This window comes from Hyaloscypha bicolor (genome assembly GCF_002865645.1).
Source record: "Hyaloscypha bicolor E unplaced genomic scaffold K444scaffold_10, whole genome shotgun sequence".
NCBI lineage: Eukaryota > Fungi > Ascomycota > Leotiomycetes > Helotiales > Hyaloscyphaceae > Hyaloscypha > Hyaloscypha bicolor.
Window position 1 is genome coordinate 2,536,921 of NW_020194512.1, and position 72,089 is coordinate 2,609,009.

General features: G+C 33.4%; 9 protein-coding genes across 9 annotated transcripts; 4 read left to right on the forward strand and 5 right to left on the reverse strand.

Moving 5' to 3' along the window:
* Positions 1-670: 670 nt before the first annotated feature.
* Positions 671-2,187, reverse strand: K444DRAFT_658470 (uncharacterized protein). Its single transcript, XM_024886261.1, has 4 exons — positions 2,040-2,187; positions 1,890-1,989; positions 1,693-1,839; positions 671-1,646 (listed from the first exon to the last, which is right to left on the reverse strand). Exons 1-4 carry the CDS (start codon positions 2,056-2,058, stop codon positions 821-823), a joined length of 1,092 nt encoding a protein of 363 aa, XP_024744316.1. The 5' UTR covers positions 2,059-2,187; the 3' UTR covers positions 671-820.
* Positions 2,188-4,140: 1,953 nt separating this feature from the next.
* K444DRAFT_550799 (major facilitator superfamily transporter sugar) lies at positions 4,141-6,516 on the reverse strand. Its single transcript, XM_024876519.1, has 7 exons — positions 6,375-6,516; positions 6,210-6,318; positions 6,075-6,155; positions 5,872-6,022; positions 5,782-5,822; positions 4,807-5,684; positions 4,141-4,747 (listed from the first exon to the last, which is right to left on the reverse strand). Exons 1-7 carry the CDS (start codon positions 6,401-6,403, stop codon positions 4,489-4,491), a joined length of 1,548 nt encoding a protein of 515 aa, XP_024744317.1. The 5' UTR covers positions 6,404-6,516; the 3' UTR covers positions 4,141-4,488.
* A 1,671-nt stretch (positions 6,517-8,187) lies between these two features.
* On the reverse strand, positions 8,188-9,761 carry K444DRAFT_690063 (glycoside hydrolase family 28 protein; the record flags this gene model as incomplete). Its single annotated transcript, XM_024887758.1, has 6 exons — positions 8,188-8,301; positions 8,351-8,449; positions 8,502-8,563; positions 8,617-8,781; positions 8,836-9,021; positions 9,077-9,761. The coding sequence occupies 6 exons, from the start codon at positions 9,759-9,761 to the stop codon at positions 8,188-8,190; spliced, it is 1,311 nt and encodes a 436-aa protein (XP_024744318.1).
* A 962-nt stretch (positions 9,762-10,723) lies between these two features.
* On the forward strand, positions 10,724-12,028 carry K444DRAFT_515068 (carbohydrate esterase family 8 protein; the record flags this gene model as incomplete). The annotated part of the gene is made up of 3 exons (XM_024873566.1): positions 10,724-11,356; positions 11,408-11,480; positions 11,535-12,028. The coding sequence occupies 3 exons, from the start codon at positions 10,724-10,726 to the stop codon at positions 12,026-12,028; spliced, it is 1,200 nt and encodes a 399-aa protein (XP_024744319.1).
* A 1,704-nt stretch (positions 12,029-13,732) lies between these two features.
* Positions 13,733-14,980, reverse strand: K444DRAFT_606362 (uncharacterized protein). The gene has a single exon (XM_024878973.1). It carries the CDS (start codon positions 14,856-14,858, stop codon positions 13,887-13,889), a length of 972 nt encoding a protein of 323 aa, XP_024744320.1. The 5' UTR covers positions 14,859-14,980; the 3' UTR covers positions 13,733-13,886.
* Positions 14,981-16,627: 1,647 nt separating this feature from the next.
* Positions 16,628-17,384, forward strand: K444DRAFT_658473 (uncharacterized protein; the record flags this gene model as incomplete). Its single annotated transcript, XM_024886262.1, has 2 exons — positions 16,628-16,969; positions 17,026-17,384. The coding sequence occupies 2 exons, from the start codon at positions 16,628-16,630 to the stop codon at positions 17,209-17,211; spliced, it is 528 nt and encodes a 175-aa protein (XP_024744321.1). The 3' UTR covers positions 17,212-17,384.
* A 23,433-nt stretch (positions 17,385-40,817) lies between these two features.
* K444DRAFT_579012 (uncharacterized protein) lies at positions 40,818-44,311 on the forward strand (the record flags this gene model as incomplete). The annotated part of the gene is made up of 3 exons (XM_024877639.1): positions 40,818-41,708; positions 41,756-41,933; positions 41,988-44,311. The coding sequence occupies exons 1-3, from the start codon at positions 40,899-40,901 to the stop codon at positions 44,309-44,311; spliced, it is 3,312 nt and encodes a 1,103-aa protein (XP_024744322.1). The 5' UTR covers positions 40,818-40,898.
* Positions 44,312-45,601: 1,290 nt separating this feature from the next.
* Positions 45,602-46,202, reverse strand: K444DRAFT_658475 (uncharacterized protein; the record flags this gene model as incomplete). Its single annotated transcript, XM_024886263.1, has 2 exons — positions 46,061-46,202; positions 45,602-45,996 (listed from the first exon to the last, which is right to left on the reverse strand). The coding sequence occupies exons 1-2, from the start codon at positions 46,158-46,160 to the stop codon at positions 45,602-45,604; spliced, it is 495 nt and encodes a 164-aa protein (XP_024744323.1). The 5' UTR covers positions 46,161-46,202.
* Positions 46,203-54,702: 8,500 nt separating this feature from the next.
* Positions 54,703-55,008, forward strand: K444DRAFT_515671 (uncharacterized protein; the record flags this gene model as incomplete). The annotated part of the gene is made up of 1 exon (XM_024873619.1): positions 54,703-55,008. A coding segment is annotated over one exon (306 nt), but the record flags the coding sequence as incomplete, so codon positions are not given.
* Positions 55,009-72,089: the final 17,081 nt, after the last annotated feature.

The following is a 72,089-nucleotide window of genomic DNA, read 5'->3' on the forward strand; positions in this document are numbered from 1 at the left end:
CAAAGATGCGCTAAACATACTGGGTATACAGCTGGAAGCCACCTGAAGCCTTTGGTACTTCGACTTTGAAGTGTCCTCAAGCGGCAGAACTCGAGGCGGAAGCAACGACACGCGAATCATTCGAGATCTCAGATCCGAGACTTGTATTCACTCGACCTCACCCTACCCCTTCCCACATGGAATCTGCGAAATAATCAGAGAATACAAGGGCCGTGTGTAGAAACTTGGAGGTTATCATTTGCGTCAGCGTATTTAAAATAGGATGTCTTCGCGCATGGGAGGTCGTTATCGGCCGAACGGAGCATGGGAAGGAGACCTCATCGAAGGCAGACCTTCCAAGTTTACTCGATGCGGCATACCCAACCAAGCTTCTTACACTTCTGCCCGACTTCGAAGTCGTTCCTGAGATACACCTCGCTAGGCGATGTTGTGGCTGTCTGCAAGGTTTCGGGACACCGAAGTTGAACTTCGATAGCCGACGTGAAAAGGGGTGAACAAGTGCAAATACCAACACACCTTGGCCCTTTCAAAGAATTTCGAGATCGAGTGCTCTTTTAATATATTCGGATCGTTTTACTCTGCTACTCTTGCTTTGGTAAACCCACCATGCGGCATCGAAGTGAGCAAGGGATGATCCATCTCCGCGAGGAAGAAAAGTAAAACTCAAGTCCATAGAATTGTTCTAGCTATCATTAATAGAAGGTAGTCAAAGAATCCCACGTGTGCCAAAATCCCACAATGCAAAGAAGATACCCACAGCCATCCAATACATAAGACTCCACACCAGTCGCACAACCCATCAACAATTCACCACATATCACTACTTATTCCGAATCAACGCAATCAGCCCCCACCGCCGCCCCGATCGCCCCTTCTCTGCCTCCCCCGCCTGATCCCGCGAGCTATCAACAACCGGCTCCCCAGCCACCACCCTCCCCTCCGCATGCGTCTCCCAAAACTTCTGCCCCAACGATTTCCCCCTCAACGTCCCCCACAAATCAAACGGATCCAAAAACGTCACCAAAAAACTCCTCTTATCCTCATACCCGGCCCCCAAAATCTCCGTCTGTCCATCCTCCGCCAAATAGATCTTGTTGTTCCTCGGCAGATACCGCATTGGGTGTCTCGCGTTCAGCAAACACGAATTGATCACCATGAGACTCGCTTCGAAGACCCAGAAAAACCACTCGTACCGCATCATTGGGGTGATGGAGGAGAGTACCAGGTCTGGGTCGGAGAAGTTGAGCGAGGAGGTGCTGAAGTACTCGGCTGTGCGGTAGATGGTCCGGACTCCGATGAGAGCGGAGGAGATGTATAGTGTCGTGAGTGCGGCACGCAGATTTGAGGGGAGGATGTTGGCTTTCTTGCATTTTCGGTGGAAGAATGCGGCGAGGAGGACGAAGCAGCCCAGAACGCCGAGTTGTAGGCAGAGAGCGACTTTCAGAAGTGTTTTGCCGGTGTTTTGCTTGGATTTTGAGAGGGAGCTGTTCGCGACGTAGGCGGCGCCGTTGGCGTTAAGTGCTTCGATGATGGTGGAGAGGGCTCCGAAGGTACTGAGGACTCGGCCCGGGTGGATTGGTGATTGGTATGGGACATAATAGAGGATTCGAGAGAGAACGAAGTAGTTTGATAGTTCGTAGAGGGGTCTGACTATCTTAGCTGCGAACTTAGGAGTAGGAGCGAGTTTCTTACGGCGCTGCATAAGTGAAAACGAGACTGACGATGAAAACGTCAATATAATCGAAATGGTAGGCTCCATATTCACGGAATGAATATCCGACAACGAAGAGTAACGCAGACCATGGTAAGATGCCTGTAACCTTCCAGCATTTGAAATGTCTAGCCAGCGATTAGCCAACCGCTGAGGTTTTTGAAAACTGTTGACTTACATGCATTGCCATGCATGGGTGATTCCTGAAATGAGAAAGAGCAAAGCCCACACGACAGGTGCTCCTTTGGTGGGAGCATAGAACCATAAACTCCCGTCCACTGTGATTGATTAGAGGAGAGACATACTGGGAGAATTGAACAAGACGTACCGTATTGTCCGTTCTCCATCTTTGGTGTTGATGATCAACTGTCGAAGTTTGCAACAAATTACCCCTGGATTGAAGCGATATTGACCTTATTGTTGAGTTTCGAAATTGAAAACCAAAGTTATTACCGTTGCGTGGAGGTGGAGATTGGACTGCCTCAGAGTACAGCGAGAGCAGACGGAAGTTGATTTATATATCAACAAAGTGCTGAAAGAACAACAAAAGTAATTGGGGCTGATATTTCGCTGCAATGTCAATCACGTCGGACTATATACGAAATAGCGTGCCACAATTACAACAACGTGGTCCACAGCCAGCATCGGTATCGGTATGGTATACGAAGTTCCCTGCATCTTCTTGCCCCCCCATTGGTTGCCATATCATGCAGCCCTCGCTTCGTCCCGAGCAACATCAACACACGTGACCTCCATGTAAATTCTTACCATTTCTAGCTCTGACACAGCCACAGAGGCCGTCGAAAAGCAATCGCCATCTGCCTAGCAGTGCTGGCTAGAGTTTGAAGATTTTTGGGGTTGCTTGGCGGAGATTTTAAGGCTTCCCTCCGTCTTTTTCCGCATTTCGGATTGAGCTTGATTCAGCTGGATTGCAGCCGCAACAGTGTGTCAAATGATTAGGTTTGATTTGATTAGACACCCCTACTCAAATCAAATCAAGTCAAAATCAAGCTAATCAAATCATACTTAATTATAATCAAAGATAATCAAAGATAATTAATTAGAATTATCACGTGATTACGCACATGACTCTGGCGCTTCGGAAGCCGAGATAAGGGTAAAATAAGGTCTGGGCTAGCTGTATTCGGTATTACTAAAGGCGCTCTTTACTAAACCAGGCCTAGCGCTAATTAGTAAGCGAAGCCAAAGACGCTAGAACCTCCTTGATTTTCAGTGATTCCTTACTACTAATAAAAGAGCTATAAATAAACCCTTATAGTAATTAAAGAAGAAGAAATAAGAAAATAAGAAAATAAGAAAATAAGAAAATAAGAAAATAAGAAAATAAGAAAATAAGAAAATAAGAAAATAAGAAAATAAGAAGGAAAAAGAGAAAGAGATTTCTAAAGAAGAAAATTATCAAGATAACGTAACGTTATAGTAGTAGTAAAGAGCTTGAATTAAGCTATTTGCCAGGCTAAGGAAGTACTGGTCACATGCTAAGTCACGTGCAATAGCACCACGTGACTGGTACCACGTAACAAAAACTAGTTTATTATTTTAGATTTAGACTAATTTTATACTCTTATATATACTTTATAGATTTTATTTATATCTTATTAATATAGCTACTAGTTATATAATAATCTTTAAAAATGCCTAAGAAAGTATACTTTTGTATTCTCACGTGATGATTATAGTTAATTATAATTAATTATAATAAAAATCAAGCTAATCAAATCATACTTAATTATAATCAATTCTAATCAATTCTAATTAATTAGCCTTGATTATTTTTTGACACACTGAGCCGCAAGACACAGCCTCACCAAATCAGTCACACTCAATTACAACTCTTCATATGCACGACTATACGGCTAGAGACAAGAATACGTCACAAACTTACCTATGAGCCACGTTGTAGTTCGAGGAGAGTTTGAAGATCACTTTGTAAGACGGTAAGACTTTGCAGCCGATCAGCCCTTAGTACTCGTTGATTACCGTTGTGTTTCTGGGGCAGTGCTTGTAATATCCCTGCAAGACGTTCCTCCGCTGAAGCTTGGGATATTCAATGCTTGTGCAGCAAGCTTCTCTTCGGTATCGTACGGCCGGGTCAATTAGGGCCAAACGGCACGTGACATGAAAGCCACATCAGCTTGGTAAAGGATGCCAACTCTGAAAGAATATTGAGCTTTTCTCGACCTTACTAGAGCAATAGCAGCCTTTTGGTGGAAAATTTCCACTTAATCGGAATCAAAAATCCACCAAGCTCTCTTTGCGCAATAGGTCCTCAAGTCGGGTCAGCTGGGCTGGCAGAAAGTTTTGCAGGCGTTGCAGTTAGTTTGGAGCCCGAAGCTGATTCAAAATCGTAAGAGACTTGCCAGAAGTTCAGGAGTGCTATGAAACTTTGCTTTTGCGATATTTTAAGGCCGAGGGGAAAAGTGGGCTAGCGAGGGAGTCAAAAGGGGACAGAGAGTCCCTCATGTTGATGTGACAACCTTAGCGAGCATGCTTAAGGGGAGGCAACACGAAGCTAAAATGCCCAGTGAAACTATGAGCGACGACATCTCTGAGGTGCTCATGCCCCTCTCATATTATACAGAATTCTTCGTCCATTCCTGATGCTCTCTCCTAGAAAATAAATTTAATTAACACAATGATGCACGTCGCAACGGATCGTAGTGAAGACCATCGAATTGACTTGAAGAGAAACCAGCCCCGGTTCCACCAACCACAACATACAGTCTTTCTGAATTTTACAACAAAACCCGCATGGTTTAATGCTCACGGATCTCTTGAGTTGGTTGCTCCACGTGAGTGATTTCAGTCCCGGATTTCAGTCCATCGTCATCGAGCGATATTGCAGCATGGCGAGGATCGTCGACATTAAGCAAATCACCGCCCTTCTCAATGTGATTTTGACCACCAAAGAGTACATCAATCTCCTCCAAGGAAACCTTCTTGGTCTCGGGGACGAAGAACCAGACAAAGATAACCAGGACGACATTCGCACTCATGAAGAAGAAGAACGATTTCCTAGATGTGCTGTCAGTCCAGGCGCTCAATCACAGAAGGGGTTTAAAGAGGTGACTTACAGCCCGCAATTTTGGTAGAATGTCGGGAAGAATTGATTGAAGATAACCTGCGCCACGTTTTGCATCTGAGAGCACATGCCGACGGCCTGGGATCGCACGTTCATAGAGAAGACTTCGGCAGTCCAAATCCAAGTCGTAGCTCCCCATGAAGGCTTGTAGAAAAAGATGAACAAGAAAAGCCCGAAGACGATGGCGATGCCAACCGGCTCGGATTTTCCACCTCCTTTAAGATTTGGTGTCTCCAAGCCAACGAGGGCAACCATCAGCATACAACATGCCATACCGATTCCACCCACCATGAACAGAAATCTTCTTCCGAACCTGTCGACAGTCCAAACGGCGTTAAGGGTAAATAAAATACCGAATGTAGCATTCAATGCGTTGATGAGGTTGATTGTGTTGGTGCTGGTCCAAACTTTTTTATAGATGGTTGACGAATAGGAGTTCAAAGTACCCTGCCCAGTAAGCTGCTGGCCCATATTGAGCACGAAAGCGATTAGCAATCGTTTTCGAACAGTTGGATCTTTCCACAATGCCCAATAATTGCCTGAGATGACCTCCTTCTCGAATACGATGGCTTCGCGGATTGCCAGAAGCTCGTCCTGTACCTCCTGCTCGCTATCGCGAACCCGTCGAAGGGAAGCGGTGGCGGCCTCGACCTTGTTTCCGCGTTGGATGTACCAACGTGGCGTTTCGGGGAGGAAGGGTAGCTGGACTATGATGATGATGGGAACTAAGATCTGGAATACAATGACCATCTTCCAGGACCAGTTTCCAAGGGTCGCCGTGTGCTTGCCACAAGCGTAGTTGACCCAATACGCAATAAAGGAGCCGACGGAGTAGAACAGCTGCCAAAATGCCATGACAGTACCGCGAATCTAGGAACATCGAAGTTAGTTTGAATTGTCAAGGGCTTCTACCATAGCCCCTTCATCAGAAAACAGATTTGAGAAGGAGCATAGGGAATCTTCATACCTCAGAAGGTGTAATTTCTCCGATGTAGACAGGACCAGCCGCTAAACAGAGTAAGCATGAGGTGATCACCAATAGTTGTTTGAAACTCACTCAGGGCAATTCCTTGGCCTATGCCGATCAAAACACGACCGAAGATAAAGACACCAATGCCATGGTATGGAGAAAATGCCTGAACGAATGAAGCAATAATGGTGATAAAACACCCAATTCCCATAGCCCACCTTCGACCAAGATAATCCGCCTTTCAAAATTATTAGATCTCATTGCAGATTGACGGGTGCAACACTACTTACAGTTGGGCCAGCTATGAACCATCCAGAAATGATAGCACCAATGGAATACGTCGTGTTAACCAGGCCAAAGAGTTCTCCAGACTATCGTGGCTGGTCAATTCTGAAGTTCTTCCCATAGAATTTGAACAGACGTACTGGGTTGTTGAACCAAGCGAGCCATTGCTTGTTGATTTGGACATTATTGAAGATCGCAGCATCGAAACCGTATAGAACCATACACCCTGCCGCTACCATAGCGGCATACCTTGAAAATGGTGTGTCAGCGGAGAGCGTGTGTGAAGACGTTTGGAATCGACGTACCAATTATAGACCAGCTTTTCCTTCTGCATCTTGGCGATGACTCGCACGTAATGCACTGGAATGATTTGGATGAAAAAGAATGGCTCAAATAGAGTAGGAATCCAGATCAGAAGCCTACTATGAAGGATGAATGATATTCAAGCTACGGACAGCTCGCCATATTAAACAGAATTCGGCGTAATCCCACGAAAGATTTAGCCTGCCAACCCCAGATCCATGGTTTGTCAAAATGGTCCAATCAGCGAGGTCGCGCCGCTTCCCCGCATGTGCTGTGTTGGTGGCGCGGAGAAACCCTCATTCCACGTATGGAAAGGAGGCACGAAACCGAGCCGCCTCGAAAGCGAACCTGAGGGAGCCAATCATTTACATCAGAAAGCCCAGAACGTCCTTAAAGGCCTCTCAAGTTTCCCGATTAACGAGCCCAATGGGCACGTCGGCCCATTCTGTTTAGGAGTCTTAAGCATATGATATGATCCTGTGTGGGGAGGAAAAATCAGTTGAGAATCTGGAGGTGAGTGCGGTAGAGCTGGTTGGTGGGTTTCATCTCTCCCTTCGTCTCCTTGATCCCGGCTGACTTCTCTGCGACCGTGCACCAGCTAACACATTCAGAGTTCAGTACTATGTAATTGATTGCGTGCAGTGCATCTGAAGAAAGTTCGTTCAAATAGATGAAATGAGATTAATAGTATCATTGCAGATCCCTCATTCATGCAGCTTGATTACGGTAGTCTGACGCTGCTTGGTTGGAGTCTACGGCGCGGCTGGTTATTTGTATGGACCCACCGGGTGAGATTACAGGGGTTTAAAGTAACCATTTCGAAGTAACCAGATAGAATTCACGTTATGTATTAACTTCCCATCTTTTCAGCAAAGCGAACAGGACATAGTAAAGCTGTGTCCTATTCGTTGTATGTTAGCTATATCTTTATAGCAAGAAACCCAAATACTGTCTTCTAAGTATGTTTAAACCAATTCTAAAGTATTTCTAAGTAGGAGGTTCCCACCGCCCCGCGGACCCCCGATGAACCCTAACTAATCCGAACCTTAACCCTAAGCACGCTCGCACACTCGGAACTAACCTTAACCCCCTAACCAACGCATTTTTTAAACTATGTTTAAACTATGATAAAAGCGTTATAGAGCTAGTTCTGTCATGAGATTAAAAAGTTGATTTTCTTTTGAGTCAATATCAGGCAGAAATAACTGGTGGGTCCTCGTTTGAACTCTGAAACTCACCCAGTGGAGCACACAGGTAACCCGCTGCACTGTTTACGAGCTACTGGCTCGGTCCGACGAATGTTGGCTGTTGGCGAGAACTCCCTTCTACTGTGGCCGAATTGGGAATTATCTATTAGGCTGAATAACAATTCTTTTCCTCTGGGAAGCAACCTACGACTTGCATGTGCTCCTTCGACTTCTCCAAGTTCCTCTCCCCTGAACGAGCCCTCGGATTCTCATTACGATGTTGGGAAACGGGCTTGTGCGGTGTTGTGGAGACCGCCACCATCACTCACCCCCACATTTTCAGTCTGGCAGCTCTGAATCCAGCTTTTCATAAGTCGTGCAAGCCCTGAAGGATGAATTGAACCGCCCAAGCACTTCATCTTTGTGCAAAATCGAGAAGATGTTTTTCTGCGCCTTTTACAGAACAGAAATTGACAACTTCCCCCACGCTATTGCTCAGGGTTCTTTCCGTTTGAATACGGAAGCGGTGGTGATTTTGCTGAATACTTATAGATGATGTATTGTTTTCAAAAGATTCACAATGTTACTGTATTCCATCTAACGACCTGTTTCCAAGCCTGCCTTCCTTTCAGACACAATTTATAGCAAGAGTACTCTTGTCCACATTCTTGCAAGTCCATTGAGCTACCTTCCCACTTGGATTCGTGATATTGATGTTCGTGGCCACAATATTCTGACATGCCTGCTAAATCACGGTTAGATTCCACCTCAGAAAAAGGGGGCCTCCTCACTGTTTGATTACTGCACACCAAAGTCCCAACGGTTGGGTCGTATTTCTTCGAGGTTCCGGTGAAATCATTGAAAACGATGTCTTCGATCAGCATTTTTGACTGCAAATTTTATCATCAATATTGGGCTTGATAGGGAGCGGAGGCGACTCACAGGATACATATTGCAGAGTGTGACATTACTTTGGCCATAACATTGAGTCAATTCAATGGCGTCTAAATCTTGGGTCAGTAACACGGTGATAGAAATGAGAAGGATCGGAGCTTACAATCAACGCCAGTGTCGTGCATTCCATTATAGGTTACATTTCGCACGATTCCGACCCCACCACCAGAGCTGGTAGAGTTGCTCCCCGGTACAGCTCCGGGGTAGACTTTGATACGTGCACCATCTCCAGCATTACTCATTGATGTGTTGTAGATGTAAAGATTTTCTTTCGTATTATGAGTTGCTTGTCTCTTCACAAGCGGTAAAGAGGTCAACTCACCTGCAATATCTGTCTCTCCGAGGTATTGTCCAAGAGAGCCAACAGAGATTCCATGAGAGCCAGTGCAGCGGAGATTTTGCACAACAACATTGGTGCTATTTGGTTTGAAAGAGACACAATCATCGGTATTTGAGATGTAGCTGTTTTGGATGACAATAGCATCAGATCTATAAAGGTCCCAACCATCTTCAAGCCCCGTCAGCCAAATTTCATTTCCTTGCGGGAATGCTTGTTGACCCACCTGAATTCTTTGAAGGATTGCTGTTGTTTGACAACACAGTCATGGTCATATTATCGAAAATGAGATCCGAGCTGTTGGCAACGAAGTGGAACCAATTCGGAGGATTAGAAAGGCTCAGATCGTTGAACGTTCCACCTTGTAGGCCTACGACTCCAACCAAAATTGGCCGCTGAAGAGTGATGTTGGTCACCATGCGGTCCCACCATACTTGTCCATTACCATTGATCATCCCACCACCATAAATATTGACATCTTTGCCCCCAAACTGCCAAAACAAGCATGCTCCTTGATAAGTATATTTGAAGCTGGCTTGCAGCCAGTAGTTGATGTCTTCGGTGAAGCTGATTTCTCCCTTGATGATGAAATCCACGGACTGGAGAAATGTCAGATCTAGAGCTTGACCTATGATGTACTTGGGATCGAGAAGGGCAACAGTTCCGCCGTTGTTGCAAGCTTTCGCGGCCGAGAAGATAATTTGGCTGTCGTCTTGTCCGTTCCCAAAGGCATGGACATAGCAAGTCTTGGTTCTGCGCGGTGAGACTGCGTGAGGCTTTCCATGATTGTATGGGAAAGGGGCTACCGTTGGACGAGGAGGGAGACTTGGAGCACAACTTGATGCCGCTGCGCAAAGCTTGGTGAAGGTACTCAGGCCCAAGATGGCTCCATAAATGATTGAGGCACGCATTTCGGTGTTGTTACAAAAGACTAAGTTTGAGCAAACACGAAATCGAGGATGAGAGACTCTCAGAAGAGGATCCAATTTGACTTGAGATGAAATGTCAATGGCACCATCAATGTCCTTGATCAAATAAGCTCGCTGGATATTGTGCATGAGGATACATTCAGGTGATGAAGAAATCGTGGCGGTTGAGGCGGCACACACGGAAGGAGTTTTCCCATCAAATTGTTAAAGTCAAGAATAATGTTCTCCGCATTTAGAGCCAGAAGAGCTCGAAATAAAAGTGGATATCTTGCTTCGCTGAGGGTATCTCTAGCCGAGGACATGATGGCTGCCTGAACATGAGGATTTCCTGCGCGCGAATGCCGCTGCATCGATTGACAAGGTGTGAATGGAGATCTTCGGACTATTAATTCTCCTGGAAAGTTCTCAAGGACGAGGGGTTGTTAGTATCATCTCAGAATGATCCCGACTTTTCGACAGCCACTATTTTAGCCTAAACATATATAACCTGGTACCTGCGCCGGTTAAACTGGTTGAATGCGAAAGATTCCTCTTTGCAGCTTCTAAACGCTAATTCCCCGCAAATTCCCCGCAAATTCCCCACATGTTCAGAGCTTAAACTTCTAGCTGGGGGCGAACCTGAATCCTGCACGAAATAACAACGTCGTCAATATCTTCCAGCTGTCTGGTAGTTGGAAATATTTGATTTTCCACCAATCGGTCCAAAGATGAAAATGGAACAGAGAACGAATTGTTTTGTCACCGCCATACGAGTGAAAGAGCGCTTTAGTGAAATGGTGCTTAATACTGCTGCTTGGTTTATCATCCCACAACCTTGGATATATTGATGAAGGGTTCCCAGAAAACTTCAATGAAACGTTGAGCTCATATGGTGTTTGAGAACCTTCAATCCCCCACCTACCAATTTGCTAATTGAAGATATCTATCGCTTGGCCACATCAATCATGCTAGTCTTCCAGAACAATCAGAGATGGGCAATCATCTCTGCCATTCTCCTTGCCACCTCCAGACCAACGATCGCAGACACATCAATTTACAGCAAATGCCAAACTCCCACACCCAATCCACTCACAGGGTGTCCTCCAAATACTCTCTGGGTGTCCCAAACCGACTGCGCAGCTGATTTTACCACAATCCAAGGAGCCATATCCTCTCTTCCAGACAACAACACCAACTATACGATTCTCGTCATGCCTGGGATGTATATCGAGCAACTAAATGTTACCCGATCAGCTCCATTGACCATCCTTGGACAAACGCCAACTCCAAACGAACAGGGCGATAACACCGTGACCGTGTATTGGGCGTCTGCCAACTCGAACGGCAGATTTACAGACAATGCATTCACATCAGTTCTGACCGTAGCACCAAATCTTGCTGCAAGTTTGACAGGCTCTGGAAATACCGGGTACCCTGTGCCAGCAGATACGCCCTTTGGCTGCATTGACTTCCGTGTTTACAACATTGACTTCAGAAATGTGGCTACGGAAATAAGTGCTGGCCCTTCTCTGGCAGTGAGCATCAGCAGAGCAAATGCAGGCTTTTACTTTTCGGGTTTCTATAGTTACCAAGATACCGTAAGTGGGCCTTTTTGGAATTAAAAATGTAATCGCTAATGGGAAATCAAGGTCTATGTCGGCAAGCTGGGAAATGCTTACTTCTACCGTAATACCATTGCTGGCCAAACAGATTTCTTCTATGGTAAGTCCACATTGAACTTTCTTAGGACAAATCACGAACTGATAATTTACGCAGGTTTTGGAACTGCCTGGATCCAACACTCATGGATTCAAATGAGATCCTGCGGTGGCGGGGTCACCGCTTGGAAAGGAACGAACACGACTTTCGCAAACAAGTACGGCGTGTATATTTCCGACTCTTTCTTAAACGCAGCAAACAGCAGCATAGCGCCCGCAATGGTAGGAAAGTGCTATCTCGGCCGGCCTTGGAACGCACAGCACCGAAGTGTTTACATCAACACGTACATGGATGCGAGTATCCGGGGTCAAGGGTACGAGAAATGGAGCTCCAACCCTCTGACGGACAACTACAACAACTATACCATCATGGCTGAATACAAATCCTCGGGGCTTGGTTTCAATTTGACTGCTAGGATTGCGGGGAACGTGACCCAAGAGTTTACAGCGGATCAGGCGAGAGCGTACCGAACTCCAAAGGATGTTTTCATGAAGCCGGATGGCTCGCAGTCTGACATTTCTTGGATTGATCCAGCTGCATATAACTGGTGATTGAAAAATAATAAATCGTTTATGGCGAATATGATTGTTTATGGCTTTTGAAAAGACAACAAGACATCCGTGGAAATACAATCATGTGATCCACACTTGCAGCGTTTGAGCAGCGACCACCACCACGGGTTCAAATCCTCTACAGTAATAAAGAAAGATAAAAATCCTAACAACTAGAAGTATCCACTAGCCCACCGCCCAAACCCCCATCCGCCCACGCCTAAAAAATCGATTTTTAATCACACCTTCATTATAATTACAAATCCTTTAATAAAGTAACATCCTATAGTATTTTCGATATCCTAATAACTATATATTTAATTTAATCTTGTAGTACGGCTAGAATCGCCTATTAAAGTCGAATTTTTATTTTTTTGGTACACGCCCGGACCACAAAAAATTAAGGAAGGCCGCCCCAACCAAAAAAAATTAAGAAAGACCGCCGCATACCAAAAAAATAAAAATTCGACTTTAATAGGCGATTCTAGCCGTACTACAAGATTAAATTAAATATATAGTTATTAGGATATCGAAAATACTATAGGATGTTACTTTATTAAAGGATTTGTAATTATAATGAAGGTGTGATTAAAAATCGATTTTTTAGGCGTGGGCGGATGGGGGTTTGGGCGGTGGGCTAGTGGATACTTCTAGCTGATTACTGGGAACTATAAAATAAGGGTGGGTGGGCGAGTTGTGGTTACATTTTGGTGTTATGGCAAAAAACTCGGATTGATCTCTCGAAAACTAAATATTTTGTGTTTATAGGGGCTCGCTTATATGGAATCGTGGCTTCAGGGGCCAGTCTCGCTAATTTCGCGGGAAATCTAAATTTGGATCACGTGCTAGTATTTGCAGAATGCGGAAAAATAACGACTTCAAGGAAATTGCTCCTGAAGCTTGTTGTGCGATTGGGCGTGTATACGGTTAGTAGTCAGTTAACTGTCTTCAAATCTTTTGTTTTCATTTCTGATACTGACAAGTTTCGTTGCGAGGTAGCTCTCTTTCTTGCTTGATTCGGCGGGGAGGCACTGATCTCAATAGCCAAGCAATTAAAGAAGCTAATGAGACTTCTTTCCGACTTACTTCCCTGAATATAAAGCCTATTGAAAGAGCAGTTTATCTTTCTTACCATTGGCAGTCATGTGTGTTGGTGCCAGTCACGCTCCTTAAATTTCTAGCAACCTGCTTTTGAATTTATATATCTCATCACTCGACTAAATAACCAAATGTACTACTTTGAGCTACTGCTGGGAGATTCACAGAACATTCTGACAACAAAGACGACCTTGAGTCGGTATTGAGAGCGATTAAACATCAATTCTCTTCCTCAGCCTTTCCAGGATGCCATTCAAGTAACAAGCGGCTTAAACACATAATATCTCTAGCTGAATGTGTTAGATATTAAAGATAACAACTAATTAAATCTATAATAGTACACCTTTCGTTCTTGCGGATTCTAACAAATACTCAACTAAGAGAAGAGTATTGTAGAAATAGTAAAAGAGACGTCCCGAACTTCGAAGGCTAGACAAAGTGTAATTAGCTAAGAAATGGGAAGCAAAGATCGCGTGAAGAGATTCTCAGGGTGTTCGAGTGAGCTGGGTAAGTCAAGGCGATTATTAAGGCCCGAGCAAGAACGGCATGCCTACCGGTTTAATGCGAAGCACGAGAGAGAGCGATTTGGTTCATAAATATTCATGCATTAAATTATCTATTAAGCCCCCGATGACATCAATATTAGTCCCGGGCCAAGAATCAGAAAATCCACCCACTGTGGACATAAACACCCTAGACCCAGCAATCCCAACGCACATGACGAACAGAAGTTTCTGGCTTGGGCCATTCCATCCTTTTCTTACAATAACAGAGCAGCAGCGGCGAGGGCAAGTATACCGAAGGAGTTGGTGGCGTAGTTGAGATCGGCAGCACCAGTATACGTCCCCAACGTTGACGATGTCGTCTTGGTCAAGGCTCCAGTGCCAGAGACTGTGCTGGATTTTGTCGTGTTTAGAGAGGTTGATGTGCATGTAGGAGTCACGCTAGTGTACTTCACACCTGATCTGGTTAGAGAGGGGCCTGTCTTGGTGCTTGAGCTAGTTGTATTGGAACTCGAGTAGGATGTAGTGGAGCTCGAGGAGGCTGTGATGGAGAGCGGGGAGGATGTGGTGGAGCTTGAAGACGTTGTGGTGGAGATCAAGGAGGATGTGGTTGAGCTTGAGGACGTTGTGGAGCTTGAGGACGTTGTGCTGGAGCTCGAGGAGGTTATAGCATTGGTGCAATTGTTGGAGGCGAAAGCCGCGACACCCTCTGCTAATGCTGCCTCAAAAGGGGCAGCCAACGAAGCAGCAAGGGCTTGAGCAGCCGCAGGAACCAGAGCGACGATGGCGTTGATGAGGGCCTGGGAGGCTGTCTGTATGCCGGTCACTTGGGAGTTGATATCTTGGCAAAGTCCGTTCGCTTCGAATGCTGATTTCATCGCAATCAGATCTTTGACGAGTGATTTGCCCAGAGCCTGCAAGGCGGTTACGGGGGCTGCTAAGGTTATTGCATTATTGAGGGTGAGATTACCGCTCCCCGTTACGGTTGTTGTTCCGCTCTCGATGGTAGCTTGTAGAGCGGCAGAATCGCTATCAATTGTGGAAGAGTCGCTAGTGAAGGCATTGACAGCTGAGTCAAGTGTAGAGATCCCGGATCCAACCGCAAGTAGGATATTGGTGATGGTAGGCACGTCTCGTTCAACGAGTGTAGGCTCACGGTCGAGGACGATGGGTTCGGCAGCGATGCCGAGAACTAAGGTAATGAATGGCAGGGCGATTGTGAACCTCATATTGATACGTTCCGGTCGGTAAGAAATCGATGTCTTGTAAGAGTCAACTGAGCAATTTGTGCAAGTGAGCGAGGACTTTTCGAAAATCTTGAAAGAAAGTCTTGAAAGAAAGTGTGAAAAGAAGGTCTTGAGGGAAGGACTGATGATACTAGAGATATGAAGACCCTCAACAGTATTAAAGACGGAGGCTTGGTTTCCTTCACATGCTGCTTGCCATGGGTTCATGACTACCGTCAACGTGAAATTGAAATGCGTCGCAAGCCTCGGTCTCTACTGTGCCATATTTGAAATTAAGCATGAAAAACCAACCCATTCAACATCTGTGGGGCCCCGCTTTGGCGTTTCCCTGGGCTTTGAAAATTGCGTAATAAAATTGAACAATTTTAAAGTGAAGATTCTAGCTTCGATATGATCTCTAAAATCTGATTGCTGATTGGTTGCCCACCTTGTCCCCGAATGCAAGGAAGAGGGAGGTGTCTGTGCGGACCTCGACGTTTCTTCAGCTTAAGGTTTTAATAAGCCCTCAACTTATAAGACGACGGGTGTGGTTCTACTTCTGGATGGTGTTGCAGGTACTCCGTACGAGCGCGAATAAATGGTGATTGAATTTGCCCAATGACAGGCCAAGAAGAGATTTCCTGACCATTTTATGGGCGAACCCAGTCGGATTTTCGACTTTATTTGGACTCGCCTAACATCTGGCCCCTGTATGAACGGAAGTAGAATCGGATTATGCGGCCCCGGCTGCCTTTTCCGGCTCGGTCCCGGCTCCCGGGCGGACACCTCTCTGGCCAACTCAATACAACGAAGAACGGGGTTCCGGGGGGGGGGTCAACTCGAAAGTACTCGGTAAACAATGTCACCATTCTTGGCCCTGATCTCGCCACAGTTGACTATCCAGAGACGTTATATACAGATACAGTAAAAGTGGACCAGAACACGACGTCATACCTCGGGGATAAACTTTAGAAGAATCCAAATTATAAAAAAAAAAAAGTCTTTGTAGCTCATTTCCCACGACGACATAGGGGGGTTGTGGAGAAAAGGCCAGATTTGGACAGCGCATTAGAAGGACCTGCATTGCTCGGATAAATCCGAGCAGCCCTGCACGGTGTCAGGGGTAAAGATGGGGAAGCGTGAGGGTAAAATAGACCCGTGACGAACATGGGAACAAGGCGTTTGCATGTGTTGCACTCCGGCGCTTGATGATATTCCCAACATCTATACCTCTTGCTTTCGATTGTGAGTCTGTGAGAAATACTATTCCCACCCCTCCCCCCCTCCCCAAATGCTGCTAGCGGACTCCACCGCCATTTTTCGATGAGACTCGACTTCTGAGTGGTTCGAAGACCTGGTCTGAGATCTTGGGAACCTGGCCAGCCACCACACAGGGCAAGAACTGGTCCAGATGACATGCTGAGGGTGCACGTAGAAGGTTCGTGAAGGCTTTCTGCCCTGGAAGTGGCTCTCAGCTCGCTTGAAAGGCACTTTCTCACTGGTTAATTACCCTGGTTCCTACCGCAGCAATACCCAAAAAGCTATGCGCTTACAATTATGTACGGAGCCACAGTGCTGAGGAGGTCATATCTGGTTACAACCTACCTCGGCTCCATGTGTACCATGTGGGATCTGTCCAAGTTTCTTGACTATAAAGGAAGACTGAAAATCTAAGTTGTCTCCCCTCTTAACTCTTTTTTAAACCAGTCTTCACTCTTGATAACTTACCAAATATATTTTCCACAACAGTCTCCTGCTTGAGCCAGTTCAAAATGATCCAAATCAAGAGCATCATCACCGCCGTGCTCGGTCTAACTGTTGCAACATGTACTCCTATCGTACAGCGATCGGCGGCAACAGTTTTAACTGATCTCGCAACCATTGGTACCGATCTTTCCACCCTGACCACTGCCGTCCAAAGCTATGCAGGAGGATTGACCGATGCTTTGGTCATTGCAACCGACGAGACCACTCTGGACACGGCCATTAACCAGGCAACCACCGACGCAACCGCCGCAACTAGCTTTTCAGCCTCTGATAGCACTAGTGTCGTCGCCGCCGTTGCATCGCTAGCTCCTAAGATTACGACCGGGCTCAGTGCTTTGGCTTCCAAGGTATTTTGCATGAATTCAAACTTGCAATTCGTTAGATGCTCACTACCAAATTTTAGGAGAGCCTCTTTGCTGCCTCTGGCCTTGATAGCCTTGTCCTGAGTCTCTTGCAGACCCTACAAACCGATACCGATGCGCTTGGTGCTGCTCTTCAGGCAAAGGCTCAGTCCACTGATGTTGCGACCCTCAAGAGTTACCAGACACAGATCGATGCTGGATTTGCGTCCGTTATCGCCGTGTATTAGCACATGCAACTCGATAGTACTTTAGGACCATATAGCTATGCCCTGGAGGAAAGGGCGCACTGTCTGACGGAACGGAAGTGGAGGCAAAGAGGCGTGAGACTTTGTTTGGATCTCGGATGTAGTGTAAATGTTCTTTCTCCCTAATTGAACGTTACTTCTTGTGGGATAGCCAGATGTCATCTGTTCACTCAATTTCCCTTTATCTAAAAGCATTGTTGACATGGCGAATGCCTTTATGGCGCGAGCCTATAATTCTTGACGTCGGGTCCTCTCGACAGGCTTTTCTTTGCTGCCCGTATGAAATAAACACCTCAGACGTCGTCGAAAGCAGCGGGTCAGGCAAGCGAGCCTACACCAGAAGCAGGAGCGCTAAACTTAAAGAGACAGCGCACCTGATCACAGTTCCCGTTAAAGTTACCATTATTCACGAACCATAAAGGCAACTCTGAAAAAGGAGGTCTGAAGATCTACACCCTACATCTTCTAACCCAATTCTGTGACATTAAGCTCTGTCCAGTCCGCATTCCTGCTCCTCTAAACTAGCCAGAGGGCTAATTCTGGGAGTTCTAAGCCTTATTTCTATTGCTTAAAGCAATTTTTTTTGGGGGCGAAGTGAATCGCGTATTTCTACAGGGCTTTCTCTAGTAGATGAGATCCTGAAATATAGCCTGGAGTATTATATAGAGTGTAATTTAATATAATTATTATTTATATTTATCCTTATATTATATAAGAGTGCTACAAAAGCTGCTAGTATAGCGTTCGCTTATCCTTAAGCCAGGAATCTTAATTTTAGTGCCAAAAAAAAATTAAATATAGTAATTATTGGGAAGGTTACGTGAAATTGAAATCTATACCCTAGTTTAGACAGGTTAGTTTAATATTTAATAATTGCTCTTTATTCTAGCGCGTTTTTTTAAATATTAAGAGGTATTAAAATAGCCTAATAATATTTCCTTTTACGCCCTATTATCTATTAGTAATAGTTAATTTGATTATAGGCAAGATAATCTACTACTACCCAAAGTCAGGTGATTTAGAGAGTTTTGGCTAATAATACCTTATTCTGTCTTATATAGCTAGCCCAGATTTTGGGTTTAATTTTACGTAATAGATTCTATACGGGAATTGATTTGATATTATATTTCCTAATATTATTATATTCAAGTTTAATTGAGATTTGGGTATATATAATTTTGCTATAGGAATTATTCTCTAGTAAAAGGCTTGCTATAATAACTACTAGAATAATACTGTTTCTCAGAAACTTTAAACGTTAATTAGAAATATCTTAATAAGGGCTTATATATATATTATTATAGTTATAAGTATTTAGCTAAGGGCAGTTTTAGTATAAAAGACTAATATTTTTATTTATTCTTTTTATATAATATTTAAAGTAATACTTTTTTTCAGATTTCTAAAAAGCTATAGCTTGCCTTAATACTATATAAATATTTAATAGCTATTATTTCTATTATCCTAAAATATAATATAGCTAAAATATATATATATAAGGGTATATATATTCTATACTTAATATCTATATTAAGGGGGGTTTTAGAGAAGGAAAGGGTTATTACTTCTTGGCTATTATAAAGATCTTTCTGGTATTACTATTACTCTAGCTATATATATCTGAAATCTAGTATTAGTATTTATATAGACCTATAGGCAGTTAGTAGCTCTAATTCGAGCTATACGGAGAGCTTTACCCTAATCTATAACCTGAATATATCTAGCTAATATATCCTTAATATACTATTCTGCCTTTCTAAGTACTTTCCAAATAGTAGTAACCTTATTAGGGTGGATTAGCGGCTTATTCTAGAACTATTCCAGAATATATAGGGGAATTATACTTTATCTAATATTACTATAGCGGGAATAAAAGCCTGGAGCATTAATTATATAGGGAGGTAGTAGAGAATTAATAGAGGTAATTTCTATTATATTAGTAATGAATTCTATGGGATTAGAAGCCGGGTTAAGAGGAGAGCCAGGTATAGGACTTCGAGTTATAGGAGAGAATCGAGTATTGGGAGATCTAGAACAAGTTCGATTACTGCTAAGAATATTCCTGTTTATAATTTCTAATACTTCTAGAGGCTAGTTAGCTATAACCGAAGGTTAATGGCAAGGGAATAATATATAGCTACGGATATTATAGTAAGAAGTCGGTAATAGTAAAGGAGGAGAAGAGGGGCCAAAAAATATAGTATAGTAGTCTATATCTATTAGAGTTGGCTCTCTAGTTAGGGCGGGGCTTAGTACAGCTATAGCTAGTATTTAATTTCCCGGTCTTACTAGAGTATTACTACTATAGTAGTCTATATTTATTAGAGTTAGCTTCCTATTTAGAGCTAGGCTTAGCGAAGCTATAGCTAGCGTTTGATTTCCCGGACCCGCTAGGGTATTGCCCCTATAGTTACCTGGAGAATATACTAGAGAATTACTACTATAGCTACTTGGTATATAGGCTAGAGAATTGCCGCTATAGCTACTTAGTATATATACCGGAGAATTACTACTATAGCTACTCGGTATATATACTAGGGAGCTACTACTACTTAGAAATATAGGTATAAAGTTAGGGCTAGCTTTGTATTCTATATTACTATAATCTTAGCAAGGCGATATGTTATAAATATTAGAAAGATCTTAGTATGGAATAATAGAAGGAGAAGAGGAAATATTTAGTAGTATATTCAAGGTAAAGGGTTAAGGACTAGAAGTTAGAGATCCAGATCAGGGGCTACGGTATTTACTTGCCTATTTGAGAGGAGTAATATAAGGAGGTCTGACTTATAGGCATTATTTAGAAGGGCTTAAAGACGCTATCTAATTATCTCTGGAATTGGGCCAGAATTACTATAGCTTTGGAGAAGTACCGGAGGTATTTAGAGTAGCTATAGGAGAAGCGGGAGGTGGCTATAAAGTGCGAAAGTTTGGTAGAGGGATAGGAGGGCCAGGAATAACCGGGTTTCGATATCCTAGGGGAGGAACGGAACTAATAACTATAGGAGCTAGGTATAGGGCTCGGAGAATGGGAGGTCCGGAAGAACTGCCTATAACTCTGTAATTATTACTATATCTGTATTACTCGGATTAGTACTAGTAATTAATATAACTATAGAAGATAGATATTCCGTCTTATATATTACCTGCTAGGAAAATAATATATTTAAAGATATAGGTGCGGCTATTACTCTTATAGCTATATCTAATAGCTATATTACCTCTTATATATATAAGGATTATATAAATATACTTAACTTATATAGGAACAGGGTTAAGCTAGTAATAATCTCTAGGAATAATCTGGTTACTATATAAAGAATAATTAAAGAATCGGAGGTTTATATAGCGGACTGGTATTGCGAGAAGGACTTGAATCTTGCTTGGTAGTGCCATTTTAGTAATAAGAAAACAAGAAGGCTTTATAAGTATAATTAGTATATATATTTAATATTATTAAGTTATAGAAAACTTATAGTAAAGAGATATAATAATATATGAATGCTACGGTAGCTTGGTCTAATACTAAAGTATACTAGAGCAAGTATTAGCCTCAGAATCTATAATTCTGGTATTCTAGGGTAAGGGTAAACTTATAGTAAGGAGAGGTAATAATATACGGATACTATAGCGGCTTGGTCTAGTACTAAAGTGCGCTGGAGCAAGTATTAGCCTCAGAATCTATAATTCTGGTATTCTGGGATAAGAGTAAACTTATAATAAGAAGAGGTAATAAAGTACAGGTAGTTGGGTTAATATTGTTTTTTAAAGGAGGTTATAAGAGATAGAGGCCTGTTTATATATATTTAAAGTAATAATTTATAGCCGTTTAATATTTGAGAAGAGTACTAGTATTATTATAAGCTTTTATAGCCAAATCTGGAAGGCGTCTTCTATTTTCTCTTTAATATTATAAAGAAATAGGGAATCTTAAACTTATAAAAGATATTATAGGAATAGAATTAGTATTAAAGTAGTTATTTTAGGGCAGGGTGGCATATATATTACTATCTGAATAATTTATTTACTTCGGAAATTAAGCCTTTATAATATTTAGAATTATAAAGCGGAAAAAATATAGAATATATTAAAGGTAAGAACTATATATTTAAATATTAAGATTAAGATTTAAGTTAATTTATTAGTATAGATTAATATTATAGAAGGGTGAGCTATAGTAATATTAAGCTATAGTAATACTATATAAAAAAAGATATAAAGATTCTGGATTTAAGATATAGATATTTCTTGTAATTTAGATATAATATAAAGCGGAAGTAATTTCTGAGTAATATTTCCGATTCCAGAAATCCTACCGAAAGTAGAGATAAGAAGTATATAATATTTAAGGGAATATAGTTCCTCTTTTTCTTATAGATATTTATTCTTATATAGTAATAATTTCTACTAAATATATTATATATATTTTACTAGTTACTTATTATTAAGGCAAGAGATTTTCTGGCCTAATTAATAATTCAGATTATTTTAATAAGCCAGATAACTATAGTATTTTTCTATTTCTTATTAGTTAGAGATATTAGATAAAAGTATTACTATTAAACTCTATTTTACTATTATATTCTTTTAAAACTAAATGAAATATATTTATTTTATTATATTTAAGCTCTTATAATATAAGATAAAAGTAGTATTATATAATATATTAGATCCTGAAATATTAAGCTATAGTTTATTTACTAGTTTTAGGTAGTAAGTTAATTTACTTTTTTACTTATATATAAATAATAGATAGTAGATAAGATATAAGCTTGTAAATAGAAGCCTATTTTTTATATACTTCTTATTAATAGATCTATTTCCTTTATTATTCTCTGAAAACCTACTATAAGAAAAGGAAATAATATAAGAACGGAAGGATAGCTTCTTAATATATTTACTTGAGACCTTATAGAAAGTGGCCTTTTTCTTAGTCGGAGCCTTATTAAAGTTACTACCGGTATTCTCCTTACTATTATCTTCTTTATCCTTTATTTTCTTAGCTAGTACCTTAGATTTTATAGGATTTTAACTCTTCTTAATAGTACTATTTCCGGCTATAATATTAGCTTAGTTCTAATTTGGATTCTTAAATATATAGTTAAAGTATATAGAGATAGCTTTATTTATAATAGTAAGGGTTCTATAAGATATTTAAATAGTATCTTACTTAAAGCTCTCAAATTACTAAACTTGCTACTTGTTATTCTAGCCATCTATATTTAATAATAGTCTCCGGATCTGCTTTAATAGTATTAAAGTTTAAGTAGGTAATATAGAGTTTTTCTAGAGTAATTACTTAATTTAATATTATATAAGCTTGCTTATTTATAAATATATTCTCGTTTAGAGATATTATAACTAATTTAAGAGAAAGGCCTTATACTTTATATATTATAAGAGCAAATATATTTAAAATAGATAGTTAGTAATATTAATATTTAACTCTATTTATTATAAAAGAAGTAGTTATATAATATAAAATAAGGATCTAGTATAAGTTTTAAGTTAGTAAGTTATTATAGGCTATATAGATACTATAAAATTAATACTATAGGGGATATATTCCCTATAATAATTAAGGAATTAGTAAATTACTAATCTTATATATAGAATTTATAGAGTATATCTAAATATTCTCTTTTATTAGAAAAGCTACCTTAATATCTCTATTTTCTAGAAAGCCTATAATAATACTAAAAGAGCTATTTATAATATTTTTTAATATAAGTATACCGTTTATAAGAAATATAATCTTAGTATCTATTTTATAGGTAATAATAGATAGGAAGTTTGTTTTCTTTTTAAAGATTCTCGTCTATAAAGCTATAGATAGATACTTATTATTTTCGAAGTCTTAGATATAAAAGATAATATTAGTATAATTAGATAATAGGTTATTAAAAGCTAGTTAATTAAGCTTTTTAGCTTTATTCTTTAAAAAATATAGATATATTATTATTTATATACTAGCTATAAAATTATATTACTACTAGTACTCTATTAAAAGCTGTTTTATATTATTATCTATAATTCCGAATTGGATCTTATTAAGTATATTAAAGAATTAATAATTAGTCTAGTACTAAAGTTCTCGGAGGAAGATAGAATAAAAGAAGTACTATATAGCTGCCTCTTATACTTTTAAGCTATTAACTAGTAGTAGCTAGAGAAGATCTCTAAATATAATAAAATATAATTCTTTAAATAGCTTAGAGCTTTTTTTAAGCTTTATAAAGATTATAGATATATAGTTAAATAAAAGTTTATTTACTATAGAGATCTTATTAAGTATTAAAACTTTAATTTACTTTAATTCCTCTATCTTAGCTTTATTATACCTTAATAAGGTATAGTAGTACTATCTAGCTTCTAAAAAGATAAAGAGAGAAAAGTAAATTATATTACTATTAATATTATATATAGTAATATTAGTTGAAGTAAGTAAGAGGCACTTATTATAAGAAGAGTTATACTAGTACTAAATTGCTTTAAGAAGATATAATTTCCCTATTTCTTCTAGCCCTATAATAAAGAAGTATTTCCTATTATTAGAAGAAGCTAGAATATTCTATATAATAGTTATATAGGTTCGGTACTACTCTCTAGCTAAAGTTATAGCTGCTATATTTATAAGACCAGGAACTATTATTATATTTAATTGGGCTAGTTACTATAATATTAGATTCTAGAAATTAACTAGTAGAGTTTCTGTAATTTGCTATATTATTTTAAGGTATTTATTACTAATTACTAGATAACCGCTAAGTTCTCGTTTATTATATTTCTATAGTAAGGCTTAAAAGAGGGTAGAATTAAGAGTAAAGAGACGCTTTCGGTAGATCTTTAAGGTTCCAAGAATCTTCTTATTAGAATACTAGAAATAGAGATAGAGCAAGTAGTATAGGAAGAAGCTCTTGCTATTATATAGACGCTAATATAGGGTACGGATTAGCTTAGTCTTATTTCTTTAGTAAATCTAATAGCTTTAGATATCTTGAAAACCTGGTTAAGGGCCTTCCTAATTTATAATTCTCTTTTTAGTAACTTTATAGTATTAAAAATACCTGAAGTATATTAAATCCTTATAGGCTTTCGAATAGCTAAAGTACTTCTCTAAGGTATTAGGAAAGTACGGGTTATCTGAATTCTATATAATCTAGTATATAGATCTTACTATTAAGTTTTATATATTTGGAAGTACTATTAGTAAGAAAATTAATAATATTATATACCGTACTATATCTAAGCCGAGACCTATAATAATCTGCTCTATAGATTTCATATAGCAAGTAAGAATATAGAAATTTATATATATATATCTATTCGGATTTACTAGTAGTAAATTAGATTCTACTTTAGTAATATATTTTATTATATATATTATAAGATAGATATTAGTAATATATTATATATTGAGATAATTCTTCTATAGAAATAGAAGTTCTATATTATATAATAATATATAAATATCCCTTTTAGTTTACTTATATATATATCTTTTATTACCTTAATAGTAATAGATATATTAAGTAATATTATAAGGAAAGTTTTTCTTATACTTACTGCTTTAGCTAGCTCTAAGTTCTCTATAGATATATATCTTATATTTATAAACTTAATATTATATTATAAAATAATAAAGCTCGGGCTTAATATTAGAATCTGGGATATCTGCTCTAATAAACTTTTCCCTAATTATTTGCGGAATTATCTTAGAAATCTATAATATTATATATAAATATATTACTTTCTATAATTAGAACTCTATTTTTATAACTATTTCTTTTAGATTACTAAATTATACTACTAGTATTTTCCAAAACTTGGTTTTTAGGTAATATATTCTCTTATAATAAAGGTATATTACTTTCTAAGGAAAATTAGAGGGCATTTATTATTATTAGTAAGGGAGCTAATTAATAAACTCTAGCTATCTAGTTATTACTATTAATATAAAGATTTTCAAAGATATAAAGCAAGCAGATATACTATAAAGTAATACTATAAATACTATTATACTATATTATTTACTATAGTATATATATAAAAAAAGAAGAATAATTTATCTCTTATTAAATATTAAGGTAATAAAAAGCGAGGAGAGCCCAAATACTTGTAGTATAGTATTAATTATAGCTTTTTTCTTATAATAGTATTTTTTACTAGTATATATAAATTCAGGAATAATATTTGTAATTATCTTATTAATAATACTATATATTTTATACTAGCTTTATTAAAGAAGCTCAAATTATAGAAGGCGGCTATTAATAGCTTAATAAGTCTTATTATTAATTATCCGATTATTATTTTATTAAATATATTAAGCCTCTATTTCTTAATATATAAATCTAGGCCAGTAATAATTTTAACGAAATACTAAATTAATGGAGTTAAGTTTTATTACTATATTTATAAATTGAGTAAACTCTCGATATCTATTCTCTTCTACTAGCTACTTAATTTATTAGCCTTATCTATATAAATACAGGTAAGAGAAAAGAAAAACCTCTATATTAGAATCTATATAAAAGAGCTCGGAGAGGTTTCTAGCCCTATAAGAATTAGTTACTTGTCTAAGGGTAATATAGTCGAATCTAAAGTCTTTATTATAGGTTTATAGATTATATCTTATTAAATTTATTATAAAGTCTGGTCTGTTTTATAGACGGTACTTATTTTAATACTTCTGAATTAATTAAAGAAGTAGAAGCGGATCTATTACTTGAATATTTATATGAATATTATTCTATTAAAAAACTGAGTTATATTCTATAAGCTAGTATTAGTATTATTTAAGCTTAGTAAGGTTATAGTTCTAATTATAGTAATTATATCTAGACATTTCTAGCTATATTTTTAAAATACTAGAATAAAGCGTAATTACTCTAAAATTCTATATTTTTAAAATACTAGAATAAAGCATAATTACTCTAAAATTCTATATTTTATAAGCTATATATCTAGTTAAGATATAGTAGTTAAAAGGTATAGTTTTGAGATTATAGCTAGAGATATAGCCGAGATTACTATTAAGTTGAAATAAAGAAAGGAACTTTATTAACTAGGGTTCTAAGATTATAATATATATTAGATATAGGCTAATATCTACTAGATTTCTTGGTTTCTATATATATTTGGTATAGAGTATAATAAATAAATCTGGAATATAAATCCCAAATACTTAAATAATACTATAGATATAATTCTGGACTAAACTCTATTATTTTTAATAGTATAATAAAAGAAGTATATTATATTTAATATAAAGCTTATTAGGAAATTCCCGGTTCTAGTATATCTTAAAGCTCTAAAGCTTTTATAGAAAGCCTGGCTGTTTTTCTATAGGTATTTATATATAGTTACTATTTTTTATTATATTTTATCTGGCTAAATAGAAGTATCTAAAAGAGTAAAAGTCCGAATTATTAGAGTAATTAGAAGTATTATAGTAATAGTTTTACTAGTAATAAGTAAGGGTAGAAGTATTAACCTCAATTATAATTTTATTAATTATATAGTAAGAAGCTAGAAGGTTGAAATTTGTAGTATTATTAATTTGCTTATTAATAGCCTATATACTAAATAGTATTGAATTCTCTTAAACTAAGAATATTAAAGGCTAGCGGAAAAAATAAAGATACTATTTCTAGTCTTCCGTAATAATATTATAGCTATAGAATTATATAGGTAATATATTTATTTGAGTTATTAGATATTATAGAAAGTAATCTATAGTAAAAGAGGCCTGTAGTATTAATACTATAGTAGTTAAAAAGAGTAAATTATATATAGTATAATAATAGAATAGATTAATAAGAATAATACTAAAAGATCTAAGTAAAACAGGAAATAAAATTAGTAAGTATATAAAGAAAGCCTAAATAGAGGTTAAGTAAATATAAAGAGAAAAAGAGAAAATATAAGGAAAACTCAAATAATAATTAGCTAAAGTATAAAACTAATAAGGAAACTAATTTATAAAAATCTAATATCTATAGATATTTCTTATTATTTCTATTATTAGAGATATGAATTATATCTTAATTAGTATTATCTATAGCTCTAGTATTAAGGAATTAAAGGGCAGCCGCCTTAATAGTATATTTATAGATTTATTTTAGTTTTCTAGCTAGTAGGTAATTAGATTCTATATAGCGCTTTTCTTTAGTTAATTCGAACGGAGAGATTATTTCTCGAAGAAATTGCGAGAAAGAAAGATCCTTAATATCTAAAAAGTTATTTAGTTAGTAAGTTAGTACCGGTAGTATTAAAAGTTTCTTTATAGTTAATATACTAGTTATAGGAGTTATAAATACTAATATTCTAGTATACGGAATTACTAGAGAGAAGCTAGAAACCTGTAATATCTATAAGGAGAATATAGGTATTAATATAGTAAGAAATGAACTTTATATAGAATATATTATTACTAGTTATTACTATTGCTATAGAGAATACTAAGAGGCAGATAGTTATTACTAAGGTTACTTGTATTATAGAGGGGGGCCAAATTAAGATTAGATTAGGCTAGAATACTATATAGAAAAGGGCCTAGCTAGTACTAGAGATAGTAATATAGTTAATAATACTTCTAGTATCTGAAATTAATTATTTTATAGTATAACTAGTATACTAGAGAATGGAATTAGGGCTTTATCTTTTGGCTTTATATTACGGTATTAAATACTATTTCTGGCTGGGCGCTATAGTTTAGATATTATACTCTCGGTATAATTAGTAGAATTAAAGGAAATATATATTAGCTTAATATAGGAGCCGTTTTTTATTAGGCTAAAAGAGAATATATATTTCTCTTTAATAAAGAAGTAGCTACCGGACCGGGTTTTCTAAGAGCCTAAAATTGCCTTAAATAGATTATTAGTTACTAGAGTAAAGTAGGTTTACTTATTTATATATATTATAGTTATCTTAACTAATTTATAGAGAGCCAAATCTATAATAGAATCTAAGTAATATTTAAATATATAAACTTCAAATTTATAGCTCTTAATTCCGGTATCTTTATTAATAAGGGAAATATCTAGAAGCTTAGTAATACCTGTAATTCTTAACTAGTAAACTAAAAGCTTAGATAAGAGGTATTTAATAATATAATTATATATAAACTAGTAGTAAAAAATCTATTAATTACTTTATTATAGTTAAAGTATTAAAATATTACTTATAAGGGGCTAGTTAATATAATTATTATTTAGTAGTAGTCGGACCAAACCAAATATAATATAAGATTTACTAGATATTATATAGTCTTTAAAGAAGAAGATTTATATATAGTATTACTCTCTAGTTTATTTACTAAAGTTCCCCTTAAGAAATATATATATAGTATTAGTTAAAGCGGAATATTCAATTAGTTTTATATAAAGTATACTTATAATAAGTAAGAACTATAATACTATAATAAAAGTAAAAGTATTATTAATTATTAGAAAAGAAGAAAAATATAAATTTACTAAAAAATATTAAGAAATTAAAGTATATAGTAGATATAAAGAATACTAGAGGGTAATATAGTTATTATAGCTTTACTAATAGTAAATAGAGAGATAGTTGAGGTTACTAAGCTTATTAAGTAAGGGAGTATTATATAGTAATATATATATATATATATCTTTCTATTAACTAGCTTATTATATAAATACTATTAGGCTTTCTTATCTGAAATATAAACGTGTTTTTTACTAAAAATAGAATAATATATATTTATAAAAGGAAATTAGTAGCTATAAAGGAAGTAAAGAAGCTAGAATCTTATAATAAAGCTAATATAAATTACTTTAAATATTTAGTTAGAAGGTTTAGTAATATTATATTAATAATAATTATAGATAGCTATATATTAGAAATAATTAAAAGAGAAAGTAGATATATTACCCGAAGTTATATTCTATATAAACTACTATAATTATTATACTAAATAATTTAATAGGGGCTAAGCGGATATTATAGAAGAATATTATAGGGACTTACTTTAAGCTATAGTATAAGAATATAATATAAGTTAATAATAAATTTCCTGAAATTATATTTTTATTAAGAAATATAAGTAGAGTAGTTTAAGTATCTATTTAAAGCTAGAAGAATAAGGTTAAAGAGATATTATAGAAAAATTATTAAGCCAAATTTAGTATAAAATAATATAATTTAATAGAAAGTATAGAGAAATATTAGGTTTCTAAATAACTTATTATAACTAGAGGCTTAAGAAAGTCTAGAGAAAGAGCCAGAACTATAAGGGCAGTTATTATATTATATAGTAAGAATATAATAAAAGATATAATTTAGCGGGAAATATAGACTAAAATTAAATACCCGAATATCTTATTATAGCTAAATATCTAGAAGAGTCCGAATAAGTTACTAAAATATATAGAAGTAGGAATTATATTATATAATAAGAATATAGTAAGGGAATATAATTATAATATCGGAATTCTAATATATAAGCTATATATACTTAGTATTAAATCGGAATATTTCCTAATATAAAAGAAATATAGAAGTCAGAAATATAAGTATTTAGGGATTAAAATATATAATATAAGGTAATTAGAATAAATATAAGTTATATCTAATTATCTGAAATACTATAGCTAACTATAAAGTAATATTAAATAGTATTTCTTTTCTAGAGAAATATATTAAGAGATAAAGTTAATAAGAAGTAAAAAAGCTATAATTAGAAAATAGTCTATAAAATAATATTAGGAAAGTAGCTAATATATAAGAAGTATACTAGAAGTAAAGATCTAATTTTTAGTAGATATATTATAAGAATTCGGAAATATGAATTAAGGGGAAAAAAGAATTAAATTAATAATAATAAATTAAAAGAAGCTGAATTATAATATTTAGGGAAAAGAGAAAGTAGGAAAAGAAGGTTAAATCTAATTAGAACTAAAAATAAGGAAATTAGTTTCGCAAAACTAAATATATTAGAAGGCTAGAGATTAGTATAGGCTATAAGCTATAGGGTAGTTCCCCCTATAACTTTAGCTCAAAAGCCCTATAAGATAGATTAAAATATAAACTTATAAAGTTTTAAAGAAAATATTAAATGAAATAAGTTATTATTCTTTATTATTTAAATTATAGTATAATTTAGTAAATTCAAGTTATTACTATTCTTTCTTTTAATATTATTAGTTAGTAAAAAGTAGCTTATATAATAGCGCTAATAGCTCTAGTATATATTTTAAGCTTATTTCTAGAATAATATCTTGTAAGATATATAATAGTAGGGTAATATATAAGTAATTAAGGTAAATAAGCTATAAAGTAATACTTATAAGTATAACTAATTCCAAGAATTAATTCTAATAAAAGACTAATTAATGCCTCTCTTTAAAGCTAGAAGCGTCTCCCTATATATTTCCTAGTATTTAGCCAGATATATAAAGCCCTTTATTTAATTAGGAAATCCCATATAATTTATATAATTCCGGTTATAAGCTATACCCAAAATAGGAAACTAGATTTATAATATCTAATACCTATTTATATACTATTATATATATCTATTATATTAATTCCCTCTCTAGGCCCTTGTCCCTAAAAGGCCTAAGAAAACTGCAAATAGCTTTATAAATATTTCCCTAAAACTTTTCTGGCTACTAGCTTTCCCTAAAAACTCCCTATAATTGCCTTATTATTACGCCAGGTAATAGAGTTAAGGATATAGTTTACTAATTCTGCCTAGCTAACTTGCAAATCGCCTCTGGTAATTCCTTTTTATAAAGGTAGTATAAATATAGTATATACTATTAGATATAAAGCTTATCTAATTTCCTAATTAGTTTATAAATCCTAACTTAGCCTCTATTCGTAAATAAATTATTACTTTATAGGCCTAAGAGCTTGGAAAAGTTAATCCGATTTTCTGGTTTATTTATAAATTCCTTTTTTGGAAATTTCTAGGTATTTCTAGTATAAAGCCGGTTCCGAATTTGTAATTACTATTTGGGAAGAGAATATTATAAAAAGGCCTTCCTTTTTCTACTAACTAACCTTTCTTTTCTTTAATTATAATACTATATCTAGCTTTTTCTTATCTCTTGCCTTTCTTTTCCAAGCCTTCTTTAAGCCTTCTTTAAGCTTCTTTTAAGCTTTCTTTAAGCTTTCTTTAAGCTTCTTTCTAATTCCTTCTTTTACTTCTTTATTTACTAAAATAAATCCTTCTCTTAGTATTTATTAGCCTATTACTAACTATTTGGCTAATGCTTTTATATCCTTAATTCGCCCTTACTATCTTTAATATTTCAAGAATATTACTAAGTTTTCTGACCTTATTTATATTAAGAGTAATAACCGCTCGATATATAATTACTACTACTTTAAAAATAAGAAATATAATTCTATAAGTTATAAATTCCTTCTTTTATTCCCTATTCTAATACTATTTAAGGTTCCTTAAATATATATAGTATAGTTAAACTGCCTTCTCTAAGCTATTAATATATATAAGTATCTTACTTAACTTTTGCCTAAAAGAGAAAAGGCTATTATAGCCCTTTATTTATACTAAACTATATATACTTCTTATATTAAAGCTATTATTCGAGGCTAACGAATTCCTCTAATAATCTAAGGAATAAATCAAGTAATTCTTACTAGCTTGGCATAAGTATAAAGTACTCTTAAAGGTATAATTAATATCTTTTAGTATTAAGTAAGCTTATTTCTTTCTTATTTCTTACTAATAACTAATAGCTTTCTGGGCTAATTTACTATCTATTTCTCGAGAGAATTCTAATAAGGATAATAATAAGGATAATAAAGAGTAGTTATAAGAATAAGATATTTATAGGATATAGAAATTAAAGTTTTTAGAGTTTTTAATAATTTTTATATAATTTTTCTAAGAATAAATATATAGTTTTTAATAGTTTCCTAATAAAAGCATTTATCTTTTATACCTCTATTTAGCTAATAGTATTGCGATATTACTCTTTTCCAAGTATTCTTATAATTCTTGAGCTATATTCTCTAGATTACTTAGTAGTTCCCATATATTATTTACTAGTAAGTAGCTCTTCTAATAAATGAGATACTTTCTTTCTTTTTTACTTTCCCTATAGGCTATAATAAATTCCACCTCGAATTTCTCTTTGCCCTTAATCTCGACTGGCTCTAGTTCTACTATAGTACTAGCTTGCGGGTATTATAGTTTCAAGAAAGAAATATAAAAAATATTATAAATCCGATATAATAGTAGTAATTTCAAGCGGTATATCTATCTATATATTTCTATAACTTCCAGAACTTTAAAGGAGCCAAGATATCTATTTACTAGCTTTATACTAGGTTATAGCTATTAAATATTCTTTATATAAAGTATAACTTTATTATATATCTTAAACTTCTTATTAATATATTTCTTATTATAGTACTTTTTCTATATATTTACTACTTCTTATTATTACTTCTCTAGTACTTCCCGTTCTACTTAAATCTTCTATACTTTTTTCTATATTACCGGCGCTTCTTTTTCTGGAATATTATTCTTAATATATAGTTTAATACTAGAATAAAATCCGTATAATATATAAAATAAAAATATTTCTATTATTAAATATATAAAGTTATTATATATGAATTCTATAAAAGTAAGCTTTACTATCTAGTTATTCTACTAGTAACTAGTATAGTACCTCAAGTATTATTCTAGAGTTTAGTTCAGATTCTCTATTTATCTATTAATTTGCGGGTAAAATACTATACTTAGCTATTATTAAACTTTTAAGTAAAAGTATAGGCTTAACTAGAACTTGCTTATAAAAACAGATTCTCTATTAGAGATTATACCTATAGGCGTACTAAAGTCTTTAATAATATAGTATATAAATAGCTCTACTAACTCAAGAGCCAAGATCTCCTTAATAATCGGAATATATTATACTATTTTCGTATATTTATTAATAATAATAAGTATAGAATTATATATCTTACTATAAAACCTAGAAAGAGGCAGCCCTATAATAAAGTCTATAGTGATTTCTTACTATAGCTTAGAGGGAAGGGGAAATGAACTAAGTATACTATATAGTAGATATCTCTTTACCTTAGTTTATTAATATATAAAACAAGTTCTAATATAGTCTCTTATATTTTTTCTTATATTCTACTAGAAATACTTTCTCTAAAAAATCTCTAGTATCTTACTAGTACCAAAATACCTACTTGTGGAATTATTATAGTTAGCTTATAGTAATTCTTCTTTAAGTACTAGCTTATTTAGTATATAAATAGTGCCCTAATATCTTAATAACCCAGATATATTAAGTTCCTAAGTTTTAATAGCTCTAGTAAAGGTCTTTTTTGAGAGCTATTTATATTACTAGTATTATACTAATAGATTAAGCCTTTAGTACTATAATAGTAGTTTAAATAATATCTCTCTATTTTCTTTATATACTATTTTGAATCTAGCTACTTATATAGCTAGAATTCGTAGTATATACTATTTATAACTAGCTATACTAGTAATAGGCTTAAATAATAATATCTCTGGTATTACTTTATTACTAAAATAGACTTTCTCTTTAGAATTCCTTAGTATCTTACTAATTAAGAAATACTTATTTTCTCTCTTCTAGGCCTTATATTACAGCGTTATAGGAATAGTATAGCATTCTATTACTACTACCTATAGGGTTCTCTATTCTATATTCTATAGCTTATTATAAAGTATAAGTAATAAAGTATCTTCTTCTATACTTACTATAAAGTCTAGCCTTCTTAATAGCCTATTAGCGGGGTTATTATATCCCGGCTAGTATTTTAAAACAAAATTAAAAATAGCTAGCTTTTCTATCTATTTTATCTATTAACTATTTAGCTTTCTTTTAGTTATAAAGTATTTTAAGTTATTATAATCTATCTTAATAATAATAGTATACCGGATATATACTAGGTAATATTACTAAGTATAAAATACTAGAATAATAGCTAAGAGTTCAGAATTATATATCTTATATCTGCTTTTAATTATAGTTATTTTTTTTAAATAGAAAGTAATAGGGTACTACCTGGCTTCCGCCCTCTTACTAAAAAGCTAGGAAATTATACCTATAATTACGAATTCTAAAGTATCCGTTTCTATATAAATCTTTAAGGCTAAGTTAAAATAATAAAGAATTAGTACTATTATAAATATAATTTATAGCTCTCTAAAAGCTTTATTTACCTTATTTATCTAGCTAAAATAATATTATGGGTTTTTACTAGTTTTTAATAAATTAGTTAATTCTTTTACTATTCTAGAGTATTTATAGATAAACCTCTAGTAAAAGTTAGTAAAACCCAGAAATACTTAGACTTTTCGGATATTATTCTTTAGGGCCAGCTATTCCCTAATAACTATAACCTAGCTTACTTCTATTTCTATACTATCTGGGCTAATTATAAATTCCAGGAACTTTACTCTTTCTATATTAAATTCGCATTTTGCTAAGTTTATAAAAAGCTAGTATTATTATAATTACTCGAGTATATATTAGACCGCCGCTATATACTATTCTAGGTTCTCTAAATAAATCAAAATATTATCTAAATAAACTATATAAATAATATTTATAAGGCTTACTAGTATATAATTAATATATACCTGAAATATTACTGAAATATTAGAGAGTTTAAAAGGTATAATATAGTACTTAAAATATTTATAGTATATTTGAAATACCGTTTTTTACTTATTACCTTCCCGGATTTATAACTAATAGTAAGTATTCTTTAAGTCTAGCTTTATATATATCTTTACTCTATAAAGCCTATCTATTATTTTACTAATAAGTAGTAATAATATCCGGTTCTTAATAGTAATTCTATTTAGATTCCGGTAATTAATATATAGATATAGGCCGCCTTCTTTCTTTAGAATAAATATAATTAGGGTACTAGCTAGGCTAGTAAAATAATAGATCTATCTTTTCTCTAAGCTAGTATTAAGATATTCCTAAAAAACTTTAAGTTCTTTTTCTAATAAAGTATATATAGAATTATATAGTAATTAGAATTCTAGTTCTAGATCTATATAATACTCTATTATATAGTAGTTAGATAATATACCTATAGCCTTTATAGAGAATACTCGGAAAAGGTTCTAATACTTCTTGGGAAATATAGCTATTTCGTTTATAGTAATAGTAGTAATTCTTTAGCTATTTATTATAGGATAGGTAATTAATAGAAAAATATATACTTTATACTTTATTACTTTAATAAACTTCCTAGTATTTAGAACTTTAATCTTTTATAGTCGAATCTAGTATCTTTATATTATCTCCCTAAAGGAAATTAGAAAGTTAATCTAGTAAAGCTATAGGAATCCAAGTATTATATTAATATAATTTAGATTAAAATTATATAATATAAAGTATATATTAGCTTCTTTTTAGTTCTCTAGTATATCCTTAGTAATAATTCCAAGAATATAATCTCTATATAAATGGATTCTCTTTTCTTCTAGTAAGGTTAAGAGAGTTACTTTTAATATTAATGAAATACCTATATCTAAAGCTAGCCTTCTTTTTATATAATTAGCCTCTATACCCGAATTAACTAATACTCTAATTCTGTACCTATTTTTTCTTATCTTAATAGTAACCTTAATTACTATTCTTATTTCAGAGGCTATATCCTTTATAGTATAAACGAGTGTAATTATTACGGGGCGTGCCCGTTTCCCGGCTTCTTTAGTTCTAGGCACTTATATACTTTATAGCCAGACTTATTATAGTTATAGTAAGTCGATTTTTTCTAATTTGGGCAGATAGTAATATAGTAACTTTTCTTTTAATAAGTAAAGTAAATTATAACTAGTCTTATAAATTCTAATATAGGTACTATATTAGACCCCGTTATTATATCTTTACTATTCCGGTTATGCGAATCTCGTAACAGAATTATATTTCTCTTTTATTTCTTTTTATTATCTCTTTTATCTTTTCTCTAGTTTCCTTTCTTTTATTCTTTTATTAGCTTATTAGTATATTTCCGTTAAGCAGACAAGTTCAAGTTATTCTTAACTCTTATAGCCGCAGAAATAAGCTTCTCTCTTTCTTATAAAGCATTCCCTTAGTAATTAATCTCGTTCTGAATCTCCTGCCTCAAGCTATTAAATAAGTTATTCCGCTCTTGCGGCAAATTTATATATCCCAAGTTATCTAATAGGCTATTTAAGTAGAATATAAAGCTTTAGATACTCTAACCTAGCTACTATTTTGCGTCCTTAAACTTGGTGAGGGCATTATTACTATAGTTTTCCGGATTTAAGATAGAATTTTTTATAAACTTAATAAAGATCTTCTAATCTATAGTATTAATACCCACTAATTACTTCCTATACTTCCAGATATCTCTGGCTATACTCTTAAAGTAGGAAGTATAATATATAATCTTTACTATATCTATAGCCTAAGTAATTTCGCCGTTTTTATATTACTTTAGTTCTGCCTAATAAAAGAAATTCTGGGCTTCCTTAATACTCTTCCCCTTATAAATTAGTAATTCTCGGGTTTTTGGAGCCTTATAAACCAAATGTGCTACTAGTAGTATAATAGGTTCTATAATAGGTGCCCGAATATTCTTAAGATAGCGAATCTGAGCTTCTAGCTTCTCTAGATTCTTCCTCTATTATATCTCCGCTTCTAACTTAGTAATATAATAATAAGCCGCCGCTAGCTTCTCTATTATTATTATTCTGCTAGCTAGTTCTAGGGATATCTGAGTTCTACTTCTTTCTTCTAATTAGGTAGTAGCTAGAGTAGCTAACTGGGCGCTTCCCTAGATATCCGACTAGATTACTCCGGTAATAGTAGAGGCACTTCTTCTAGTTAATACTCTAGCTATTAATAGTTTTATTTATTAATAGCTTAATTATCTTATAATAAACTACTTCCCGAAAATTAGATTAATTAGAATATAAGGTATATAATAGCAGGATAATATATAAGTAGTTAAGGTAAGTAAGCTATAGAGTAATACTTATAAATATAACTAATTCCAAGAATTAATTCTAATAAAAGACTAATTAATACCCCTCTCTAAAGCTAAAAGCGTCTCCTTATATATTCTCTAGTACTTAGCCAGATATATAAAGCCCTTTACTTAATTAGGAAATCCCATATAATTCATATAATTCCGGTCGCAAGCTATACCCAAAATAGGAAACTAGATTCACGATATCTAATACCTGTTTATATACTATTCTATATATCTATTATATATCTATAGTTAATACCTATAGTAAAGAGTTATTAGTTATATCTTCCTAAAAATATATATTAAAGTAAAGTATAAGATATATTTCTTTAAAGCTTAGTTACTATTAATATTAAGTAAGGTATTATAACTTTCTATAAGCTTCTAGCTATTCCGTAATACCCTTATAGAACCCGAATAGCTAGTACTAGTTATTAGATAAAGATATAGGAATGCATTTTTAGAGTTACCTTTATTTTTAATCTTATTTACCGGAATCTGAAGTCTTTAAATATTATAGCGCTTTAATAAATATACTAGACTATATATAACTTATTATAGGATATAATAATATATTAATAGAGTATTAATTATTACCTATAATAGTATATAGTTAATTTAATTATATTAAGGTTATAAATAGCCCTTTATAATATTTTAATATCTGAATTAGTTATATTATAATTCTTTAATTATTTAGTTTAGGAGGATTTAATCTTAGATATCTCGATATATAAGAAAGGGTATAATAAGGGCGGAATTAGTTAATACTTAATTATATAAGAAGGCTATATTCTTATTAATTTTATAGTAATCTCTTTATAAGGAAATATTAATATTATAAGTTAATTATAATAATATAATTGAGATAAGGAAAGCTAACTTTATTTTAGATAGAATTGTTTTTATATTTATAATTAAATAGTATATTTGATTTTATTTATATTATATATATAATAAAGTCTTTATTAATAATAATTCTTACTAGATTTTAGGGAATAGTTATAGTTAATATAATAAGCTAGAATATAATATACTCTCTTTTCTTTAATATAATCTTTTATAAATAAAAGTACTATATTCTAAAAAGCTAGAGTAAAAAGCTTAATTCTTAACGAGATATATATATAAAACGGAAGTAGGAAATAGTTATAGAGCTATATTATAGATATTTAATTACTAGTTGGCCTATATTAATTATATAGCAAGAGTACTAGAGCCCGGGAAATTTATTAATATAGAGAATTAGGCTTAATATTATAGGAGTTATAGAAGATATATTATTATTAGTTTTTAAATACTATTTCTTTTATATAATCCGGTAATCCGAATTTCAACTTACTAGCTATATCGGATATTTGCGGAATAGGCTATATTATTATATTATTGCGAGAGATTTCGAGTCTAGTATCTTAAAGTATATATATATATATTCTATAAGAAAATAGTAGGAATCTTCTAGTAGGCTATTAATTGATTTTTGGGTATTAATTTTATACTTTATAGACTAATTAAATAGCTATACTTTCTTAGAACTTGACTTTTATTTCTAATATATAATTCTAGATATAACTAATATTTGCTAGTTACTATTTAATATCTACTTTTATAATTAACTATTTTTACTCTAATATATAGTAAAATAGATTTGTATAGATTCTCTATCTGGATAGGTTTTTCTTAATAATTAGATTAAAATATAGTTTACTAGATAGCTGTAATATAGATTAATATATAAAGTAGGAAATAAGAAGATATACTTTAGTATATTCCGATAATATTATAAGACCAAGAAAAGAATTATAGCTTATATAAGACTAATAAGAGGCTTAATAACTCCTTTTATAGCTAGTATAATATAACTTGGATTTGTATTTTATTTATATTTAGTATTTGTATTTCTTATAGTAATAGCTAAAATATAATTTGAAATATCTTATTTATATTAATTTTTTTTATTTTTTTAAATAGTAAAAAAATATAAATTAATAATATTTTTACTTATATTAAGTTCTTTTTATTTTCTTTATTAATATAAGATTACTAGTAATAAGTTTAATATTTTATATTATATTATTTATTATAATATAAAGAGAAAAGAATTTAATTTACTAAAATAATATTAAAAAGTACTTATAAAATTAATTTTATAGAGTTTTCTTTACTATAGAATTAATCTTATAGGGCTTTATTTACTATAGAATTGATTTTATAGTAAAGGAAAGTTAAATCTTAAATTTACTTAGTAGATAAGAAATTATATACTATAGTATTAATATTATAGGGATATAGTACTATAGTATAGAAGCTATAGATATAGAGAATAAAGCTATTTGCAAGGCTTGGCAAAAAATATATCTTAGGCAAGAGTAGTAAATATATATTATACCTAAGGAGGCAAGTATATATATAGGGTTGCGAGATAGTATATAAGAAATAGGGCATTATATGGAAAAACTTATAGAATTAACGATTTTCTAATATAGGAGGTCAGGAGGGATTAAATAGTTCTCTTTTTATATAAGTACCCGTTCTAGGGTCTGCCCAGAGAGGGTGCTTATATATTCCAATCAGAGTTGGCCTCCTGTTATTTCCCCTTTGGGCGTATATCCATGTTTTAGGAATGCTACACGAGCAAAACAGGGATGTTATAGGGATTGGCAGGGGCACACTTCTTTTGTATCTATCTGCCCAGATACTGAACTTGAAAGATGCGCAAAAAGTCGAGGAGCCTTGGCTAGATATTAAGCCACAGTAAGGGACCACCCAATAACCACCCACACCACTCAACCGCCTAAAGGCCTATTTAACCAAACAACGCAACAAAATAAAGAAAAGGAGTCTATAAAAATGATCTACGACTTAATTATAGTTATCTTGCAGGTTTTTAGAATTTCCTAAGTACTTTGAAAAAATTGCAAATTTTCTGGTGTTCCTGCGGGGCGGTTGAGGGGTGTGGGTGGCTATTGGGTGAAACCTTTCTGTACAGGCATGACTTTCAATTTAAAAAAACTATTATGAGAGATCGATATCCGAGATCTGGCAAGAATATAATATGATCCTAAATCATCTAACGAGAATTCGAATACATAGTTCTCAGATACTAAATCTCGGTTTTGCCTAGAAGAAAAATATCCAAATAAAATTTTTCTTACCGAGAAATCTAAGAAGATTTATTACTAAAGTCACTTAAGGCCGTTGAAATAGCCCAATTTTCCTCAATAATCTGTGTTGTGTGTGTCAGGCTCAGCTCCATGGCATTAGGATTGGATGTTCTCAGAACTGGCTTTTTTCGTTGCCGCTTTTCATAAACGCTCGCGTATCGAGAAGGCAAAAGCGAGCACGTGGACTTGCGAATGTTGCTGCCCAAACCCAGCCCGGCGGCCAAGAACCAGGCACGTGCTCGGAGTTTGTTGATCCTCGGGGCGTGGCGGAGGTCGAGGATCAATTCCTTTTCGTTTGCAGCTGCTAGCACTTTTGCCTTGCTCTTGACCAGCCCAATCTAAGCGAATGTGTTCAGTGTCCCGGAGCCCACCGTACACATCTCCGTCACGTGTAGCGTACAACTGGCTGTCTCTCTTCAGCTCAGCCTCACGTCTTCTTCACATTGTCGGTCACATCTCGACAAGCGCTATTCACGGCTACATCCGGCTTGCGAAATGTCGAAAATATTCAACAGGTTCAAGAAAGGTCGGGCCGGTCGCGATTCGAATCTGCCCGCAACTCGCGGCGAGTCGTCCAATGCATCGTCCGCTCCGGCGCTGAGCCAAAATAGCGCAGACCCGTCTACCCATGCCCCAGCATCTCAGCACCCTCAATCGGCGGGGAAAATCGGCCTGTTTGAGCTCGCAAAGGGAAAGCACGATGACGAGAAAACAATCGATGTGGTCGCTGTCCATGGGCTGCAGGGAGATTTGTATCAGACCTGGACACACGAGAATGGCACCATGTGGCTCGAAAGTATACTGCCTGATAAAATTCCTTGTGCTCGCATCATGACATTCGGCTACAATTCAGCTATTGCCTTTAGTAGCTCAGAAGCTATGCTCGAGGACAAGTCTATCGAACTCATCAATCGATTAACCATGAAGAGATCTTCCATCGAAAATGGTTCCACGCGGCCTATAGTCTTTGTCTGCCATAGTCTGGGCGGCATCTTGGTTAAAAGGGCACTTATTCTCGCCCACGAACGTTCTTTGGACACACACTACAGGACTATACTGGATAACACGAAGGCTATTGCCTTCTTAGGTGTTCCACATCGGGGAGCTAATGCCGCCTGGTGGGCTACTTTTGCAGCAAATTCTTTGAAAGGCGCCACTCTAGGTATGGTCACACATACGGCTCTAGTCAAAGACCTCCAGAAAGCTTCTCCAACACTAGCCACCATCTCGAAGCAATTTGTCGACAGAGCAAAATCTCTAAAGATTTACACATTCTACGAGACCCGAAAGCTGTCTGGGATAGTGGTATGTCACATACGTAGCTTCTTGTTTCTCGTGCTAATCTAGTACAGGTTGTTGATAAGCCATCAGCACTTCTAAATCTTCCAAATGAAAAGCTGTTCCCGGTAGATGCCAACCATAGAACCATCTGCAAGATATCGTCCGCCGAGAGTCAGGAATACGAGGCCGTGGGCGCCTGGATTGAAGACCTAGTTCGCTCAGTTGCCACAAATGCACCACACAACCTGCGTAAGTTGGCCAAAGAGATAATCCCTGCTTTATAATGTCTAACAGTGCCCTAAGCACAAGTACCATCATCGTATTTCGAAGTTCCTAATCGCCGAGTTTCCCACTTCTTTGGACGAGAAGATATTGTAACCAAAATCGACCAGGCCCTCTCCGTGAGTCCTGGCCCACATGTCGTAGTCCTTCGAGGTATAGGTGGCCAAGGCAAGAGTCAAGTAGCACTGGAATACTGTCGTCAAAAGAAGGATGGTCCGTCCCCCGATATTTTCTGGATTGATGCAACAAGCGAAAACTCTGTAACAAGCACTTTTATCTCCATCTCTGACCTCATTCGCACCACGACCGATCAGCTTCTTGATAATAATGCTCGACTTGCCTTAGTTCGCCGGAAGTTTGCTAATTGGCCGACCGAATTGCTCCTGGTTTTCGACAACTATGATGATCCTCACGAATTCCCAAACATCCAAGATTACTTCCCACCAAATAAGCTCAGTTCAATATTGGTTACTGGCAGACACGCAGATATCGGCACACTCGTTCTTGGTCAAGACGACAACCTCATTGAACTGTCCGGCCTTGCAGACACCGCAGCCGTGGACCTGCTTGAGCACCACAGCCAAGTCAAAGAGACGAATGGCAAATTTGGCGAAGAGATAGTAAAGAGGCTCGGGTATCACCCACTCGCTATAACGCAGGCCGGTACATATATCAGAAAAGGAGGGATTCCGCTGGGTGAATTTATGGATATATACAAGCAAGAAAAGGCCGAGATCTTGACCAACACCCCACAACTCTCTCAGTACCGAAGAAAGCTAGGAGATGCCGAGAACGAAACATCTTTGAATGTTTTCACCACGTGGCAACTTTCGTTCCAGCAACTGCTGTCACATGTGTCTGAAGATAGTGTTGCGGTCAAGCTCTTAAGGCTTCTTGCGTTTTTCGACAACAAAGACATTTCGGAGTGGATTTTTATCGAGTTTCACCGCAATCCAGTCGTCAACAAGACAAATGAACTCCTCCAATGGGTCAATCAATTTACAGACAGTCAGCAACGTTGGAGCAATCGCTTGTTTAAAAAGAACCTGGTCCTCCTGCATGATTTTTGTCTCCTCCAGTCAGTCGCTCAAGATGCAGATGAGTACAGTCACGCATCATTGCACCCTCTTGTTAAAGACTGGATACATCTACAAATGGGACAGTCTGCATGCCAACAGTATGCCCTTATGGCCTCGGAAATTTTAGGTGACATATTGCGGGCATTTAGGGAGAACCAACATTTCCAATTGCCTTTGCAAACAAAGCAGTATCTTGCATTACACGTCATTGCTCAGGAGGATAATGATAGCGAATACCTTGGTATTGGTTGTGCAGAAGTACCTCAGGACCTTGTAATCGAGTACGCTTCGAACCAGGGATGGTTCGCAATATTCTTTACCGAATTGGGTCTCCATAACAAGGCTGAACAGCTGCGGGTGCTGGTGCTGGAAACGAGGAAGAAGGTGCTGGGACCCGAGCATCCGGACACGCTCGTGAGCATAAGTAACTTAGCGTTAACGTACTTGAATCAGGGACGGTGGAAGGAGGCAGAACCGCTACAGGTACAGGTATTAGAGACAAGCAAGAATGTGCTAGGCGCCGAGCATCCGGACACGCTCGTGAGCATGAGTAACCTGGCGTCAACATACGAGAATCAGGGCCGGTGGGAGGAGGCTAAATCGCTAAAGATACAGGTATTAGAGACGAGGAAGAGGGTACTAGGCCCCGAGCATCGGGATACGCTCGTGAGCATGAATAACCTGGCATCAACGTACAGGAATCAGGGCCGGTGGGAGGAGGCTGAAACGCTAGAGGTACAGGTATTAGAGACGAGGAAGAGGGTACTAGGCCCCGAGCATCGGGATACGCTCGTGAGCATGAATAACCTGGCATCAACGTACAGGAATCAGGGCCGGTGGGAGGAGGCTGAAACGCTAGAGGTACAGGTATTAGAGACGATGGAGAGGGTACTAGGCCCCGAGCATCCGGATACGCTTATGAGCATGGGTAACCTGGCGTCAACGTACAGGAATCAGGGCCGGCGGGAGGAGGCTGAAACGCTAGGGGTACAGGTATTAGAGACGATGGAGAGGGTACTAGGCCCCGAGCATCCGGACACGCTCACTAGCATGAACAACCTGGCATGGGCGTGGAAACAGCAGGGCCTACATTCAAAAGCTCTTCAGTTAATGGAAGAATGTGTGCAGCTAAGAACTCGCATATTAGGTAATAATCATCCGAATACGTTAACTTCTAGTGCGGCATTGCTTGAATGGCAAGCAGAGAATTTGGAGATTAGTAGCTTAGTCGAAGAAAATCCAGCGGTCAATAATATAGCTAGTTAGACTCAATAGGAAAAAGAATACAAACATATATAAAAGGCCGACTCGAAGTATAGAAAGACGCCATAACCTATATAGTAGCATCTAAATCAAAATAGCATATTAAGAGCAGCGTTATTAGAAGCTATATTGTTGGGTTTATGTGCTCTCGATTTTGCAACTTGAATCTTGGAACTCATTTCAAGAATCTCGATTTGCCTCGAGAGCGAAACAGCAGCGCTTAGACGAAAGAAACCCAAGAACCGTATTCTCATCCGAATTTGACTTAACGACCATGATTTCATCTCCTAGATATGGTATATATAGCACCTCCAAGACCAGAGTGAGCTGAGTCTGTAAAGGTAACCCAATTTTCCTCGGTTTGTAATACGGAAGCCGCGAGTCACAACTCAGGATAACGCAGCTTCTCTGTTGCATTCTCAGATCTTGGTATTATGAATCAATTTTCTCTCTCTCGTGCCTCGTATTTGGTTAGTAAGCTTGCCGTTCTTGCTTGAGCGCTCATCACCCTCGGCTTAGCCAACTCGCCCGAGTAACCTGAAGGCCCCGAGTAACTTGCCTGATATTTAATTTTTGAAAGGGTGCTGGGTAAAGTCTTGGTATTTCTTGGCATTTCTGGACTCGCAAACGCTGATTTAAGGCCCTCGGGCTGCGGCACCAAAAGCGAATGAATTATTATTCCTTCTAGAATTGTAAAATTGGAGACATATTGAATAATTACATTTAATTAGCTCTTGGTCATGCATATGACAATAGAGTTATTTGCGGAAGCGCAAAATGAGATTGCGAATCCCCAAAAAAAACTCGACCTGGTGGACTGCCCAATTTTACCCCTTTTGAGATGTTTTCAAAGTGCTCAGAAAATTCTAAAAACTTCGTAGATAATGAAGAATACTCCAAATAGCCCGAAAATAACATTACTTTCTCTAAATTATGGTATTGCTGTGGCCAAATTGAGGTTTGAGCGGTTGAGTGGTTTGGGCGGTTGGTGGTGAACTCTTCTGGTTACAGCGCTTGTGGTATATCCCACGTGAAACGGTCAACTTTTGCGGATACCTTGCTCTGCAGCCCACTCAACTCGGCGATTTTAATTTTCTCTCTTTCGCGTCGTGCAAGTATAAGATCTCGTCGAAAGCAGGAGCTGCCTCTGGGCCAGGGACTCTAATGTGAGAGTGGAGTTTTATTTCTTCGCAAATTCTACCTAAAGTACACTGAGCTTCTCCCCATGTATTCTATCTTCCCCAATGCCCATCTACCGGAATTCTACCTCTCCATCACCATCCAGCAACTCCTCTACATAGCAAACAAGATCAAGAATGAAACCATCAAGGCAAACAAGCCAGTGGCCTCAGCAAAGGCAAACCCCAAAATAGCATAAGCGAACAGCTGTCCCCTCAATGCCGGGTTTCTCGCAACACCAGTGATCAGCGCGCCAAACACCGTTCCAATACCCGTTCCTGCTCCAATGAGTCCTGCAGCCGCAGCGCCGGCTCCGATCAGCTTCCCAGCGCCCATGATCGCCGCGCCGACGGTGATGGTCTCGGTCACGATGCCGCGCGATTGTCCGCGTGCGAGGTTGGAGGCGGTGTTGCGGAGAAGACCCCGGCTCATCAGGAGGCCGGATGTGCGGGAGTTGGGTTGGAATCGGGAGATGGAGGTTGTTGGACCTGTGCGGGAGGGACTGTTAGCTATCAATTGGCAGAGGAGGGGTCGAGGTGGAGAAGGGGAGGAGAGGTAAAGCTGTTGTCGTACCATTGGTGAAAGCTCGACGAGCGATTGGGTTTGCTTGTCGCAATGCGGAGGCCCCATTGAGGCGCGCGGAGCGGGCAGCCAGTTGGGCGATGGAATTCATGATGAGTGACGATGGAATCGAGGGAGAGTGGAGATTTGGGTCGTTGAATTGAAGTTATTGTTGAGAGGTGAGGAAGGGGATGGGATTCGAGAAGGACGGTGGAAAAGTACGAACGGCCTGCAAGGTTAAAATTAAAATGGCTGAAGTGCAGGTGGATGTTGCTGGGGTGCTGGGTTTCATTCCTTCTTACCCCGTGGGGCCACTTCCTACTGGTCGACCGTGCTCCGGCCTTCCCCGGCCTTTCCCCTCCCTTTTAGCGAGGCTTAGTAACGAGCCTGCGCTCACTAGTCTGTACGCACAGGGCATTTTTTAAGTATTTTCAGGCTTCGCGAAAACGCCTTCAGGCCTTAAAACCTAGAAGTCACGACTTTCACTTTAAGAGTTTACAACCTCTATTAATTGTAATAATCTATAATCCTTGGAAAGGGTATAAAAATAACTAAATTACACTTCGCAAAATTAAAACTTTAACTTTAGAAGAATTTAGATTTTCATTTATATATGAAATGCCCTGTGCGCACAGACTAGTGAGCGCAGGCTCGTAAGCCCCCTTGCCCCCACATCCGCTTACGAGACAGGAAACTTTCAAGTGGACGTTGATCATTTTTACGTCAATCATTTCTCATGATATTATTATTTTCTCTTGCGCCAATTATCAAGACTAGAAAAGATCGAAGTAGATCAATATCTCAGAATTCCTTTCTTCCCCCACGCCCTTTCCCCTTCCCCGCATTGCGGAGTAAATTACTGCGAGACAAGAAACTTTCAAGCGACATTAATCGCTCTCATAACATGATAATTCCCTCTTGCGCTAATAATCAAGACTAGGAAAAGATCCAACTAGATAAGTATCATACAATTTTTTCCCTCCCTACCGATTCGGCTCCTCAAGTTTGCGACCTCAACTCTGCTCGATTTCTTCAACCACAACCGCCCCGAATACCCAATCTCATTTGAGGTCTCCGGGGGCCACCGGATCAATCGACACTCTAGCATCACGAGAAGGCTGCTCAATCTCCGTCTCATCAGCAGGCACATAAGTTCTCGCTTTGTGGGCACAATAAAGGGGTAACTCTGGCACATGGTTGGATTTCGGCGAAAAACTCAAAATCGCCATACCACATTTGAGACTCAGTGCTTCAGTTTTCATCGCATCCAGCATGTTGATACCATGGGCCTTGGTATGCATAGCATCTCATATCAATCCTGTCCAAGCAACTTGGTCCACCGTTACAGATGGCGTCTTCAGTGAGAGCCCTGCGGGCCGATTGAACCTATTCCCCAAAATCTTGGAGCCAGTAAATATGTTTCAGTGACGCGCGGAGACTCTGCATCGAGGCTCAAGCATGCCGAGACCTGCATATAGCCAAAAGTAAACTAGGCTGCAGACTCTAGAAACAATATTCCTTTCGAGGAGGTGGGAGTCATAACAGTGAAAAGCGTGTTCATTAGGCCTGCTGGTTTCTTGCATATCACAGCCTGGACCTCGCAATTCATCACTCCAGCTTGGAGTTCGTCATGCATTAGGGCTGAGACCCATTTCTCAAACTGCGGTTGGATAATCTCATCTGTTCCTGAGTGAGTTGAAGTTGTCGGCATCTAAGCCGAGTCGTCGCCGTTGCACAGTAAGGTGGTGATAAAGTTCGAGCGTCTCCTTTGCTGGCACACGGGTGGCGTGCAAGGTACTCTAGGAGCAGGAGCCAAGGTCCAGGTATTGGTGGTACCACGAGAGCCTGCCGAAAGGTACGAGCCGGAAGCCGAGCCCTACTCTTCCTTGAGCTGTCCCCTACTATTAATTAGCACAAATACCCTTGTATTTTCCATAGTAGTAATTAGCTTGCCTTACCAAAAATCATGCTATATATATAAGCTTTAATAATGTATAGACACCTAGATGTGCTTTGAAAGGAGAATCGCAGCCTCACTCACGCTTCGACTTTTAGTATTTACGGTAGGCAGGGTGTTATTCGTTACACTAATAATATAGTTAATAGATTATGTGCTTTAAAGTGAAATGTGTAGAATTGAAAGCGAAATCGCTAATCTAGTTTCCCTTTATATAACTGTGATGCTCTTTAGTCGATTGCATGTAGATAAAAAGATCTTACCGCGGCGAACCTCAGCTTTAATCCAATATTTATCCTACTAAATAGATCGACTCCATTCAAGTATTATTAACTAACCTTTACTCTACGCTTTCTATAAATCAGATATTCTATCTTAACTCGACGCTTAACTTCCTACGCGACGAAGCCTGTCAGCGAAATACGAGGCAGTTGGTCATTGAGATTACGGTATTGCTTACCTTGCCATATCTGCTCGCGCTTATTATTCGAGAATCCGTGACAAGAAGCGCACATTACATATTTTGACACGCGGGATTGAGGTAACATTGGTGTAAGGGGGCGCATAGGGCAAGATCTGGCCTTCGTTGTAATAAAAGGAGCACCTATTTTGACGACTGGAGGATAAGGCAAAGGTGGACCCATATGCTGATACTACTGTTATTAAAGAGAATCCAATGATTGCGTACTCGGGGAAAATATCTCTTCGATGACTCTCATTAAGTCAGGAGCGCGGTTTCATTGGCTTCCAAAAGTGACACCGCACTTCTTTCCCCCGGAGTGGCTCCGGGTAGTTAAGGCGAAGCGGTAATAATATCTACCAGCTAATTGCGGAATAGGTCGGGCCACTTGGTATGTTCTCTGGACTCGAAGTTTGCTGGCTCGCCTGCCATATTTGTAAAACAAGAGCCTCGACATGCTGATCTAAGATCACCTCTGAGCATAGTATGATGTCGTCGGAGCAAGTGGGAGGAAGCATACTAAAAACAGTGGAATATGTGTGCATTTAAGAATTGAAAGCAAGGCAAGAACGATAGAGATTCGTGGGGAAAGGTAAATAAAGAAAACAAGATTGGAGGAATTGACATGCTGATTGGGACTTTTTATGTGACAGACGGGTATTGGGCTAGGGACGTGCAGCTCAGCTATGCCCTCCCAGTAAAATAGAAAGAGCAACCGAGGAATTGGGAATTGGCCCGACCCTATCATTGATGGTTTGACCTCCAAATCCATTGCTCAGATTCTAAGCGAATAATCTCATGTACCTTAGAACTTGTCCTAAATAATTGTGATAGTATATTTCCCCTCGGAATCAGCTTCTCCACCATCGAACCATTCTCGTTAAGGATAATTTCCCCACTGTTGTTCCTACACCTCTCCACTATCCAGCCCTTATCAGCTTCAATACCGTGCCACACGGTGGGGACGACTAATCTTCCACATCTTCTAAATACCCCTCGTTTCTTTGTTCGTTCCAAAACTAAACAATTGTACGAGTCGCTATGTAACCCCTCTCCCTGCAGAATCGGAAGACAATGCAACTCTGTCTCCAACGATGTGTCAAAAGGCTCGTCAGCGTCCATCAATGGACTCCCACTATACCGTACTCCATTTATCCTGAAAAAGCATTTTGTGAGATCCACTGAATCGATCTCTGGATTCTAGTAATCAACATAATTAACCGGTAAGCAGCCCCCAAAGTCCTCAGTCTTTTTCACAAAGCACGTCATCAACGGTCCTCGAACCGTCAATGCACCGCCTGCTACTTGTCCCATCTCATCTGCGCTCTTCTTCTGCGTACTTACACACGAAATCTCAATCTCGAACTTCTTATTCTCAGATTCCCGTCCAGGAATATTGATTTCACCATCAATACTTGCCCAAGACCATGAAGGCGGCCTATATTCTCTCGGTCGCCGGACTATGTCGTGAACTGACCACAACAAGTTTCGTTCAAGCTCAATACGCCACATCCTAGCCAAATAGTCACATCCCATTTATACTTTCATCGCTCTGGCAACGCCTGCTAAGGCAACAAGCTTGTCTCGTTCAAAAGTCAACTCACATAGTGAGTAGATGGGTACGATACAGTTCCAGAAATCTATCAGCTGCATTTGGCTAATGATTCCACTCGCAAAATTTTCCCCTTGCCCTCGGCTTCAGACATATTCCCATTAATTTTCTTTCTGACTTGGACCAGCGTTCCAGAATTCTGTCCCTAGCCTTTGAAAGACTGCAGAGGCTGGGGACGCTGTTGATGCCAACGGATAGCCTTCCAGAATACTCGGACGTAAACTTGCTGCTATGTCGGAGAGTGTTTGCGTAATGTTGGCATTCACCGTATCGGAATTTTTTGTTCTTCCTGCTCCCAAGTTAGAGCAATACTTTATGAATAGGTCTGGTATATTCTTTTTGAAAAACCTGCCGTTCGTTGGTCGTGTCCGAAGGCCGGGAATACCTGTGGGATAAATCTCACAGCAATCGTGCTCGGTGCATTCCCAGTATAACTGGGTTTTCCCGAAATGAAGTATTCTCTTTTGCCATTATTCGCTCCTGGAGAACCCAACCTCGAGAAAGTAAAGGCCCGTCTAGAAGCATTCCAGACGGAAAGTAGCTAGGGTGAATAAGCAAATTGCTATTGCTATGATCTATCTAGGACGAGGAGATATAGCAAGCAGTTTATTCGAGGGGCAATTTGCTGGGTCGTTCCGTGAAGAGTACTCCCTCCCCATCCGTTGAGCTAGTTGCAGCAATATTGAGGAGACCATTGGAGTAAACTTTGCCCATCAGAGCTGATTCTCGCTCCCCAACTTCCTTCGAGTTCTGCATTATGCATAAGGAATCTATCCAGAGATATTTCGTATCTAAGAATCTGACAACCAGATTGCCCACTGAAAGAACCTCGGTAAGAGTGAAATTTTCAAACCCGCAGGTAGGTGACAGGCAGTGTCGGAGGTAAGTTTGTATATATCTGCCTTTCCCCAACAGTGACTCAAGGTCATGTAGTTCTTGATCGCTCCATTACCCTTGGTCTCGACCAAGCGGATTATCCCATTCGTTAATTCATTCAGATCGAGAAGGCCTGTCGGCAACCAGCCGGATATTTTCGCAGAACATCTGAAATGCCTGTTGATGCAAGTTTCTAACCAGAGCTGGGCGCGATATAGAGGCCGTTCTAAATCTATGAATCTCTTAATAGAATGTTCGGAAGAATAGCTTTGAGCTTCGACTAATTCTAGAGTACAAACGTTATGAAGTACTCGACCTATTCATTAAGCTGCGTGGGTCAGCAAACCTCTACGGTCGGCTAGACTGTACATATAATGGTCCACCAAGGATGAAGGTCGGTGATCCATAGATATGCAGAGGATTATAACATTCCTATCTACTATCAACTCATATATAGTGAAGTGTCCGCTGAGGGCTTCCAATTTTTTTTGTCTGAGACGTAGCTTCGAGACTAGCTTAGCAATCTCTGCGAGGGTCGAATCCTGTTGGCATAGATCTCCTTCCATGCATTTCTTGCAAATATCTTCGAAGATTTGCGTGCAGGTCCAACATTCTCTAAGAGCTGATTGATAAAGACTTGAGACATCCAGCTGATGTGCGCGGTAATTGGTGTTGGGAGGAGGGCGAAATACGTCTACTCAGGGCGCGTGCTGCTCTTTCCAGAGTTGCCAGACGTGGTGAACAGTTATGAAGGTTGTAGAAATTACCATGGAATATATTTCTACCAGCCTGACAAAGCATCTTGAAAACAGGATTAAAGTTGAACTCGTAACGCTCAACTATAATGAGGAGGTATAGGTATCGCAATACCATAAGTATCGAGACTGCTGGCTTATGAAAGGTAATTAATTAGTGTTGGCGCGGTGGCAGGTTATTGAGAGGGGGGATTAGCGGCGAGTGGTTGGCAGGAAGTGGCAGTGGCTGGAGGGAAGTGATTGGGGGGAAGTGATCGGCAGGAAGTGGCTGGCGAGAAGTGGTTGCCGGTACCGAGGCCTGGAGCTAGCTTGGGGTCACATCACATTGCGCAAGCGAGCCCTAGTTAGGTTTCTTAGCAGACTTCAATGAATCATCCTTCACTACATGCAGCCCATCCAACAAAAAGGGTGTGCATTGACTGTGGATCTCGGTTACAACTGCACAGGGCCCACGATCGTAGCAAGCAACGAAAATTAAAAAAATTCAATATGCAATATACTGTGTATAACTCAACAACCACTAGTCGCGTCGCGTTGCAAATAAACTAGATCAAGTCGCCTTGCTCAGTTGACCTTCCCTGCATCCCCAACCGGAATCCCGCCATTACAGGGCGGGTTGCAATGGCCTCGCTGCTGCTCAATTTGTGACAGGCGTTTCGGGCGTAGGATTGTACTTGCAGTCGCCCTTACACCAGCAGGTAGAATCGTATCCTGTTGACCCTGCTGAATTGCAATGTTCCCTCCAAGCACAGTTGTTCCATCTCGAATGTACTTCCATACACTCTTGATTTTTGGTGTCAGGACCATGGTTGATGGTGGCGTAAACCAATTGGCCCCTTTCTGACCCATACATTTTGCAAACGTCTGCCGTGTGCTCATTGTCATACGTTCCGTCGCTATTCGTACAAGCACAATATGCATAGTTGGAGCATGCAGAAGTGGAAGATGCTCCTAGAGCAAGAAGTAGAAGTAGTCCCGCCTTCATAGCGTAGGTAGATTCAACCACAATATCAATTCTAAAAATCTATTAGTATATGAAAGAGCTATTAAAAACACGTATACTTACTAATAATAAAACAGTTCTTAGTTATAAGACCTTTTGAAAAGCTGAAGGGTATTTTATTGTTTTGGGCAAAGTTCAAGAATGCTTTATAAGAATATAAAAGAAAGATTAATATATGTTTTATAACTACTTTTATTAATGGACCTCGAATATAATTGCATTATAAGGTTTGCCATATTTATAACACTTTTAGTAATTTTAATATAAAAAAAAATCCTTAGACTTCTATAAAGTCTAGTATAGTATATAAGCTCTTAAATAAAAGGGCCTTTAAAGGGCCTTTAGTGGGTCTTCCTCGAACTAAATATTTGGCGGTTCTCGCTTCCAACTCGCTTACTATATCTTGTAAATACGGGATACCATATATAAAGCAAAGCAATACTTTTCCCTCATATAAAACGTGGCGTAATAAGGTTGGCACGGCTGTTCAAATACAACGTATCTACTCATGTAAATGTAGCGAGACAGGGGGGTGCGGGGCTGGCGGTGAGGAGAGTGGAGAGAGGGGAGAACGTCCTTGCGCAATTTTTGGTGTTCCTGTCTATACACGCTAAGGCGCACCCCAAGCTTTACTAATGTATATACCTCTGTACTAGGCTTAAAATAATATAGGACCCACTTGCTATTGGCAGTCAATTGGTATGCTATCGCGAAATTGTTGGCGCCATAATTTTGGATAACTCTAGTACCATACATACCTTGACAAGCTATTAACATGCCGTTAATACGTGTTTCCCCCCTAATATTTATTATTTTTATAATTATATATAATACGAGATTAGGGCCGCTTTACTAAAATTAAAGCCTGGCGGTCCTATGCAAGCTTTAGAGTTAGTCTTTAATTTTGCACTGATCTCAATTCGAGATTAAGAGGGTCACGTGACTTTAGTTTTAATATAGAGCTCTCTCTCTCTTTATAACTACTACACTCCCTAATTATACTCGCAAAGCTTTTTCTTCTCTTTTATAGGCTATTTTAAGCCTTACTTTTACTTATTAAGCTCTTTATAATATATATATAGGGTTATATATAATTAAAGAATATATAATAAACCTTAGATATTACAGGTATTAATTAAGGAAATTAATAGTTCCTTAAGGTTATAGTTATACTACTATTTATATTATAGGCTTTAGGCTTATAAATTACTAAATATATATATATATATTATTAGGACCTCTTATTTAGAAGAGGCTTTCTATAAGATATATAATAATAAAGTAATATAGAAATAATTAAGATAAGTAAGCTATAGAATAATACTTGTAAATATAACTAATTCCAAGAACTAATTCTAGTAAAAGACTAATTAATACCCCTTTCTAAAGCTAGGAGCGTCTCTTTATATATTTCCTAGTACTTAGCTAAGTATATAAAGCCCTTTACTTAATTAGGAAATATAATCTTATATAATTCATATAATTCTAATTATAAGCTTTATCTAAAATAGAAAACTAGATCTATAATATCTAATACTTATTAATATACTATTACGTATACCTATTATACTTCTCTAAACCTTATAAGAGAAATAGAGATTAGTTATATACTGAATTTAATACTATAGTTTTATAACTCACTAACTTATTATATTATCTTATTACTTACTAATAAATACCTTATATTCTCTCTCTTATTTAATTTCCCTCCTCTCTTTTTTAAATTATAGCCATATTACACTCGCAAGCTTGTATTAATATAACATATAAATATATAGGATATTGGTTTTTTTAAGAGCTTTTATTTAAATATTTAGCCTTTTACCTTATATTCCGGGTCCGGTTTGCTTTCTTATTTCGTTTTCAGTACGTATTGCAAGTAAAGAACTAGCCAAAATCTATAAGAGGTTTTTTTTCGATTATAAGAAGAGCAGTATTCCGCTTGCAAGCTCTCTTGCGGACCCTCCCAAGCCTCACTCGCTCCCGTAAGCCCCTTATTACCCGTACTCTCACCCGCAACTCCCTCCCAAGCCTTACTCTCACCCGCAAAGCTCTTTCCCTCTCGTGGCCCCCCCAAGCCTCACTTCTACTTGCACCATTACTTACAGGGCTCTCCCTTCCCTCCCAAGCCTCACTTCTACCTGCAAAGCTCCCCATTTCCTCTTGCGGGCCCTCCCAAGCCTTACTCCCACCCGCAAAGCCCTCTCCCTCCCGCGGACCCTCCTAAGCCTCACTTTTACTCGCAAAGCCCTCCATTTTCTCTCGCGGGCCTTGCCAAGCCTTACTTTTATTTATAGAGCTCTCCCAAGCCTTATTCTCGCCCGGGAACCTTCCCCCAGCTATTCTGCAAGCCCGTAGAGCTCCATTTCTTGTCCGTCGAGCCTTTCTAGCTCTTTTCTCCCTATAAGCCCTTTGCCAAGCCCTTCCGTAAGCTCTCCCCTGTATTTACAGATCCCCTTAAGGCTCCAGGCTTGGCGATGATCCTGGAACGATCCGTATCGTTCCTAAGCGAGATTGTACCTTAGGCCTTAAACTGCCCTATAATTGTAGGGAGCTTATAGCGTACTTCCACTTAGACTTATAAATAACTTTATAATTACTAATTGTATAAAAAAACTTTTAGTTACGTAATTACTCTATTTAATCCTAGCTTGCTATTTATATTATATATAGGAAATTTAGATTTAAGCTTATCTCGATGCGGCAAAAAGAAGTGTTTTGAGTTTTCGTGAGGCTCGTTTAATTAGGAAGTACCTCCTATACAAATTTACTATGTAAGGTACTTTGCCCTGGATCGTTCCAACCGTTCCAGGATCATCGCCAAGCCTGCCTTAAGCTCTTACTTGTACGTATGGCTTCCTTCCAACCCTATGCTCGCGGGTGATTACCCTTATATATAGCTACTTCCTATAGCTCTCGTCCCTTTCGACTACCTTTAATGCCTGTTTCTTTGCCTTCTCCCTTTGTATTCTCCTCTTTAAAGCCCTCTCTACTACCTGTTATGCCCGTGCAATTGCTATACTTGTCTTTTATAAACCGGCTTGCCTTTTTGCTTACGGTACTAATTGCGGAGTCGAGTAAGGCGTGCAAGTAAGAAGCGTGCAAGTGGGAAGCATGCAAGTAGGGAGCATGCAAGTGGGCGGGCTTCGGGCTCAAGTTTTGGTGTTCCTCACGTGACTAGTATTTTTAATAAGTAGTCCGACTATATAATAATATTATCTAGATTATATAATTTAATAATTAATTTAATTTAATCTAATTTAATTACTAGTTAATAGTTATAATTATTTAATTTATTTAAATTATTTAATATATTATTTATAAACTTATTAATTATTAATTATTTTATTATTTTAAATTAAACTTTTTTTATTAATATAAACTTTATTTTATTAAATAAGGAAATAATTTCGGCCCGATTTTTAAGTAAATATTATTATAATATCTTTATATAAATTATAAATTTCTTATTTATTAATTTAAGCTTAATATATTTACTTTTTTTTAATAAAGATTTTTGAATTTATTTTTATAATAAATATATATAATAATATATAAACAAGTATTAGATACTATAAATCTAATTTCTTATCTTAAATAAAGCTTATATTGAAATTATATAAATTATATAAAATTATATTTCCTAATTAAATAAAATACTTTATATTCTTAACTAAATATTAGAAAATATATAAAGAAATACTTTTAGCTTTAAAAAGAGATATTAATTAGTCTTTTATTAGAATTAACTCTTAGAAATTAATTATACTTATAAGTATTACTTTAAAATATACTTATTTTAATTATTTATATATTATATTATTATTATATATCCTATAATTTTGTAATATATATAGGGTTATATATAACTTAAGGATATATAACGAACCTCGGATATTACAGGTATTAATTAAAGAAATTAAAGGCCCTTTAATATTATAACTAACTACTATTTATATTATAAATATTAGATTTATAAATTACTAATTATATATATATTATTAGGGCCTCTTATTTAGAAGAGGCTTTCCTGAACTTTATAAGAGGAATAGAGATTAGTTCTATACTAAATTTAATACTATAGTTTTATAATATACTAATTTATTCTATTGTCTTATTACCTACTAATAAATACCTTATAAGCTAATCTCTCTATTCTTAAAGAAAATAGTTTAATAAGTAATTATATTTCGAAATCTGCAAAATATATAATTCTTTACTAGAGCTATTTCTATAAAAGAAGTCGACCAGATTAATTCCGATACGAATAATGGTAAAGGCTTATCTAATACTTTTAATAGAGCCCTTTAGGAGCCTTTGAGAGCTAGTAATAATAACAGAAATAATTCCGGTAATAATTAAAATACCGAGATTAATACTCAAGTTACTATTACCCAAGCTATAGAATAAAGATTATATACTAATATTGAAGTACTCTAATAAAAGTAAGAATTAGTAGATATAATTAACTAATATATCCTATAGTTAGAATAATATAAGGATATCTTTAGAGATATCTTATAGTTTACTATATCTTATAGAAACTCTATTTATAAGTCTATTCTATCTTCCTTAATAATTCCTATTAGGGAACTTCCTGAAATGAAATTGGAATCTATTTCCTTTCCTAATATAATAAGCTTTAAAAGTAATCTTAATACTATTCGTTAGAAGCTACTATATAATATTCTAAAGATATATTTAAACTAAAAGAAGCTTTTTAAGGTTCGAATACCTGATTTATATTATAGAAAGTTCTTTAAAGAATAGAGAATATTTATATTTTCCTAGAAGGCGGTTTTTAGAACCTAATTTTGGATTTATAATAGATACTTTTCTAGAATTAACTCTATTATAAGTGCCTTTAGAAACAAATTTTATAATACTTGGGAGGCTATAATAAAGTAAAGCCTACTATTATATAAGGTCTATTAAAAGCAATTTAAGGCCTATTTGGCTAATATATTCCAAGTATCTTAAATCTATTAATAAGATATCTTTAAGAAGCTCTAAGATCTTTATTAGAAAAATAGTAAGATAATTACCGAGTTATATATTCGGATAATTAGTTTCGAAGTTAACTAGAACCTATATTCTAAAAGAGACCGGATCCGGACTTTTAATACTACTTTATCTAATTATAAAACTTACTAGATACTTATATCTATTTTCTTAGAAAATAAAATAATATCTATTTCCGAATAGCTTAAAAAAGCTCAGAAAATAAAATATACTATTTATTCTAAATTAAGAAAAGTAAAGGCAAAAGAGTCTAGTAAGAATAATTCTGCCCCTAAGAATTCTGATTTAGTGAATTCTGATTTATAAGGCTATTAAAAAAGGAAGAATAAATTCCGAAAATTATATAAGAAACTCTTAGGTAGTATTTCGGCCCTTTTAAAGCTTTAATAAAATACTAGTTCTATTTCAGGTATAGTTTATTAGACTTATAAATAGAAAGGATATTTTTCAGGAAGTATAAAGTATTTCAAATATATTAAATAGGCTTAGTAAAACCCTAATAAGGCCAAAACTATAAAAGAGTCAAAGTATTTATAAAAATAGATTAATACTATTACTATAGAGAAGTATTCTAGAGGAAACTCTTCTAAAAAACAGGAAAAAGAGAAAATCAAATCTTGAATATTAATAATTTTAGCTATAATAAAAAAGATATATTATTTTATATAACTATTTAAGCCAGATTAATATAGCCAGAAATATATATCTTAAAGATATATAGTAGATTTAGTAATATTAAATTAAACTATAACTTCCTTAATAATAATTAGGCTTAAAGCCGGGGCTTTACTACTTTAGCTAAATATAATTAAGAATTTGTAATCTTTTATAGGAATAGATTTAAGATCTATTAAACCTATAATCTTAAAGTATTTATTATAGATAATTATAGCAAAATATATTCTTTTAAGTTCCGGTTCTATAAATATAAAAATATTAGCTCTTATAGTCTTATCTTTAGTATAAAATTTTATAAAATAACCCTTATATAATATATAAACTATATTAAGAAATAATAGATATATATACTTATATAGTTTAATAATATTAAGATCCTAATACTAAAAGAATTTAATAAGAAGCTTAACTAGTACCCTAAGCTAGTATCTCAAATTTTATTTTTAACTAAAGGCAAATATAACTATTTCAGATAATAGGCTTTATATATTTATAATAATTACTAGATCTTTACTTTATTATATAGTTCTGGTAATACTAAATAGAAGTTTTTAATATAATAAATTAATACTTTTTAGAAAGGAACCTTAAAAGTATCTATTTACTTTCGGGATAATAAATATAAAGACTTTTTAGAGGTTTTTAATTCTAATAAAGCTTTGGAACTTCCTGATTTTAGTAGTATTAAATACTCTATTAATATAAATAGTACGGTTCTATATAAGCCTTTATATAATCTATTAGAAACCTAACTAGAAGTATTATATCTATATTTATAGAATATATTTTATAAATATTAGATAAGGCCTAGTAAAAGCCTAATAGAAGTATTTATTCTTTTTATTCCCAAAAAGAATAAAGAGCTATATCTTTATATTAATTATTATAGATTTAATTAAGTTATAATCAAGAATTGATATCTGCTTCCTCTTATTAATAAGACTTTTAACTAGTTCTAAAAAGCTAAAATCTTTATAAAGCTAGATCTTAAAAATATATATTATTAAATAAGAATTTATAAAGAATATAAATAGAAAACGGCTTTTAGGACCTATTATAACTATTTTGAATATCTTATAATACCTTTTAGGCTAGCTAATATACTAGCTATATTTCAAGTATATATTAATACTTTTATAGGATTTCTGGATTATTTTATAATTATTTATTTAGATAATATCTTTATTTATTCCCGAAATAAAAGTAAATACTATAATTATATTTGCCAGATATTTATTAGATTATATAAAAATAATCTATTTTATAAATTTAGTAAATATAAGTTTAATATTAAGGAAATCGAATTTTTGGATTTCCTTATTAGAATAAAAGATATTTATATAGATCCTAAACGGGTCTATAATATTATTAAATAGCCAGAACTAGAATTATTCTATAATATTTAAGTATTTCTTAGATTTACTAATTTCTATTACAGGTTTATTTATTATTACTTTTAAGTAATTATAGGCTTAATAAACTTTTTAAAAGAAATAAAAAAAGGCCGGAAATCCGGTCTTTTTATATAGATAAATAAAGTAGCTAAAAGCTTTAAGATTTTGAAAAAAGCTTTTATTATAATACCTGTTCTGGTCTATTTTAATTCTTCTAAAAAGATTTATATTAAAACTAATATATTAAAATTTATAATTACTAGTACTATTTTATAATAAGTTAATTCTAGTAATAGTCCGAAAAAATACTAGTATCTAATAGTATTCTGGTTCCGGAAACTTTTTAGAACCGAATATAACTATAGTATTTATAATAGAAAGCTATTTATAATTATTAAAGCCTTTAAGTATTAGTACTATTATTTTAAAGAGTTCAGGTTTATAATCGAGGTTATTATAGACTATAATAACCTCTAATATTTTTATAGAAATAAAATATCTAGAAAACTATTAAGTATATTAGGTAATATATCTTATAATATATAATTTTAATATTATTTACTATAGAGGTATCTTAAATCTAGTAAACGGACCTAGTAGAAGACCTAATTATAAAAAGGGTTCTATTAATATAATTTGGTTTTTGATTTTTTAAAATAAGTTAAAGAAAGCTTTTATAGTTATAATTTAGAAATCCTTATAAATATCTAAAGAGTTCTCTTTTTAAAATAAGTATTATTTAATATTTATTATATCTATAATAGCTAAAAATAAATATTTACTATAAAATAAATAAATAGATTATCTTATAAATTCTTTAACTATAGAATTAGTTAAAAAGCAAGATATAGGGAAATGCCTTAAAAGCTTTACTATTATAGCTAAGGTAATAGGGGTATCTATAACTATATTATTTAATAATACTAAAGACTTTTTAGTCTTTTGAGTTTTTGAATTAGATAATTATAAATATCTAATTCTTTATATATAGATATATATAGCTACTAAAAGAGCTATAGTATTAGCCTTTTTATTTAAATTTCTTTTAGATATTATTCAGGTAACTTAGAGAAATAATTCTTAATATTAGAATATTATAAAATAGAGGCTTAGTAAGAAAAATACTAAGGGAAAAGAAATCTGGAAAAATAATTCGGGCTTATTTAAATACTATTCCAGAATTATTATATCTAATAATCCCGCTTTATATTAAGAAGTTATAAAGCTTTATTATAATAATCTAATAGTCAGATACTATAGAATAGAGAAAACTTTTAAACTTCTTAGAAGGTTCTAATATTAAGAAAATATAAAAGAAAATATTTATAATTATTATTAAAAATATAATATCTATTAGAAAATTAAAATAAAGAAGTATTTGCTATATAGTTTACTTAGTAGTTTATTATAGCCTGAGAAATTCTGGAATAAGATCTTTATAAATTTTATTATAGATCTACTATTATATAAGAACCTAGTAAGAAATTCCGATTTTAATATAATTCTTATAGTTATTAACCGGTATTTTAAAATAGTAAGATATATTATATATTATAAAACTATTAACTCTCTAGAATTTATTAAGATTATATAAGAATATATTTTCTTAATCTTTAGCTTTCCTAATAGAATTATTTCTAATTAAGAAATAGTATTTACTAGCTAATTCTGGTCTGTTTTCTGTTTCTATTTAATATATAAATAGTATTTAAATATAGCTTATTATTCTTAGATAAATAATTAGATAGAAAAATAGAATCAGGTTCTAGAATATTACCTGAAATATTATTATAATATCTAAAAGAATAACTAGTTTAAGAAGTTGTTTTTTATAGAATTTATATATAATAATTTAAAATATTAGATTTTATAAAATATATCTTTTTATATATATTATAGATATTACTCTTAATTTCTATAGAATCCTAAAAATAGAATTATAAAAAAGGTATTAGCTATATATAAAAGGCTAGAAACTTTTAAAATAAAATAGAGAAAGCTTAAAAATTTATAGTATTATATATAAAATAACCGAAAAACCTACTATAATAGGTACTAGTTAGCTAAATACTATTCTAAAAGAGCCTAAATAATACTATTAATAAAGAATATTAAATTTAAAATAAAGAAACTTAAACTAAAATTTATAGGTTTATTTAGGATCCTTAAATATATTAGTAATTTGATATATAAGTTAGAACTACTAAATATATATAATTATTTATATCTAACTTTTTATATTTCTCTTTTTAAAGAATATATAATAAAAAAGAATTAGAAGCTATTATTAATTACTAATAAAATAATAGAAATAAGAAATAATAGTATTTAATTAAATAAAAAGCCTGGCCTAAAGATTATAATATCTGGTTATTTACTTTTTCTAATCTTGAAAATTCTAAGAGATTTCTGAAATTATATAACTGAAACTATAGCTTAAAATCCGAAATTACTTTTTAATAGCTTCTTAAGATTAAAAAGAATTCTAAACTACTAAGAAAAAGACTATTTAAAAGAAAGAGAGGATCTAGATAGCTAAGAAAAGGCCCGGAATAGTAATAGAAATACTTTTTTCCTAGGGTTTTTTTATTTATAAAGGTTTTTTAGAGTTTTATTAAAGCTTATAAGAATTATATTTAAATTATTAGAAAAAGGTTTAGGATTAAGAAAGATTTATTATTAATAGACTAGTTATAAATATCTTAAATAAATAAATTCTAATTCCTATAAATTCTTAATTTCCAAAATAAAAATACTAAATACCGGCTCTATTTAAAACTTAATAAAGAATTAGCTAATACTTTCCGGAATCCGCTTATTTTTTAATAGAATATAATTATACTATAATAATATTAATATTAAGGATATTAAAAGAAGTAAATAAGGAACTTATAATAGTTATATATATTTTATAAAAGGCCCGAACTTCTGAAATCAGGTCCTAAATAGCTATAAGTATTATATTATTAGTATTTGAAATACTAGTAATAAATTACTTAGTAATTTCTATAATAAGTTTAGTAATAAGATTAATATTTTAAAAATAGATATTATAGTATTCTTTTAAGAAATTAGTAAGTATCTAAATATATTAGAAAAAACTTACCTTTAAAATACTAATCTAAATAGTATTATTATTTACTTTATTAAAACAGGAAAAAGAATTCCGAAGTTTATTAATATTCTTCTAGTTTTTAAAAACCTAATTAATAGTATTATCTTTATTAATATAATATTATTTAGGATATATTTCAAGAAATTTCTTAAAGATTATAATAGTATTTTCCCAGAACTAGTAAGCCTCTAATAAGTAATAAGAAATCTGAAATTATATTAGCTTTAATAGATATTAAAGCTAAAGAACTTACTAATATATAAGATTTAGAACCTTTATTATAATAGTTATAATTCCTTTTATTAGATACTATAGTATATAAGATAAAGGAATTAATAAATAAATATTTGAAATATTTTAAATATTTACTAGTAATAGAAAAGAAGACTATAAGGTTACCTTTATATTTATTATTATATAGACGAATAATAAAGCCAGAAAAAAAATTATAGAATTAATTAAAAATAATTAAAAAAGATTTAGAAAAGAATAAAAGAAGAGATTAGAAAATAATAATAAAAGAAATTATTATATATATAGTTATTAGAAAGAAAGAGAATATATAGTAATATAAAGAGGTTCTTTTATAAAGGTAGAGAACTACCTGAATTAACTTCTAGTTTTCGAGCTAGTTCTAATTAGAAATTAGTATAACTAATTAATATATATTCCTAGAAGCCTATAAATAATCTTTAGAACCTTAGAAATATTTATTAAATTCTTTTTATATAGCTATTTAGATTATTCTAATATAAGATCTAATAGATAGTATTAATTTCGTAAAATAGTACCTTAGTATTTTGGATTAAGCTAATTAGAATATTCAGATCTCAAATAAAATTGTAATTACTAGCTAGTTTCTATATCTGGAATATAATTACTTTTCTTTCTTACTTACTTAGCTCTAATCTAATTAGACGATTTTTATATTTATTATTTAGATTATATTAGTAAATTCACTTTCTAAAATACTAGAAGTTTATCTTAATTAAATATATAATTAATTAAATATTTTATTAGAATAAATTAATAGATCTTAGAAATAAGATCCTAGAAAAAAGATATAATTATAATATATATAGAGTTATATATAACTTAAGAATATATAATAAACCTCGGATATTATAGGTATTAATTAGGGAGATTAAAGGCCCTTTAATATTATAACTAATATAGTACGGCAGGCTATACTCGTCGAAAATCATATTATTTTGGCGGTTTTAAGGTTTAGGTTATATAGTAAAAGCCGCGGCCTTTTATATATAACTTGCGGAAATTATATAAGAAAGCTAGTTTTTCTATAGACTTAGAGAATAATTCTTTATAAGTATTTAATTAATTAAGCTTTTATATATTATATATTATTTATACTTTACTATTTATGCTTTTAATTTATTATTTTACTATTAAGTTACGTTTTATACTCTAGTATACTTTATATAGGTTTTTATCTTATTATAGTTTCCCTCTTATATATTTTATAGTAAGTAATATAGGGAGAATAGAAACTTCGCAATTAAGGTAATACTCTTATAAAGTTCTAAAAAGTATCTATAAAGCGGATTATTAGCTTAGTAAGTTAGAGGAGAAAAAAGGCTATTATAATACTTTAAGCCTAAGGCCGAAATATTAAGGATATATAAGTATTAATCTTAGTATCTTATATTAATTTCCGATATATCTAGTAACTTGAATACAAGTTAGCTATAAGATATAATTACTAGTATAATATATAGAGATAATAGAAATAGAGGCTAATTATAGAAGGAAAAGAAATAGAGGAAATAGAATAAGAAATATTATACTAAGATAGTATAAGTCAGACCTTAGTTAGAATTAGACTTTAGTACTCGGAAATAAAGTTATATTATTAATTTATATATTATTTTTAGTTATAGTAAAAGTCGGAATTAAAGTAGCTTTAATCTTAGTAATAAAGCTTGCTTCTAAGTCCGAAAAGAATACCTAAAATAGAAAATATTCTTAATTTCAAGTAAGATAATAAACAGAAATCGGAAAGAATTAAAAGGAAATCGGAAATAAGAAATTATATAGATAAATTAGAGAAGCCTCTAAAGAAAAGGAAGGTTACTAAGTAGAGATAATAAGAAGAATTTAGAGAAATTAGGAAAAATAATAAAATTAGAAAAATCGTTTTTATTATTATTTTTATTATTATATTTATTAATAGTACTATAAAATATATCTAGTTTAGCGAAATTAAGGGAAAATACTATAGGTATTAAGCCAAAGAAATAGAAAAGAAAGTATAAGTAATAGAAATAAAACTAGAAAAGCTATTACCTTATTATTACTAATATTAAAGCTCGAATCTCGACTATATCTATTATTATTAACCGGTTTCTCCCAAATTCCAGTTCCTAAACTAAAAGATATACTTAAACGGGAAGTTAGTTCTTTAGAAACCTTATTAGTAGAAGTTTCAGGTATAAAAACTCTATAATTAACTATAAAAGAAATTATTAAGATTAATATAATTGAGAATAAATATATACTAGTACCGGATTTAAACCTATTACTTATAGGAGCTCCTGAAATACTATAGTTTCAGGGAAGTAATATCTCTATATTCTTGAAATAGTATATAGATATATATAAGAACTATTATATTTCCGATAATATTAAAAAAAAGAGAATTGTCCGTTATATCTCTTCTATTTATAAGAATTAGATTAAGGCTATACCGGAATACTATACTAATAATTCAGAAGATTATTAGGAAACCAAGTTCTTTAAGGCCTTACTAAAGGAATTCCGAGAGTATAATTAGAAAATATTCAAAATTAGTTGCGACTTTCTTAATTAGATTATTATATAAGTCTAGAATAAAGAAATCTCTTCTAAGTCTTATATTAATATATTTAATAGAGTATTAAAGGAATTACTAAAGAGGAAAGAGATAGATAAAATTACTTAGTACCGAGAGTTTATAAGAGAATTATCTATTCTAGTAAGAGATTATATTCTTAAGAATATAAATTTCAAGCCTATAGATATTTCTATCTATAAATATAGCAAGATATATAAAAAGGCAGTAATATTCTATTAGTATAAAAAGAAGAAATACTATTTTAATATTACTAATAACCCAGATATATCCAGACTTAGATAAGAATACTTGAATATAGTAATCTATAATATAGTTTCTAAACCAGAAAATAATTATTCTTTACTAGTTTCTCCTATTATACTTCCTAAAGCTACTATAAGTATAAGTAAGAAAAGAATCTAGCTTATAGCTAATTATATAAAACCTACTAAAAGTAGTAAACCTAAGAGAGATAATATTAACTAGCTAGTAAGAAGTCTGGAAAAACTATCTATTACTACTATAACTTAAAAGAATCTATAAAGATAACTTAATATAGCTATTATTATAATTCGGGAGGATATTTATAGCCTATTTATATAATCTAGCTAATTATAGCAAGTATAATAGTATTAATAGCCTAGTAAGTATAATTCGGGTCTTTAGGAAAGATATACTAGAAGTTATAGTAGAGGATATAGAAAATACTATAATAGCTATAATAGTTAAGCTAGATTAGATAAAAAGTCTAAATAATTATATTCTAGAGAAAGTTAGTCTTAAGTATAATTAGAAAATATTATTTAAGTTAATATAGCCTATAGTATAGACTCAGAACCGAGAGAAAGAATTTGCTATAAATACTATAATAGAAATAAGAATAATAATATTAACCCAGAATATATCTATATCTCTTAGTTCTATTACTTACTAATAGAAGAACTTATAAACTATAGATATACTTACTAATTTAATAGAAAATAATATAAAGGGCTATTTAAGCCTAAATAAGAAAGTATTTCCTTTTTCCTTACTAGTAAATACTAGTAGTTTAACTAAATTATTTCCCAAGTCCAAAAAAGAGAATTTAATTATAACTTAAATACTCGACCCAAAAATATCTAGAAATTAATAAGAAATACCTAGTTTACTAGATAAGAAAGAGAAAAGGGAACTAGCTAACCGGAATCTATATATAAAAGTAAGCAAGTTATATTTAAAGAATCTAAATAGCTGCTTTACCTTAAAGGAAATTATATTAGAATTACTAATACTTCAGATTCTAGAATTAATAAATAGTACTAAGATTTGGCTATAAATAGTATTTCTATTAATACTATAATAGGTTCCTTATTAAGGAGAAAGGGAAAAGAGATAGAAATAGCTAAAGAGGTTTTCCAAAAACAAGCCAGAGCAAAAGAAAAGCTACCCTATATAAGAGGCCAGAAGAATATTACTCTAAGAAATAATAGATAAGGAGATAGCCTAGCTAAGAATATAGATATTAATATTTCCGGAAATAAACTAGATAAATTAGGAACTTAGTATACTCTTAATTATAATAAATATAAGACTTCTGAAATTAATAATATTCTAATAAAACTACTAAAGAAAGTAACTATTTTACTTCTAAAGACTCAGAAAAAAATAAGAATACTTATTAATACCTTAAAGATACCGGATCTAGCTATTATACTTTAGAACTAATAGATTAAGGATAATATTCCCTATTTTACTATCTTATAAATAGAAAATACTATTATATTAAGTATAGTTAGATATACTAGGAGATTTATAGAACTAGTGGCTATAGCTTATATAATAGATAGAATATTTAAGGAACTAGAAATACTAGCTTAAGTATCTAATACTAATAGAATTATTTAATTTAAAGGTAATAGTATTAATATTCGAATATTACTAGCTTATAAATATATTATATAATCTCTATACCTCTAATTTGTACTTTAAGAACCTTAAGAGAATATCAAATATAAAGAAATAATTAATACTAGAGCTAAAGTTAATATTTTCCCCGAAAAGATCTCTAGAAGTATTAGTAAAATAGTATATAATACTATAGATTATTAAATATCTATTATTACTAGGGCTGAATTTGGATTTATAGAAATAGTAAAGCTTAGAACTAAGGTTATAAATAAAGTAGAATATAAAAACGTATTCTTTCTAGTTAAAAGAGCTCTAAAGATCTTACTTAGTTAATTATTCTTAGTAAAGATAAAGATAAATATTATATATAGAAGTAATAGTTTATAGAATAGAAGGTTTACTAATCCTAAAAATAACTAGAATACTTATACTATTATAATTATTTTACTTTTAAAGAATACCGGGAAATAGAAGAAAGTAATAGTTTAAAAGTATTAAGCTTCTAGAGTTAAGGAATTAAGTAATACGGAATAGGAAATTAAAAGTAAAGAGGAAAAATAGAGCCTAATATTATAACCGGTAGTAATATTAGAGGAAATAAGAAGATGCCGGAATTTTCTATAGATTCTTTTATTTTGGGTTTAGAAATTCAGGAAATTAATAATATTTTTAGAGAAACTAAAATAGAAAAGGCTCTAATTAGAATATTATTAAGAGTTATTCCGGATTTAATAAAAAAGAAAGCAAAAAGAATATTAAGCAAAAATATTTCTAAAGAAAAGATAAAGTAATATTTCCTAATAATAAAGAAATATATTTCCGAAGCTAAGAAATATTAAACCCAAGACTAGAAAGAATTCTGGAATATATAAGAGCTTAAAGAAGGTATATTAAAATACCGGATAAAAAGGTATTTTTTATATCTAACTAGAAAGAAGCTAAGTAGGAAGATTATAAACTCCGGAGATTAGATAAAAAGAGTACTAGAGAAAATAGCTATAGCTCTTAAAAAAAAAGATAATAATTATAGTTTATTTCTAGTTATAGAAGTATATAAAATAAAGAATAAGAAGGTTTAACTAGTAGATACTAATAATAAAACTAGAGAAGGCTCTAGTAAATATCCGGACTAGTTTAAGAGATCTAAAGCTAGAAAATACCTATAGAAATATACTAGAAAATATAAGAACTATCTTTTATTAAGAATATTAGCTATTTTAAGAGATTTATAACTTATTCCGGAATGCCTTAAATAATTAGATATTAGTAACTAGTTCTAGAAAGAAAAACTAGCTATATTTCGAGAATTAATAATTAATTAAGAAAATACTATTATATTTAACTAGAAAGAAGTAAGAAAAGTTTATAAGAATATTAGCTCTTCTATTCTAATTAAAACTATTAAATATAAAGCCTGGCAAGAGAAGAACTTTCCGTATTCTAAAGCTCTAGTACTAGTAATAGTAAAAATATTATTAGAATACCTAGATTATAGAATTCTTAAGAAATATAATAGACTTTACCGAAATTTATAGTTCTTAATTATAAAAAAGGTTACTAGAACTTATAGACTAATTAATACTACTATAAAGATAAATTCAGTAACCTTATAGGATACTAATCTATTTCTGTTTACTAATAAGATCTCAGAAAAATTTACTAGATATACTTATATCTCTCTAATTAATTTCTTTTCTGGATATAATTAACTTATACTAGATTCTCATAATAGAGATTTAACTATATTTATAATACTTTTAGGGCTATTAAAAATAACTATATTACCTCAGGAAGTTACTAATTCCGTTATATAGTTTATATAGGTTATTATAACTATTCTAGAGGATCTATTTCCTAAAATTACTATACTATTTATTAATAATATTAGAGTTAAAAGACCTTATATAAACTATAATAGGTAGCTTATTTTACCTGGAATTCGGCGTTTTATATTCGAATACCTTTAAAACCTAAATATAACCTTAGATAGAATTAAATAAGCCAGAGCTAGTATTAGAGAAAAATTATAGTTCTATTATAATAATATAGTTATTATTAGCTTTATTTATAGAGTACTTAGAAGAAGTCCTTCAAGTTCAGGAATTACTAAAATCTTAAAATAGAAATATTATAATAGTATAACTAAAGGTAAGGTATTTATTAGAATTATTATTTACTACCGTATTTAAATTAAAAGCTTTATAGTTATTACTAAACCCATTTACTACTTAATAAAGAAAGATATAATATAAAACTAGAATAATAAATAAAAGCAAGCTATATAAATTCTTTAAGAAAAGCTTACTATTATTCTAATATTTTGCAAACTATACTATAATTTATTAGAAGATTAGAGAATAATTATATTAATAGTAGATACTAGTCTAGATAGATAAGGCAGAACTTTTAGTTAATATAATAATAAAAAGAAAAAGAAAATCATATAATATAAGTCTGAAATCTGAAATAATATTAAATAGAGATATAATACTACTAAGAGAGAATATTAAGGGCTAGTAAAGTATCTATAGAAAGTATAGTTCTGGCTATATAAAGTTTATTTTATCTTTAAACTAGATACTAATATACTTGTTATATAGCTAAGTAAAGTAGCTATAGATCTTCCTAGAGCTCTAGTTACTTACTAGCTAGTATAAATTCAATTATTTGACTTTAAAGTCAAGTATATTAAAGAAACCAAGTATACTATTACTAATAGATTATTAAGACGCCTATAATAAGAAAGTAATACTAAAGATAACGAGAATATTAATAAATAGTTAGTAATAGAGCTTAATACTATTAAAATAATACTTATTAGACGGAAAGTTTAGTTAAAAGAAGCAATTCCGGTTTAGTTATATAATATCATTTTAAGAAATCCGACTTCTAAAACCTTTACTAGATATTTGAATAATAGTATTTAGTTACTAGAGATTAATAATTAAAGCCTTACTATATCTAGAAGCGAATTAGTAATATTAGAAAATAATAAAATCCGGAAGTTATATAATAAAGGCTATAGCCTTTTATATATAATTTCCGGCAAAATAATAGGAAATAATACTAACTTATATACTTTACTTAATAACCCGACTATTTTACTAGATCCCTTAGATAATAGCTATTCCGAATAATACTAGAATATTATATAATACCTTATAATACTTTCTAGACCGGAAAGAATATCTAGAGCCGAGTTTTAAAAGCTAAGCAAAAAAGCTTTAAATTATAATATAAGAGATTAATTACTATAGAGAATTATATCTAAAGTATACCTGCCTTAACTTATTATTAATAATTAAAAGCAAAGAGAAATCGTTATTAAAGAACTATATAATAAGATTAAATATACCGGAAAAAAAGCACTTTTTACTTAATAACTAGCTACTATTACTAGAAAGATTACTATAACTATATACGGAAGTATATTAATACTTATAAGATCTATTAGTATAAGAGTAAAAGAAAATAAGAAGAAGCTCTATATCTAATAAAAGCTATATTTCTTTTCTATTACCTTGAAATTAATATAGTTAAACTACTAGACTATAAAGAATATAACTTACTAGTTATTACTAGAGATAACTTCTTAGAATAGATTAAGGCTAGACCTTTAAAGAACTTAACTAGTAAGAAGATTACTAAGTTTATTTAGAAAGAAATTATTTATAGATATAATTTATTTAGATAACTTAAAGTAAATAGCAGATCGGAATTCAAAGAAATAGTAATTCAAGAACTTAATAAGCTAGAAATTAATAAAATTATTATTTTGGCCTATAATTTTAAAGGAAATAATATAATTAAAAGAGGATATTAACTAATTATTTAGATATTTATTATACTTATAATAAATAAAAAGAAGCCTTAGATAGATTTACTATTATATATTCTATTTACTAACCGAGTTACTATATATAGACTAACTAGATTTACTTTTTTTTATATAGTCTATAGTAGGGAAGCTATATTATCTATAGAAATATACTTTCTAATCTGGAAAATACTTGAATAGAATAAAGTCTATAATAGAGAAATGCTTCTGGAAATATATATAAAGCAAATATAGATAAGAGATAAAGATATTAAAGAAGCTAGAATAAAGAAAAATAGATAATACCGAGAAGAAAAAGAATAATTTAATACTACTTACTAGATTTATTTAAAGCCTATTTCCGAAAAAAATCTGGTTCTTATATATAATATTAAATTAATAGATTAAAACAAGTCAAGAAATACAAAGCTACTATATTACTAGCTTAGCCTATATAGAGTAAGGTATATAGATTAATTAAAAGAATACTATATACTAGAAGAACTTAATAATATTATATTTCAAAAAATATATACCGGAAATTAATTTAAATAGTTTATTAAAAGAAATAGATTCTGGTATTTCCCTAAAAACAAAATTAATAATAAGTATATATCTATAAATAAATATTT

Bases quoted from the DNA above. Each gene is read 5' to 3' on its own strand.
- K444DRAFT_658470 (XM_024886261.1), bottom strand. The intron at 1,840-1,889 runs GTAAGTCAACAG...ATCGCTGGCTAG, and splicing joins ACCCATGCATGGCAATGCAT to ACATTTCAAATGCTGGAAGG. The intron at 1,647-1,692 runs GTAAGAAACTCG...TAAGATAGTCAG, and splicing joins GTTTTCACTTATGCAGCGCC to ACCCCTCTACGAACTATCAA.
- K444DRAFT_550799 (XM_024876519.1), bottom strand. From the start codon at position 6,403: ATGCAGAAGGAAAAGCTGGTCTATAATTG. The intron at 6,023-6,074 runs GTAAGTAGTGTT...TAATTTTGAAAG, and splicing joins GGTTCATAGCTGGCCCAACT to GCGGATTATCTTGGTCGAAG. The intron at 5,823-5,871 runs GTGAGTTTCAAA...TACTCTGTTTAG, and splicing joins AGGCCAAGGAATTGCCCTGA to CGGCTGGTCCTGTCTACATC.
- K444DRAFT_606362 (XM_024878973.1), bottom strand. From the start codon at position 14,858: ATGAGGTTCACAATCGCCCTGCCATTCATTACCTTAGTTCTCGGCATC.